Source organism: Lytechinus variegatus, chromosome 1 (assembly GCF_018143015.1).
Source record: "Lytechinus variegatus isolate NC3 chromosome 1, Lvar_3.0, whole genome shotgun sequence".
NCBI classification, from domain to species: domain Eukaryota; kingdom Metazoa; phylum Echinodermata; class Echinoidea; order Temnopleuroida; family Toxopneustidae; genus Lytechinus; species Lytechinus variegatus.
In genome coordinates, this window is record NC_054740.1 from 75,638,818 (window position 1) to 75,693,692 (window position 54,875).

Here is a 54,875-nt window from a genome sequence, read left to right on the forward strand (position 1 = left end):
CCCGTAGTTACGCCACTGTATACACATTTAATTATACGGATGTGGATCAAGCTTTTGCCAATAAGGGGGGAGGGGTTCAATCACATTTTCTCCAAACGGCTGCTCAAAGCTGATTTTCTATTTCTTTTTCTTTGAAGAGGTAGTCCGAACAGTGACTTAGCTTTATTCTTATAAACAAGATAATTGTATCTCATAATCCCTGATTGAATATTGCGATTACGAAAAGCGAGCTAAATTTTATAGAAATTTAGGAATTTTGTTATTAAAAAATTGAACATTCTGAGCAATGATTGTGATTATGAACAAGACGCGTATGAAACTAACTAATAATTCGAGCGCGAAGTGCGAGCTGAAATTTTGGATTTGGATTAACTGTCATAAAGAGGGATTTTAAGTAGTTTGATAGAATTCATAATAGAAGTAGGCCTATACATACTAATGAAAATGCGAGCACGCACCGCCATGCAGCTGATAAGTTTTTACGATCAGACCTGAAAAGGAATATTTTGAGAACTTAATGGAATGCATGAATAGAATAAGTATTTCAAACGAACCTTCTTTTTCGGATTAACGAACCTTACTTCGTTTTCGGACTAACGAACCTTCGGAATTACGAACCTCATTTCGTTTGCGGACTAACGAACCTTCGGAATTACGAACCTCATTTCGTTTTAGGACTAACGAACCTCCGGAATTACGAATCTTATTTCATTTTCGGACTAACGAACCTTCAGAATTACGAACCTTATTTTGTTTTCGGACTAACGAACCTTCGGAATTACGAACCTCATTTCGTTTTCGGTCTAACGAACCTTCGAAATTACGAACCTTATTTCGTTTTCGGACTAACGAACCTTCGGAATACGAACCTTCGGAATTACGAACCTTTGGAATAACGAACCTTTGGAATATTCGAACCTTCGGAATAACGAAGCGTCGGATTAACGAATGCGGGCATCATCCCCCACCACTTTTTCAAGATAGAAAAAAGAATAAATCATCAAAAAATTAATATTTAATATTACTGTTGATGTGAAGATTTATCCTTAGATTGAGGATTAATCCTTGGATTCTTTCAAATTCTTGCCTAATTTTGCATTCTAAAATTTCTCGCACGATCGCTCTGCTCCCGCGTTCAATCGATTCTTATACAAGAGTGACAAATCTCTACGTAATTTATCCACTGCATCATGGGAGTTTAGTTATAATAAGTCCATTATATGTGATTCCAATGACCTTTACATAATGTAACTTATATCATTTAAATACAATCTCGTGAATATTGGGCGGGGTGGGGTCATCTCGCATCTTTCTAGAAGCGGGGAATTTTGTTTAAAAAATATTTGGCCTCCCATATTCTTCAAATTATAGTGTACGATGAGTCACTGATAACATTGATCAAATCAATGCCGTTTGTAATCTTTGCTCAAAATATCGAATGTTGCATCATCTCCCAATATAATCTTAAAGATTATTCAAAATCTTTCCTTTTCACATACAATTTCATTGTGATATTACCATTTGGGGGGGGGGGCCTTGGATAATTTCATATATTCCCGATAATCATGATCCTGTTTTTTGTTTTCATTCTCATCTCACTTTAACCAGTGAGCAATTAAGTTTTCGTTGAACAAAACTCCACTATTTAATCTCTATTTGCTCTTTTTATATATTTCTTGTTCACATTCTTCTACGTTGACAGATAATACCCTTATCATCATCATTTTAAATGATTGAAGCAACTTTTTTTTAAAGGCTCGCTAACTACGTTCACCGCCGCAATATCTCCCATACACTCCTTGAAAGACAATTTGGTTATCATTCTGTCTTCCAACTATGGAAACTTTGCTCGCTCGCTTCGCTGGCTTGCATTTGGATACTAACTTTAGTCCAGTAGTTTCCGTCACAACAAATTCATAACACCTCATTAAAGACGATTTTGGTCATTATGCCTTTCACCATTGAAAATGCTCGCTTGCATCTGGATATAAGTGTATTTTTAATTACACAACTAATTAATTACAAGCCTTTTGGGGAAAAATGATGAGAGATTTTTAACTAAAATATTAAAGGATTATGTACACGGTTTACATAGCCCGCATACATAACCCTATATAGGTGTGGGGTGTCCCCCAAATTTTTAATTTTCAGGTCAGTATATATCCCCCCCCCCCGAATGCTCGGAGCAGATTTACGCCATTGCTATGCAAACCGTAGGCTTCTACGTGTCTTCTAAAGTATATTTTGCATTTTTTGCTCAGAATGATAAATTGGGCTTAGTGCAAAGAACTCTCGTGGTACTTGACTGATGAATCGTCGAAGTCCCCGAAATAAAATGAAAAAGCGCTTACGTGTAATAAAAAGTTTTGGATTCAAACATTAGAGAAATGGGGGTATTTGTCTGTGTACGTAGCAAGTGTATTCATTTATGGTCGGTTGGAGCATTTAGTTTTATTAAAATCCTCAAAATCCCCAAGAAATTAATTAAACTGATATGAATAGCAAGGCCGTGTTAGTAACAGCATTAATTTCTCCTGAAAAAAAGTTGGATAAACTCTAACAACTCCCTATGCCAAGTTATCCCTCCCGAAACTGACCAATGAATGAGGTCCGTGAGCGAAGAATACGACGTTTTCGTGAGAACTAGGTCAGTAGGTCATTTTGTTATTTGTGTCTGGCCTAAGCTCCGCAATATGTTGTGTGTGCTCCGTGAGTTTTTCACACACAATTCTCAAGCTAACGGAGCTCGTACATACTCGATTCGAGCTGGGCCTACTCGTAGCCTGAGCTCCTCCTCCTGCTCGCTCGCGCTCGACCGTGTGCTGCAGCGATTAAAGAGTTCTTGATTCTCTACTCATTCATTCATTCGCGAAGCCTACCTCCTGAGTCAGAATTGTGTTTCCTATTGCATGTCGGCAATTAATTAATTCGGAGAAGAAGAGTGTTTCCTTAGAAAGTGCCTGTATCATCATAATTCAACAGGTAAGAAATTGTAAGTGATTCTTTGCTGATTTTTTTTAGTTCACAACTGTATCTGTTTTTGTCAACAAAGCACCAGACGAAGCCTTTGTTACAGCGTAGCAGGGTCGAGCTACGGGCAGCGGTGGGCAGGCGGACCACGAACAATGACCTATTTCTACCAAGCCCTTTGTTCTCACCGGTGACTTCTTTTCTGTATTTGGTACTTTGTCGCACGTCAAACAAGGGATAACGAAGTGCTTTCACCTCTTACCAGAGTTCACGTTTGTTTTGCATTCGTCTGTTATTCTGTATGGGTTTAAGTAGCTGAGTCAAAGTTACTGTGAATGTAGCTAGCCGGTGGCGGTAGTATATATATTAATATAAACATATACATGTATACTACATTCTATAATGTTTCGCCCCAAAACCCAGGAGAGCAATTGTTATGAAATGTAAACAGTGCATGAGCTAGAGTAATAGAAGAGAAACAATTAAAACAAACAAATAAAAAAGTCTTTATAATTTTGAATGGGATTTTCTATCATTTTGTCTAACTTGACAGGCCTATCAGATTTGCCTGATTGTTCAAAATTTCCAGAAAAGAGTATTTATTAACATAGCAGATAAGATAGTGTGTAATCAGTTAGAACTACTAACTGTCATGTTTTCATAATTTTAGTAATTCTATAACAAGTACATGTAGATTCCTACTAAATTTATTGTATAATAATTATGATATTTTAGTGATGATGATGATGATCTTATTCCTGGCACAGTCAAACTCCACAAACAGGATATGATTGCTGCAGGCATGTGTGGCTAGTTTTTTAATTAATAATTTGCTCCCTGCATGAAAGTAGACATTTGAATTTTGCTTTGATGCTTTGATGAAGATTACGAAGAGGATGATGATGATGAATATGATGGTAAATGGTGATGATAATGATGGTAGTGATTTTGATGAAGAAGATGGTGATGATGATGAAGATAATGATAAATAAGGTCATCATGATGATGTAAAAACAGCACATAATTTTCATGGTACAGTTTGCTCCACATTTTAAAAAATGTCTGCTACACAAAATTTCTTTTGTTTTTCAATTTTCACTGAGGACAACATATACATGTAAACGCTTTTTCCTTACAACCAGAAATGCTAATCAACTCTGAAGTAAAACTCCCCGAAAGGTAATAGGCTAATTATAATATAACTGGTAATAGTAATACAAGTCACATTAATTAGATGAACACCAACCGCGTAGCCAGGATTTCATTTTGGAGGGGGCGGTAAATGCACGCGAAGCGTGCCAACACTTACAGAGCGCGCGAAGCGCGCTCCCTAGGGGGTGGGTGCAGGGAGGGGGAGTTTCCCCCTCCCGCGCGAAGCGCGAAGCTTTTAGTGTTTCATAAATTAAAATGAAAAGGAGCCGTTTCTCTTGTCTCTAGTACCTCCAATTCGGTTGACTATATTGCGATTTTGAACCTTGTTTTCAAAAGTGATTGTGAACGCACAAAAGAGGTATACAATGGAGGAAATTAAAATGATAATAACTCCGCGCGAAGCGCGGAAGCTAAAGTGTTTTTTCAATTTTTCTTGCCATAAAAAGGGTCCCGAGAAAAGGGTATTCTCAAAGATATATTGAAACTTTCTTTGGAAAGATCAGATTTGATTACAAACAATTTAGCATCAGTGCATATTTTTAACTCGCAAAACAGAGGAGAAGATTGGTAGAGGAAGATATTCCTCCCCGCGCAGAGCAATGAAACTCTGAAATTTCAAAGGGCGGACGTTTCATCAAATGTAGATATCTCTAATACCCAATCGTCTCTAATTCAATTGATTTTCTAAGATTATTGAACTTCATTACAAGGAAAATAGTGCGCATAAAGTTGAAACTTCTGTGATTTATTGAAATTATCTATCTATATAATAAAGGATGATTTTTTTTTACTTATCCTGAAGCGCTTCATTTTGAATATAAAGAAACTTAAGTGTCATTCAAAATTTCAAACTGAGGGCGCAAAACAGGACAGGAGATGAATGTATACAGGGAAATGACATGAAGTTTAATACAATTTGATAAAAAAAAATATTGTACTTTTTTATTTAATACGACACGAATTCCATACCTTCCTCTTATTAAATTAGGAACCTGTTTGCCCCCAAATTATGGTTGTTTATATAATGAGCTGAAAAGTGGGAGAAGCTGACTTTATGGAGGTGACGGCAGAAACTCAGTGATATAAAGATTTTACCCGCTCGGAGCCGACCAGACCAGAAGTTGCGCGATCAATTGAAAAAAAAAATAACTTCATATATTTACTTCGGCCTAACTTTACTCAAATTCATGCCCTAATGTATACAATTTTAACTTTAACTGGCAAGAAGCACATAGCTGAGGTGGAAAAACAGGGTTAGAGAAAAGGTGGGGGAACAATGGAGAACTTCAATATTGTCATTTAACCGCGCGCAGCGCGGAAGCAAAATTCATATATGAATTTAGAGCAAGAAGAGTGAAGGAGTTTCTCTTTTGAGAAAAAAATAAAGAATAAAAAGAAAAAAACACAAAGCTACCTTCCCTTTCCTCCCTTCCCTTTTCCTTTTCTCCTCTATTTTTTCCCTTCTTTTTTTTTCTTTTTGGGGACGTTTTGGGGGGGGCGACCGCCCCCACCGCCCCCCCCTGGCTACGCGCCTGATGAACACTGGCATTCTAATTATTATTTACAATATTACATGAAATACAAATGAAACTATAAATGAAATGGATGTGTAGGGGAAATTCGAAGACTTGAAGAATAGACAAAAAAGAAGAGGGGTATAAAGGAATCAGAAGAGATAAATTCCAAAATAGATCTATTCCTATATACATGTATATCTGAAGTCAAAGAAACCTTGTTCAAAATGAACAAGTGACAATGTAAAATAAGCTATGTTTGCATTACCACTACAGGGTATAGAGTTCTCTTCAAGATAAAAGAAATGAAATAAATATTTATTGCATGTATTCCGTTCACCTGTTGATTAACCATGTGAATTTCAACTTCCAGAATTATAGCATATAAATATGATGGTACACTCTTCTAAGATTGAGCTTCACATATCATTTTGTCAGCTGGGTCTATTGCCATACCAGTACTTAAGTCTAGAATTACCCCCACCCCCGTAAAGTTCTCTTCCATTCTGTAACATTATTTAGTTATTAGCCTTATATTCCATAGCCAATGTTAGTAAGGTTTTTTGTTGTGTTTTTAATTCAATGCTCAATTTTATAGTATAACTATGATATATTTATTTATTTATTTATTGAATGGTTTATTTATTTCAATATTCACTGAAAATAGCAGCCAAAGGCTGAATTACATTCAGTTTACAAATGGTTTATACAGACATTTTAAAAACATACAAATTGGAATAAAATAGGCAAATATCAAAAATATTCTACAAAATAATTATACATATTATGAAATAAATTGAAATACTCAGCATATGAGAAGAAAGCCTCAGAGATAAAGTACATGTAGTGAAAGCATGTTGGAACGAAAGATAGAATGAAAAAGAGGAAGAGAGGGAGACAGGAACAAAGTTACAAAGGTTGGATATTTAAACAAACATGGAAAAAACATCGGTAAAAGTGATTATAATGCAACAAATGGAAAACTGAAGAAGAAACAAATGATATTGGGATACATGTTTTTAAGCTAGTGCAACTAAAGTAATTCAGAACAGTTCAATGATGTCAGATGTACATGTACTATGTCACATCAATGAAACTGTTGCCTTACAGTAGGTAAAACTACAGAAGCAGTAGAAAATGACATTTTAAATTTTTTGGCGGTTCTTGATTACATTTTCATAATAAACTTGCTCTGCCTTCATATATCTTACACCACTGGTGAATCATATACATGTAATTGCACCTTTGGTAACACTTCTCACAAAAGGTAAATGTAAGCTGGGAATACTCTCACTATCCCTATTCATTAAGCACTTATGCCCTTTTAGCCATGAGGAAAGAAATCTGTGTGGCTGTGAGTAAGATAGGTCATTGTGCAATAAAGATCCATGCATGTGCGGGCGGCAGAGAAAGAAGAGTTGCTAGTGATAAGTACTTTAGGAAGTTTGGTGTTTATATCAGAGTATGACTTGAAGGAGGTCAGAAGAATCAGGTGCACTCATTAAGTACTTCCCAGTTGGCATAGTCAAGGCAATTGTTTTATCATGATTAATCCCAATTGATGATGGTATTAGTTAATGCATTGAATACTGAGCTTGATGTTTTGTTTATTGAATCTCATAGAAGATAGAAAATTCAGGATTTATAGAGTTAATGCTGGTGTACCAGATGGATTGAAATCCTTATAGATTTAATTCGTTGTTCTGTTTGAACTTTTGAGAATACACTACCACTTCCAAACTTCATATTACAGTTTACTGTATACATAAAGACAGTATATTTCATTCAATGATTGCTTGTCATATTAATATGTAATGTTTACAGTGTGACTTTTATGATATTATTTTATTGTCAGGAAAATGTTAAAAGTGAGACTGAAAAAAAGTAATTCCCTAATCATCACTTTTAAAGAAAAAGGTGTGTTACAATATGGTGTGGTGTTCTTAAATGCAAACTGTAAATTATATTTATCCACCATAATAAAGGCCTATTTATTCTCTATTTTTTTATTACTACATGTATGTGAAATTTTTAAAAATATTTTTAATATTGCACTTTGCCTTTGCCTTTGCTTATACTGTACACTGGATTTTCAGTCTTTGGACTGTTTTGCCAGTTTTCTAGATTGGATAAAAATACCATACTACTACTACTACTACTACTAGAAAAAAATCAAATGAATAAATGAGCGTAGCTAAACAATTATTGATGGGTATTACATTTTTATTTTTCTGAGAACTGCTCTTCTCCATAATGAACAATTCATGTACTAGTGAATCTGTACATGAAATGACTTACATACATTGATGAACCTGAATGTTGGGGATAGCTTTGAACTTGTATGCACTTTAGCTAGACACCTCTGTTAAGAGCTGATAGTAGATCCTAGTTAACACCCTGCTGTGTATTTTCCTAGTATTGAAGGGATACTCTTGGATAAACTTCCATTGTGAAAGGAGTTTTCCCACTGAGGAAAGTAGAAAAACCAACAATAAGAGGTGAATGTTTTCAGGTTAATACTTCAAAATATTTGACCTTTCTCGTCAGCTTTTCATTGTTCATCCTTTTCCATTCTGTAAAAATTATGAGATGCCATACAATATCCAGTGATTATACTCATTATACAGTCTTGTACACTTTTTACAAAATATTTTGACTTAACCTGATGATTTAATTTATATGAAAGTAAAGGAAAGTTTTGAGCATGATTTTAAAAAATGTCCAACTCTCAATAAAATGTTGATGGATAACACTATTGTATAATTCCTTTAAAAAAATAATGAAACCAACATAAACGTGCATGCTGTGCGTAGATAGATTACAAACAGCAATATACTGAATATTAATGAGAGAATAAAGCTGTTTGAAGGATCAATTGTTGGTGATTGTTGCCCTTAGATATAATTTGTTTTTAATCATTGGATGAGATACTTCCCATGGATATACGATTTGAGACACCCACATTGGTCATTTGAAACTGACCCACTATCACCCACATTCTTAACAAAATCAGAAAACAAAGAAGCAAAGAAAAGTGAAACAACTCTTACAACTTTGGCAGTAACATTGAGTGATATAAATGTTCATGTATTGGCTAAAATATTTTACTGTTTTAACACATATTTCCTGTAAATATTACAGTATCAAACTTTCACGTGTCTGTAATGTTTAAAACTACACTTGATACGTTGATACTATTTCAGATTTTAGAATGAACATTGTATACTCAAATCTAAACATATAAACCTAGATGGCTATTAGATTGAAACACACATATCAAAGTCAAATATGGTAAATCTGTCTTGAAAATTGTAATTTTTTGCAGTACCATAAAGAAGTAATTATGTAATGTTTACAAATAATATCTCCCCTGATAGTCCAAGAATGAATGCAGACAAGTTAAATCAGTGTAGTTCACTGAAAATATTTTCTCAAATTAACAAAAGTCTGTTTAACATAGATTTAAAGACAAATTTTTAAAAGACTTCATTCTATTTGTAAGGTAAATAGTAAATACTCTATCCATTTTATAAGCGAGCATTGTAATTGTAATCAGTTTTAAAGCGTTGTTCAGTGTCCCTTTCTTGACAATTAAAGTTCATATTAATTTTAGCTCATCTTGATAGGATTCATTCTTATGGAAGGGTACATGTAAGGATTCCTACATTTACTTCAAATTTCTTGCTGTCCATATTAAATATTATTCCAAATCTCCTTCAGCTTTATATTTTCACTTCACAATCTTAATGGAGCTTCATTTTTTACCTGTTATACTAATGGAGCAAGCAGTGAAAAGCACAATGTCAACTGATTAAAAAAATTGTTTATACTACTGTAATGAAGTTTTGACTGATTTTGAATCATATAATTAGAGAGTATCATTTTTTTGTCAATTTTTTTTCATTTTCTGTCACATTCTTGCAATGATTTCCTTACAGATCTATGTAGTTGTCAGTCAAGTATTAAGGCTTCCAAGGCATTGCTAGAAGATTGAGATACCAGACAAACTGCAGACATCTATCACCATGGCAACGATGGAAGGCCTTCTGCCTGGACCATCATCATCATCTTCATCTTCATCATCTCTAGGAGCTAAACGCAAGCTGCCAGTTGAGTGGGAGCTGCGAGATAGAACAGAGCCAGGAGCATTAGGTAAGTAGGAAATATGATTTTTTTATTGGAAGCCATTCTGTAATTTCCATGTTGGTTCCGGGACCAGCCTTTTCTAGAAGATACAACAGATTAACAGAAAATTTCAATTAGGCATGATAATCAAGAAAAAAGCAACTTATCTATTTATCAAACATGAAGACAAGATAGGTTTTATTTTTTTCCCTCCTGCTTCGAATGGTTCAAAAATAAAATATCTGTTAACTGAAATAAGTTGATATTGACTACATACCAATACCGGTCTTAGAATTATATAATGTGTATACATTTACATATAGGATAATCCAATTTGTATACAGCATCAAATGATTCATTGGAATAAGCCATGTATTGATGAAATTATTTAATAACAACTATTAAAAACAAAACTTAGATATCAAAAGCATTCTAAAAAAAGTATATTGTTTGGTGGTTACTAAATATTTTGACCTGAAATGGCTTGAACTAGATTACCAAAGAGACTATAGATCTCCATGGACATTTCTGGGGTAATTTTTGTGATAGATTTATTTTGATCTAACAGGGTATAATGACTCCTATGAGAATCTTGTGAGTATTAAATGCTATCAGAGGATATCCATACTCATTTTTTATCATCACTTGAGAGGAGAAATCAATACAGTAGATATCATCCGCTATTACATGTACATATCTTGCTGAAGCTATGTTTAATTTGTGAAAGGCAACATTTCGTCTTCAGAACATGTAGAGTTGAAAATTTGCAGTTTTTAGTTAATTTTTGGTTGGTCACAAAATTAGGGGTAAGTATTACCATTCAATTCAATGTCTTTATTTCCAAATCATTAGAAAAATTACATATCTACAACACATAAAGTCAAATGCATTTCAAATCATTAAAAATATAGATATATAAATAAAGTAGATGGTAAAGGCATTCCATAATTCATTCATGTACAATAAAAGTAGATGAGGAAAAGGGGGGAACTATCATTTGAAAAACATTTTTTAATATGGGTCTGGTGCGCAATATTCTTTTCCGATGTTAAAATACCCTCAATTATGAAAACCTGCAGTAACTGATGATGAAAATAGCTATAGAACCTATCATCAATTGCTATCTTGTTGGATATAAAAACCCACTTTAGGGATGCTTTTGAGCACAGAGAGTGATGAATAGTGTCTCTCATCCTTTGCTAGTTTTGGTTTTTGAAAAATCCATGACCGCGCCTCATCAGAAGTATGTCACGCTTTCAAGAGTTGTTGGAAACCTTGAGGCTTTCTCCTCCAAACTATATCATGGCAAGCAGACAAAGGGGCACCAGATCCTCTCTTTTATTTTTTCTACATGATGGAGGATGAAATAGAATATTGGATGATCTGTGACGCGTCCGGGCATTTCTTTGCGTCACCACCGTGGCACGTTTTTGCTTGGATGTAACCCCCTTGGGTGTCTCATGTCAAGCGATGAACATTCTTTAGAATGCGTAATGAACCTGATCGCAATGTGACCCAAATAGGTAAAGGTACTTCACCTTCACAGGTATACCTACATGATATCACATAATCTTGACACAAGTACAGCCCTTCTTGACGTCTTGTATCCCTCATCAAGGCATCTCACATGAAAGAATACCCTAGAGAGAGAAGGTAGAATTATATATGTAATTACTGGCTGGATTCGACAAAAGAAAGCAAATCAATTGTAAATCTATTCAACATCAGTATAAGCATATTAAAATAGTGTATAATGTTAGCTCATTATGTGTGCTTAAAAGCCAAGAATACCCCAGCACCAAATTGATTTGATATATTCAATCAAACAAGTGCAATATGAAATTCACCTATCTTGGATAGGAAAACTGCCACATGTTAAACTTTTGCATAATTCTCATGAAATTTTGGATTTTATTGATACCAAAGTTTTTTAATCATACAATTTTGATGAAATTTCATTTTTACACTCATTTTGTTTCTTCCCCTTTTTCTTTGATTTTAAAATGGATTAGGCTTTTGAAGGAAACTCATTGAACCAGAATCTGTGCACATTTAAAAAAAATCAAGGGGTTTAAAGCCAAACTTGAGTAGTCACAGGGAACAATATAATCTTGAGATAAAATCTTTGAAATCAAGACTAATTGTTTCATCACAGATCTAGCCAGGACTGACATTTTAAGATGTAATTGAACACCATGAAATAAAGAAATCCAGGCTGAAAATTACTAACATGCTGAAAATCAGCAAAATGGCTTATGTTGGTAATAAAAAGGATCTGTCTACACACGTAAAGCCTTTCCTTATTCCCTAAAGTACTATAGAAATTACATACATATTTTTTTACCAAAATTATAGGGCAAATAATGTTTATTATGCTAATGTTTTGTGGTCATTTAGTGGCCGTGATCACGACTGGAATTTATCTCTAAAAGACATGGTTTTACATCAGATTTATGATTGAAAAAAATAACTTACCCGTCACATTACTTCATTGTTTTACGTCACACTGAACTTACATGTAGTATAATACTGAATTATTTACAAAAAAACTAATGTCGTGGAGCACATCAATATCACCCTTGTGACAGACATTATATTTTGATAGTCTAATCTGATGTTCTTGGATGAAAAGAGACAAGACATTGATGAATATGAGCTGGGATGGATGAAGCAGATTGATACATGTATGTTATTCTGTCAGCACTCATTACGAGTTCCTGCTCAATCATTATAGCGGAGTTATGCATGTTTTCACCAACTTCCCCTTTCAAAAATAACATTCCACATTTTCTTTCATAATTCTATTCAAACATGCATTCTACATGTACACATACAGTGTACTGGTACTACATTTATTTATATTACCTTAGAACTCTTAAACATTGCCTTGACTACCCCTTTTTTCATGGTTTCTATTGTCCACCTATAATATGCAGAATAGTATCAGATATTTTTTCTTTTAATTCAAAAAGTGTCATAAAAAGTTTCATGCAATTCAGATTCAGTGTGAAAACAGTAAAGTTCAACTAAACTACTATTTTAAGACATGTATATTGTTACAATATTGTGGGCCGATATGATTCAGAGTGGGAGAAATTTGACGATATTGAACATGTACAATATCACTATTAATGAACCAAAATATACATTTCTGAGCTTACAACTTGCAATTTCAACTCGTTTTGCATAATATGAACATGTATCCTAGATACATAGTGGCCTTTGTTGAAAAGAATGACCTTATTTTATTCCAGAGTAATCAGACATTAGCCTAGTTTTATGGCTTGATATATTTGTTGCAGTTTTCAAGTCGATATGAATACTAGCAATCTTTTTATCCGTTCCATAAATGCTCTTGATATCATATCCTATATAATATGGAAAAATGGAGTGCACATCTCGAGGCTCGAGATGAAATGGGTTTACCTCATGCTTATCTCTGTATTAGTTTCATACATCAACAGTTTGTAAAGAAATAGTCACTTGACACAATTAGTTTCTTGCCTATCAGAACACATCACTTAACATCCTAGATGTTACAAGGTGATGATGAAAATTGGAATAATTGACTGCCAACTATTCATTTCCTTGTAATTTTCCCCAGTCTTATTGATGGCACAGTATTTATTTGACTTACAAATGGTGCACTCTTTTTCTCTTGCCCCCTGGCTGTGGAGATAGCATCTTGCATCGACTGCCGACTGCCCTGAATGAAATACATCGCTTTGGTGACTCAACAAGATAGGGAGATGGTGGAGGGGGAAGATTGGGAAGGAGGAGAGAAAGAGAGAAGGAGATGTATATAGAGCAAGCGATTGTGCATCCGCAAGGCAGGAATATCTCATTGTTTGTAGGTCAATGATATTGTTTTGAATTAGGTCATAATTCTTGATGTTTCTCTTGCGTCTTGTAGCCCCAAGCTCTTTAGGAATGATGTCAAATCCGTACAGAGTAAAGGATGTATATTTAGAAGCGATCAGAGTTTAAGTTTCCAAACTAAGCTGCGTAGCGATGCTCCGGGATCGATAGAGATAACCTTAATTAATCTCAAGATGTTATCAGTAGATTGGAATCTTGTTGCTGAATAATGGAAGGGGTGCTTCTTCTGAGTACAGGATGGATCAATATTGTTACATTTATGTTATTCTGATTACAATAATATTCTTGAAATGAATCTAAGGTGAAGGTCGCATAGGCCTACCTTGTACATTTACTAAAAAAAAAAAAAATTCTGAAAAAAAATTAAATCGGACTGAGTTGGCTCTGTTAGGCTGCCATCTTTGCTTGTCTTATAACATGAAGCTTACATGTATGTAGGATAGTGATAATGCATTATTATTGAAGCCATAACCCTTTCATGATAATTTTTATTTTCATCAAACAGACCCCAAAAATACAAAGGGGCTAATACCAAATCACTCCACAAAAACACACACTATAAACCGCTAAAGAGCCTTATTAAAAGTAGCCCCCATTTGGATACAAACATATTTTTTGAAAAATCTAGAAGTCATCGATGTCAGAAAGAAATCGAGATTACATCTCTGTGCAAGTTCAAACATAACCACTTACCAGATATTTGGATTTTCTTGCAAAAAATGTATGTTTTGCCATGATATACTTTGCATTTTAAATTAAATAATTGATGATTGCAATCATTTTTCTCCTGCATGACAGGTATTCCTTTGCTTCAGTGAGACAGGTGTGCTAAGACAACAAAACCTTTGGAATGTTTGAGTGAAGAATATAACGGTCCCTTTTACCTGTGTTTAGCAAGATTCATGTTTTGTTTGCTCCAAACTAAAGCCATGAATAAAATGCCTTGTCAACAGAATTATATGATTGATTAACAGTTCTTGAAAACTGCTAGTGAAAATATGTTTTTCATCCAATTTCATAGGATGGATTCAGAAGTCTTTACACCTTTGTACCTATGAGGACAGACAGGTGTGAAATGACAAGCTAAAGAAAAGAATATTGAAATAGGAATGAAATACATTAAAAAGTGTTAATTCCCCCTCCCCCTCCACCATTTATTGCCTCTGAAATGGGGCATTCTTATTATAAAACCATAATTCAAATATTAGCCCAAACACTGAACATTTGTTCCAGATAACTACTTTTTTCTAGACATTTTCAGTTAATAAATGGATAATAAAAATGCTTTTAACACTTTCATACAAATTTATGACACATTTAATGATACAGATGATAACCGTTTCAGTTCTGACTTTTTGCACTTTTCCATATACTCTGAAATAAAAGCAGGATTTAAAAAAAATCATTTTCATTCTGTTACTTATATTTCTTTATCCTTTTATGTTTTGTTTGAAATTTGTTTTGTTTCATGTATACATGTAAGTTTGTTTAATTTCATCACAACTCTGCTACACAGCAAAAACTGTGGTGTTAACCGGTGTACATAGAGGGCCAAACCAGTTATTTTACACCGGTGTTAAATTGGTGGTGTTAGTTTTACACCTATAGGTGTTATTACAACACCTTTGGTTGTTACATTTACACTCTTTGGTGTTATGTTCAATCTTTAGGGTGTAATTTTAACACCTTGGGGTGTGCATGGTCCTCTATTAACACCATTTGGTGTCAGTTTTAACACCACAGTTTTTAAAGTTTGAAGTGGGCATTATTGGTAAATCAGCAATCCAGCTTACAGTTTTGCCTAGGAGTTACCAGCACTGGTTTGGCAGTCTGTTGTCTGTCCATTGCAGATTGTATGGATCAAAAAATTCATGAGAATTGGTACAAACACATTTCGCATCGAATGAAGACAGTGCAATATATATTTTTTGTTACTAAATTAAGTTTTAAAGAGTATATAGGTGAATGACTGTGCTATCTGATCCAAACTGTACTGTGAACATTTTCATTTATCTATTTGCATCGTCAATCAATCGTTATAGGTCAATAACACTAAGTTAGATTTTGATCAGTCAATACAGACAATAATTCAAACAATCCTCAAACAAACAGGTTTTATAAACACAGCCAACTGAATATGTGTCCTCAACTCATTATTTTGAAAAGGTTACTTATGCTGAGTGTGCCAAAGTAAAATAGAATAGATTTTCTGGTTACAACAGTCTAGACATTTTTTTTATTGTAACTTTTCTATTGATTGAGCTGTTTGTAAAAATTATTGCTCTTTTTTTTTTTTTACTTTTGCCACATTCGATATTGTGTGTGCATGGGGGGGGGGAGTAATTGCTCTGATTTGGGGAAAATAGAACCCCCTTCTCATGATTATTCAATTCCTGGATCTGATTCTATATGTGCTAAAATTGTCATTGTTTATGTCATATTTTTTTTTTGCTTTTCCTGCTCTTAACAATTTTTGAGGAACATTTTTGTCCAGTTTGACCCTTTTGACATGAATGGATTATTTTTGGTCAGTTTTCATTTTGTTTGTCACCCAGTGAATGTTTTTTTCTAAAGGAGTTTTTTTTTTCAAGCATACATATACATGTACATTGTACATGTAGAACATTCTCTGCATCATAAGCAGTGCCTCATGTTGTATGTTGCTATGAAAGTTTGTAATGTTATGATTGCCATGACAACCATCAGGAAAACATCAGTATCAATCCCCAGTCCCCATGAACAAGTCAGATTGTCTGTTTTCTCAGAAAGTAAGCAAGTTAAGGAAAGTTCCTGGCAACAAACTTCTGGTTTTATCGATACAAACGACACAAACGTATGATGAAATGACTGAAGTAATTCATGTACCCTTTACATGCATGGTACAGGAGAATTACTTTGGTAAAAGAATTTATTTCATGTGGTCTGTGCATTTCTTGCTGAATCTTAAAGAGATATTTCACAATCAATAAACAAACAAAAAACCCATAACAAGCCTGCTTTTAATAATGAAAACTTGAATATTTCTCTTTGAAAAGTGTAATGTAATGTGTGTGTCAGCAGGGTGAGCTGCTTCAAGAAAATGTAGGAGATTTTAATTCAAATGCCTTAAACCTGTAGGTTATCATTACAGCTACAGTACATTGCATGTAGATCTACTTGTACTTTTTAAAATCAATATTTTAACCTAAACACTCTTCATGTATATAATCTTTGCAAAAGTAAATTAACAATATCTTCTTTTGAAGAAAGATGTACTCTAGTAATCAGTTTAAGAGAGCACTGTTCTTTTTAAGAGGGTTACTGACCAACAATATTCTTTTTGTCCAAAAATAATTCAATTTCGCAAACAAGAGTTGGGCAAAGAGTTCATCAGCAAGTATCCAAGTTAATGTACTTTGCTTTTACTCAGAGTTCATTTTCAGACAAGCAAGGTAAATGAAAATAGAGAGATGAAACTTGATTGTGCATGGGAATATCGGAAGTACATTGTATTTGTTATGAACTTTATAAACTACTTCTAGTCCTCGGTTTAACGACATCCTCTTTCTTTCTTTGCTATAGACATGAAGCCTAACTTCTTTTTTTTTTGTTGATGAAATAGATACATGTACTAACAAGGGTATTGTGTCTTCCTTCTTCGCATCTACTAGCATTGTTATAGTTTTCTTTTTCACCTTAGAAGCCCCAACAAGTTTGGATGTTTCATTATACAAAAACCCCATCCTGTGTGTACAGGGAGAGCTGTCAAATGAATCTAGAATTGTTGTCTTTTGATTAATTCCTTTCATTAAAGTAGCAAATATTTGGGTGTTGTTGAAAGTTGATTTGAAATTATCATTCGTTCTGTGGTGTATTATACAATGATTACCCTACTTCTACGTTGAAATAGGACAAGTTGATTTATGGCTTTTTATTGGAGCGTAAAGTGTGGTTAGCCGTAATCATAACCGCAGATCCGTAGGATGATTATTTGCAATATGTTTTGTTTATTTTTTATATGCAGTAGCAAGTGTCATCTATGAGACGTATTTCACAAGATAATTCTTTTTCACGATAGGTCATTTTAACACAAACAAAGTAATAAAACATGCAATGTCAAAATGATTCATTAGAAATTTTCCACATTTTGTTATTCTCTGATATAAGTTTTTGTATTATTTTCAATATATAGCTTAATATTAATCATATTTTGATCATCATAAAAAAACATTTAACAGTTCTTCCCTTGGATCAGAATCTTATTGTACAGACCCACATAAAAAAACAAAGATTTCAATTTTGAAATTTTGTTTATAAAACAGAAAAAGAGAAAATATTCAGCAATGGCATGTGAAGATCTGTCCAGAAAATGGTGTTTGTATTTGAATGTTGCACCTTACATGTGTATTTCACGTTCTCAATAGTTCAGGATTAGTGTTTACTTTTTCAGGATTAGTGTTTACTTTTATAAACCAAAGTTGGAAGTTGAAACATAATTGTCTTGTTGTACACAGCAATATTTGGGGTATTACATGTCTCATTAGTTTTTTTAATGACACTTTATTGATCAACTTATTCTGTTATATCAGTATTTTTGTTTCACTTTGTTTATTCACTTGCATGTACTTTTCACTAATTTGTTTATTTTTGTAATTCATTTTCATTCATTTGTTTATTTATGTGTTATTTGATATAGTTTTATAACTATTGTTTTATTTCTTCTTATTTTGTGTGTAGGTAATATATATTTCTTGCTTTATGATTTAGGAATGTTGTGATCAGTCCAATGCATTTTATATCAAAACAAGATGCTTCTATTTTGTATAACCTGATTGTGAAACTTCATACATGTTAAAGTTTCTGTTGAACGCTCCTTGAAAAGTTCCATATTACATTCAATATTCACAGAAGACTATAGGGTACAATGTCCACCAAATATCTCTTGATATCTCCTTATTTGAGTATGTTAAGTAAACCGATTGCTTTGATCATACATTAAAAGTAATTTTGTTAGTTTCAAATATTCTGATTGTTGTGATGTCAGCATTAAGCTTCTACGAATCAGGAATTCTCTTAATGTAATTACAGAATGATCAAAGCTTCTTGAGGTTACGAGCATGCGCACTATGGTCTGATAAGCAGGCAAGGCGCAAGTTTTAAAATTGCTAGCTCAGCAGTCACCCACGGCACCCGCACCTAACTACACTGGGCTAAGAAAGTTCCCATAATTTGCTTTCACACTGCCAAAATACTTGCAAACCTTGGACCCCCCCCCCGGCAAAGTTATCGTAACTTTGACAAGTACCTAATATTTAGCAGGTATTTTCATTAGGGAATATTACTCTTAATTTGCTTTCACACTACCAAAATTATCCGGAAATTTCTGAACGGGGTAGATCAGGGCAAATTTCCTGATCAGAAAAAACATAGAATTGACGAACTTAATTCGAGGCAGTCTGAAACCACCTTTTGTTGATAGAAACCTGTAGGTTATCCACCTCTATTTCAATCCAATGTCACGTTCTTTACTATCAATAATACAAACAGAATGAGATCTTCTGCCATCCTCATATACCCTTTGATGTTACAGACCTTCCGACAAAATATTATTAACCCTGCTCTTGCAGGGATTCTAGTGATCACCTCTATTTTAACCCAAATGTTTCCACCCACCTCATCTAATACCCCTTTCATAAACCCAATTATGCGGCTAATAGCAGCATAATTTGGTCGTAAAATTGGAGGAGGACAAGAGTTATCCGCATTACTCTGATGCTGCTATTATCCGCATAATAGCAGCATCGGGACAAGATTTTGAGTTTATGAACGCATTTCCAAATAATGCGGATGATTGCCATGGTGCGGTCACAAGGTCACCCTTTTCCAACACAACCGCATCGGAGGGGGCGTGTCCAGTTGTCATGACGATTATCCGCCTTTTTCAGGATGGGCGCTCGTAAAAATATTGCGGCTTATTTTCGGAGTTTGTGAACGCAATTTTTATTGAATTATCCGCATTACTCTTAGGCGGCTAATTGGAGGATAGGTTTATGAAAAGGGTATAAATGTTTTATTTTTATTTTTAAGGATTTTAAAGGGGATGTCAGTTCAGGCCGTGTGTCATGCTATATTAAAGATTCATTGAAGACTGAAAAACAAAAGAGTGTGTGTAGTGGTCATTATTAAAATTGCATTATTGTCACATTGTAGATACATGTCCAATTTTGTCTGTTTGATTATCTGTTTAAAGTACTTAAAGGTAGGGGTCCTTAACTTGTATCAACATTTATAGATTTTTCTTAGAAAAACAAAGAAATATTAGGACTACTGTATATTAACTGAGTTAATTGTTATTCTTGATGTGGTGGACGGCACTCCGACATCTTCAGCAGAAATCAAAATAGCTCCAAATAGACATGAAATGATTTTCAGTCTGTAGGCCTACTTGTTGATGGCCAGAAGACATGAACATGGTATGCATTTCTTCATTTAAGATCAATTAATTCTTATCAGCAGATTGAAAAAATAAAGACATACAGAGAGTAATATTTTTCCAGGAATTCTACTTGAAATTGTATCATATTTCAATTGATGGTTTGAAAAATGCAAGATGAATACGTGTTTGACTTCCTGTAATAATTGATTTCTCTTGGAAATGAAACATAAAAACCTGAAACTGAATGTACAGTGGTAATTACCCTGACAACATTAAAGCTGATTGTACCATAAACGTAGACAATCAGATATATGTCTTCCTTTAAACAATTTCTTGGTCCTGTAACACAAAGGTTAGCAATTCATTGTTCATTTGTAAGAGCAATTCTGATTGGTTGCTAGTCAGTCAACTGAGCAAATTGCGATATTCTTGATCTATAGGTCATTTCATTTAGGGATTAATCGCAAACCTTTGTGTTCCGGGGCCCAGGTAAAAAAAAAAAACTATGAATTTAGTGTGGTTGAGTTCTTAAAGTTGCAACAATAACAAAAAAGAGTACCTGTATGTCTTATGCTTCATGTACTATAATGCCTCTTCCTTCTCAACATTTTTTTCAAATCAAAGTTTGAATTTCCATGTGCTTCAAAGCAACACTTTCTCTATTGTGCCAATGGGTTTTAAACATCCAGAATGACATTGCTTGGATATTTTGATTTCATCAGATTCAGATTTATTTCCAACAGAAATGACATAAATATTGATACAAATCATTTTCATACATTTATAACAAATATTTATGATACAAATCATTGTCATAATTATATTTAAAAAAAAACATCAATGATAATTAACATATAAGGATATACATGTAAACAAAATATGGTGCATTTTGTAGACAAATTATAATATATAATTTAAATAGAAAAAAGATATCTGTGGAAATGGGAGATTCACTCAATATATCCATGACTGTAAAATCATAGAAAAATTGAACGAATATTTAAAACCATCCTAAGAAGAATTTCAGTAGATGAAGGAACACATTTTGAAATCAACACATTTTATGACAATTATGTGATTGAATTCAGTTTTTCATACCATTAGTAGAACAATATCTATCAAATCAAGGTAATTAGTGAAATTATATATGTGACGGTCTATATTCTCTGGTTCAGATATCTGCAAAATGTTTGTTGATAAATTTATCAAAAAATCAATTTTTGTCTATTATGACACTTAGAATTATGATAATTGAGTATCAAACTAGCTTAATCTTTTATTTGTTAACTCTCTTCTTTATTATGTGTGGAAGAATGCTATTTTCAAGTTAACTGAAACCAAAAAGAACAGGGAAATTTCTGGTATTAAAATATTTAATGAGTGACATAAGTTGATATACAACAGATAGGTTCTATGGTCAAAATTTTTTCAACTTTCACTAGAAGTTTAAGAAGTGTTGAACCCCTTGTACATGTGTATGCTACAGTACAAGTCAATCATGGATTTAATGGGTACATTATCAAATATTATACACAAAGTGATGAGTCGTTAAGTGGAAATTAGCGTCATCGTGACTTTGCTCTTCGAATAGCGACAACCTGATCCTCTTATATTGGGCATTTAATTGTTCTTGCTGGGTTAACGACATGTTTTTATTATGTCAAAATATAGGTCATAATGACGGTGAAAATAGGTCAGCATAATACCTGCTTTGTCTTCCTGGTGATGTGACCCAATTAGTATTCTCATCGTAATCTCTTGTTTCCTATCGCGCTCTGCGTGCTAGTTCAGCCCAATAAACTCATTCACAGTGAACTTTCTCTCAGATACAAGTACCAAATATAAAAAGGTGATTGTAACGGGAAGTTTTTAGACACTGAAGTTGGGAGGATATTACTTTCTTCTTTACTCATTGTTTCTTGACAAAAAGTAATTATCATCTCTGAAAATTGCCAACCAAAAGTATGCATTTATCTATCTTGTGTAAGCGATGGTGTCTTCCAGAATTACTGGGTGTTAGGAGGGGAAGCTTTAAATCATATTACATGTATGTATTACTTGCATTTTGAACTCTTTGTTGCTATTGTATTCAATCAGTTATTACAATATGAATTACAGGAACTCTGTTCATAATTGGAATCCATTGCCCCATATAGTAATCAGACCAACTCTATCCTGAGTGACAGATATAGGATTGTAAGATCAATCACCTTTATTATATATCATTAATCACTTGTATTAGGCATTAACAAATGATCAAAAGATGACTTTATTTTGGTTGAATTAGATATGGTTATATCTTTTTCTTGTTATTTTGATAAATAGCATGCTCTGCGAGTCAGACCCTTGTGTCTTTATAAAAAAATATTTATGCACATCTTTTTGAGCTTTTCCACTTGAATGGAGGTAAAAATGATGTGCAATATAGCAGAAGCAGCAAACTATATGCTCTGACCATTTCTTAAACCATTCCCTACTTTGACCACTTACAGGTGGAAAGTTGTACTGCAGGACAGTTTGAAATACCAATTGCAATTAAAACTATCTTGGGGTTTTATCATTGTAAGCTTTCTACTTCTCAAAGCTGTGTAATTCCTGAATTAGATTGTACAATTCTTTTTATTAGTAGGATCGAGTCATGTCGGATTCTTTCAGGATTCCGATGGTATCTTTCCAGTCAGAATCCGGTGTTCCAGTAGATGTGTGTTGGGAACTTGAACAAATAAAAAAAGTCAAAGGTCATGGATTTTTATGTTGCCAACTACTAATTCTATATTAACAAGTATTGAATGACATTTACATTCAAATTGTAATGAATATTAAAGGGCAATTTCATGCTGACATTTTGATTTCAATGAATAAAGAAAAGTGAGAGAAACAAATTGAATGATTTTTGACGAAATTCCATCTAAAGCAGAGTTATGAATGATTAAATATTTCATTTTGTTTTACAAGAAACAAACAGCTGCTGCTTTCATCATGTAATATGTATTCTATTAATGCCCATTTTTTAATGGTTTATCATAACTGAAATTATTTTCTCATAGAACCCTTTATAAACAGATGTGGCTGTTGATATAATGATTGCATCAGTAAATACATTCCCTATTCCTGATGAAATTTAAATTTACATCACATTCTCAATACATATTATGTATGCATGGGGGAGCTGCTCGCATATCACATAACAAATTTAGAAAATCCATATCTCTGTTATTCAATGGCATATTTTCATAAAAATTTTTGCCTGAATTCACAAAGGTGGTTTTTGTCTCACCTGCATAGCAGAGTGAGACTATAGGCGCCGCTTTTCTGACGGCGACGGCGGCGTCAACATCAATCTTAACCTGAGGTTAAGTTTTTGAAATGACATCATAACTTAGAAAGTATATGGACCTAGTTCATGAAACTTGGCCATAAGGTTAATCAAGTATTACTGAACATCCTATTAGAGTTTCATGTCACATGACCAAGGTCAAAGGTCATTTAGGGTCAATGAACTTAGACCATGTTGGGGGAATCAACATCAAAATCTTAACCTGAGGTTAAGTTTTTGAAATGTCATCATAACTTCATTAAACTTGGACATAAGAGTTTCACGTCACATGACCAAGGTCAAAGGTCATTTAGGGTCAATGAACTTTGGCCGAATTGGGGGGTATTTGTTGAATTACCATCATAACTTTAAAAGTATGTTGGTCTAGTTCATAAAACTTGGACATAAGAGTAATCAAGTACCACTGGACATCCTGTGCGCATTTTAGGTCACATAACCAAGGTCAAAGGTCAATAATTACCCCCATTGGCCATAATGGGGGTATCTGTTGAATTACCATCATATTTTTTGGATCGGATTCATGAAACTTGGACATAAGAGTAATCAAGTATCACTGAATATCCTGTGCAAATTTCAGGTCACATGATCAAGGTCAAAGGTCATGTGAGGTCAATGAACTTTGGCCACATTGGGGATATTTGTTGAATTACCATCCTATCTCTGTAAAGTGTATTGGTCTAGTTCATAAAACGTGGAAATAAGAGTAACCAAGTATCAAGGTCAAAGGTCAATGAACTTTGACCATAATGGGGGTATCTGTTGAATTACCATCATATTTTTTGGATCTGATTCATGAAACTTGGACATGATAGTAATCAAGTATCACTGAACATCCTGTGCAAGTTTCAGGTCACATGATCAAGGTCAAAGGTCATTTAGGGTCAATGAACTTTGGCCGAATTGGGGGGTATTTGTTGAATTACCATCATAACTTTAAAAGTATGTTGGTCTAGTTCATAAAACTTGGACATAAGAGTAATCAAGTATCACTGAACATCCTGTGCGCATTTTAGGTCACAAGACCAAGGTCAAAGGTCAATGAACTTTGGCCATATTGGGGGTATCTGTTGAATTACCATCATAACTTCACAAGTTTATTGATCTGACTTTTTGAAACTTGGACATAAGAATAATCAAGTATCACTGAATATCCTGTGCAAATTTCAGGTCACATGATCAAGGTCAAAGGTCATGTGAGGTCAATGAACTTTGGCCACATTGGGGATATTTGTTGAATTACCATCCTATCTCTGTAAAGTGTATTGGTCTAGTTCATAAAAAGTGGAAATAAGAGTAACCAAGTATCACTGAACATCTTGTGCGAGTTATAGTAGTTTTCAAAGTCAGCACTTCTGCTATGTTGAATCGCGTGATGCAGGTGAGACGGCCAGAGGCATTCCACTTGTTAAGACCATCGGTTGATGCAGATTTTCTGTATAAATTACGCTTATTTATGCGTATATTAAAAAATGTCCAATGTTGATGCATGCTTTTGTCATGGTGCGCCAAATTGACGCCTGTTGCCATGGTTAAGTATGCTATTTTATTCATGAGTCCACTGGTTGAAGAGTGGACTCCTTGATTTAAAACAGTGGACTCGTGAATAAAATAGAGTGGATAACCACGGCAACAGGCATGGCGCACCATGACAAAAGTAGGCATCAGCATTGGACATTTTTTATTATACGTGTAAATAAGCGTAATTTATACAGAAAATCTGCATAAACCGTGAGTTCAACCGATGGTTTTAAAAACCATCTTTGTGAATTCGGGCCTTTGTGCTTCTCTTCTTTCTTTTGTGTTATTATTAATTACTGCACACTTGGCGTGAGGGGATATTTGAATGGCAAAGTGCTGTGTGCATTTTGAAATATACATTATAAATGAATATTTGAAAAATATATAGAAATAAATTAGTACCGCAGAATGAATAAATAAATTTAATATGTATTATGTGTAAAGTTTTGATAGCAATGAACTAGTTATTTCCATACTGTAATTATTAAAGAGACTTTCGTGTTGAAAAATTCCATAAAATGAAACTATGAAAATGGAATACATGTGTTTTTATTTGCCTTGGGCAGTTCTTAACACATGTGTAAAATCCTAGTATATTCTGAGCATTATTTTGTGATTGAATATCAATATCTCTGTTTGCATGAATTTATTATGCATTTAAAACGGTTATGATATACTTCAAGGTCTAACATCTGTTAGTTGATTGACAGACCCCTTTTTTACCCAATTACATGATATAGCATTCAATTGGTATTTGTCTGTAACCTATTTATAACAAAGGCTAGGTAATGTCACATTACGTACAGCTTTTTGAGCAACTAGAGCAGACAAAATAGATTGAACTAGGGCAAGCACAACATATCATCTCCAGAATGGGATACAAATGGGCAATTGACACATTTAACAGTTCCCCTTTCTATCCTTTCAGAACCATTTCAGTATCTTTTTCGTCAACATTCTGGTAAAGAGGGCAAGAGAATCAATGAGAGAAGACAAGGAGGAGTGGTGTGCTCCTTGTTTGGAGGGTTCTATATGGGATGAGGAGGGAGACTCTGATTGATTTCAACACAACATGGATGAAAAAAAAGAAGGTCTTCCAAAACAAGAGCCTTTTATGAATGTTCCAGATTCTAGAATAAGATTTGCAAACAAAGAGAAACGCACATCTTTGAGGAAGGAATGATGTTGTGCCCACTGCGCAAGTCAGTCAAGAATGCGATTGCCGTTGAAAAACATACAAGACCCAGTTCAATTTGGCAACGGTAATGAAAATAAGAGCGAAAGCCTGAAATTGGCGGCGGGGCCCTGGCTGGAAAGAGGTTAACAAGCGGCTCTCGCACCGTCTCAAGCCTGATTTCACTAGGATGAATCGAAAGTGGGTCATGGAAAAATGCGACCCAGTTAATAATACAGACAGCCAAGCGCCCCGACCCAAATACGCCACTCCGCGACCCACATATCTCTGAGACAAGAACAGAACACGAAAGCATGTCTCCTTTGCCTACAAGGAGGAGGAGAGAGAGTAAACAAAAGAGGGTTGGTTCTACATTGTAAGGTGGTCTCAATCTCACTGGTATCCATGTCACATGTGTCTGCTCAATGCAATCAACATCTTTGTGATAAATGCTGGTGTGGATGCAACCTATTTGAAGGGATCGCTTTCTCAATGCGTGCGCCATCGATGATGGAACCACTTAGCATGCATCAAAAACAAAAACTTGATTGAAATCAGATCCATGATGCAAATTGCCTTTTTCATTTACCTCCCAACCTAAATTAATTTCCCATGTAATATTATACTAAGAAAGCAAACATGGTGTACACGACTCACATTTGATGTGCATCATTCTTCCTCTTTGTCAGTGAAAATATTCCCATTTTATTAATTTCTTCAAAATCAAGATGATATACCTGTATATACAATGGGAGTCATTGCTGGATGCGTTATAATCATTTTATCCAGGATTATATATTATTTTATTTAAGTAATCTAATAATTCATTCTAGTTCTTATTTGATTCCAGAATTAACATTATTTGGGTTCAATGACATAGTACAATGAGAAAAACTGTGGTCTTTTTGATTATGTGAATATGTAATTATAGGTTTTCAAATATCATTAATTTTTTCTTTGATGACTCTTGCAACAAGACTCATATAATATACATCTAAGGAATGCCATCATGAAACTGATCACTTTGCTGTATTTGGAGTCTTGATGTTGAAAGACAAATCAGAAATGAATGATGAAACGAGAATCATCGCTTGAAATCCTGACAATTGTGACAGTTGAAGAGGTTCACATTGCATGCTCTATATAAAGAGGAGTGATGTGAGAGTTGTATTACTTGAAGAGGAGAACCCTTAGTTTTGTAATGATAGTCTATCAACGATCCTCGCTTGCTCTGTTTACTCTCGTTCTTACTGAAGACTGTTATCATATTTTTCTATACCTCTTATCAGTAGTGGTGATTTTATAGGCGTACATGTAAACGTTGTGGCTTGAAATATAGTTGATAAATCAACAGACTCTAGTGTAGAAAATTCAAATCCAATCCCATTTTACAAGACATTTCTCTACATTTGCCACTCTCCACCCAGGTTGGACCTAGGGTATAATTTGTCCTCACACAAGTTCTAAGCTAGCTGGTAGCTGGCTGCTATCTACATGTATAGGGACTAGCAAGTTGATAGCTTAATAAGTGGGTAATTGTCATGTAAGCGATTTTTTTTTTAGCGTAGCTTGCAGCACACTTGAATACCTGTAGGGATGGAATGTAATGTCTCGGTCTCATAGATGTTATGACTGCTGTTATTGAAATAAAACGATAGGTGGTTTCAAACCGCCTCGTTCATAAGAATCCCTGTTAAATTACGAGAACTTTTTTAGGTTAAAAAAATACCCATTATTTCTGCATTCACACCGCCCAGAAGCATATCCTTCGGGATAAATTCCTGAAGTTAGGAGCATGCGCAGTATGGTCTGATAGGCAGGCAAGGCGCAAGATTCAAAAGCACTAGCCCATCAGCCACCCACGGCGCCCGCGCCCAACGACACGCTGGGCTTAAAGTTCCCATAAATTGCTTTCACATTGCCAAAATACCTGCGACCTTTGAAAAATCCCCGCGAAAGTTATCGTAATTTTTCCAAGTACCTACTATTTAGTGGGTATTTTCTTTTGGGGATATTACACGTAATTTGCTTTCACATTGCCAATATTACCTGGTATTTTCTGATCGGTTAAATTTCCCGATCAGAAAATACCTGGAACTGTCGAACTTCGAGGCAGTCTGAAACCACCTTATGTTATTATAAATTGAAGGGGATCCAGATTAATCTTTGAGGCCGTTCTCATTATGCTTTCTAAAACTAGTTTACTGGAAGCCGATTCAGGAAACTAGTTTGGAAGATCGCTTTGCTAGCGTTCCCACTTGATCACACGAAAGTGGTTTTCAAAATCACTTCACGTAAAGTGCACTTGTTGCTATGGAAACGCTCTCGGTGGGGTGACACATTTCGCGCAAAATTCGAAACCGCAGCATGGTCATTCTACACCTGTTGTGTGGAGAAGCACTCTTAAAATGTGCGAAGATCGCTTCCTGAAGAACAGTTGTGTCCTCACTTACGCTAAAACCAGTTTAACGAGGCAAAGCGATCATAAAAACTACATAGCGAGGTGGTCTTCGACCATTCTCACTACACATTAAACTAGTTTCCACTAAACTAGTTTAGGAGCATAGTGAGAACAGCCTCTTTCTGTATGATTATCCTGGGCTCCGTAACACAAAGGTTTGCGATGAATTGCAAATATGAAAGAACACTTCTGATTGGTCCCTAGTCAGTATTTTGCGACAAATGGGCGTGGAACATTGACCTTGATTGGTCAGTTCATTTAGCGATTGATCGCTAATCTTTGTGTTACGGAGCCCTGGTCATGCTTATCTGCATACATGCATTATACCATTCCTCATTTCACAAACTGACAGAAATTTTGGAAGATATATATATATATATGTGTTATTTTGATTTGAATTTTTTTAATAATAGCATAATATCATGCCATAAAAATGAATTATATTTTTCACAAAGTTATAGATTTCTGCAGTTAAATGTGTGCAGAAGATCTGTGTGGGTTGGCAACACAGACGGCAAATTTGTGAGATTTTTGGTCCATAGACTTCTGTAAAAAAAAATTAAAATCAAGGGGGTGGTGGTTGCCCCCCCCCCCATCGCCACCAGTGGCGGACAATATATGTCATTTTGTGAAAAATTAAATGTTTCAGAATGTGCGACATTGAAATTCTCATGTAATTGTAAAACATTCAGTAGCCAGAGCTTCCAAGCTCAAATGGTTAAGGATATTTTTGGGGGTTTCCATGACATGACTGGCAGACACTGCTCTTTAGTATAATGGATGCCTTGTCCACTTATTAATAATCATATGATTATCTGAAAGACTTGTACAATGAAGGCAAAAGTCAAAGAAGAGGACAGACAGACAGACAAACAAACAAACAAAGAAACTTTAGAATTATGGACTGAGGTATAGTACCAAGTATAAATAGGGTGATCGGAGTTGACATTTACAACATAACAATATTTTGAAGACATCTGAGCATAGATGACACTCGAATATAGATATGTATACAACCCATCTCGTTATATAGGTTAGGTAGATAGAAGGGGAATAGGATGTATGTGTGTGGTCGTCTGTGTGGTTTAAGCTGACCTATTTTCTTGAAATGAATATCTTGGCTTCTTGGTTTCCGTCATCTTGAATACTGCTCCTTGAAAAGGAGAGGATCTTGTCTATATTTAGATATCTTCTTGGGAATCATACCTTTTAGAACCTTCAATGCAATTAGCAATATTTGTGTCTGTCATCTTTCTTCAATACCTTAGTATAGATCTGTAAATTCATTCCCCCTCTTTCTGAAATATAACTACACTGTTGGATCCAGGAGGGGCAAAGCCAGCCCATGCCCCCCCCCCCTTTTGAGATGCACAATTGAAAATTTTAATGTAAAAATGCTGTTAAAATAGAAGTGTGCCCCCCTCCCCTTTTGAAAGTGAAGACTCTTTACTATTATTTGCTTGTCAAACTTTTTCATGGACAAAATGTCCTTGATTTTTGGTTAAAAACCTTTTTTTTTCCTTGTCAAATTATTCCTCAGAAAATGTGCCTTCCTTTTGAAAATCCTGGATTCGCCCCTGTATAGCTATTATATCTTAGGTTCTGTCAGTGAACTTTTGACAGGCATAGATCTGGGAGAGGGGGTGGCGGGAGGTGGGGGCGCACCCTTGAAATTGGAATATATGCTGCTGCATTCTATAGATTGCCTTTATTGTGCTACCCCAAAATGAGCAAGTACCCTCTTTCTTTTTTGGGGGGGGGCTTGTCATTTTTTCGGACATATTCGGATCAACGCCTGTCTGAACATCTGGGGTTTTTTAAGAGGGGAGCCATATTTTTTTCGATCATCTTCTCTCCCTTTCTCTCCATCATTCCATTTTTTCATTTCTTAATGTGAGTATCTCCCTTTGTCTCTTTCCTACCCATCCTCCCCCAGTTTCTCTGTACATTATAGTTCTTTTCTTGTTAATATGTTTATCTTTTCTTTCGCAGTTAATTATATTTTGTGTACAGTCTGAAAAACAAGAGAAACTATCACTGGAAGAAATTGAAGTATCATTTTAAAACTACTGAATTTCATTTTTTTTCCCGGCATCTTGTTTCCTGTTTCTGTTCTTTAAACACAGATTGCTCTAATTACAATTCTAATGAAACAGAAATTAGAGCACCATTTGATTTTATGAACATGTTATCCAATGCATTCAATTAGCCAATGTTTGTCTCGCTCTATTTCTTCCATTCTTTCTGTTTTTGATGAGATAGTTACATAGTATAATTTCAACTTTGTTACAATTCATAAATTGTCCATGCCTCAGGTGCACAATGACTTTCCTCTCCCAGCCAATGAAAACAAAAGGAGAAACGCTACTGAAATTAAATTAGGAAAATTACGTGCAGACCACAAAATGGGTAAAAGTAGGCCAGACCTAAATAAGGTAGATTTGCTCCACGAAAGGGCAGAATGGCAATCTGGGAAGGGGGAAAATACGTGAAATTAGAACATTCCATTTAACATGATTGAGTGATTTCTGATTGCTCATATGGTTGGCTGGTGAATGAAGATAAGGAGTGATTTAATAAGCACTACTCAAAAAATGGAGACATGATTTTGAGAAGGCTGGCCAATTTTAGAGGTTCTCATGATGTCATTGTCTTTTTTCTATGAAAGAGCTGTCTAGCTACAAATCTGTCCGAAAATGGCCAGTTGTGAATATATTGTAGCAATATTTCCTTAAATAAACCATGTTTGACAACAACAAATGTCTTCATATGCAAATATCTTTATCTTGGGCTGTCACTGTCGGTTTGTATTTTGCTAAACCATATGAAAATTCCAGTCTGCACACTTTCTTTTAAATATAAAGTTAGCCCAATAACAAGTGAATTATGGAATAAATAATGTCCTTATTTATGAATGATAATACATGCCTTGATTATTTCTGGTTAGAAAAACAAAATAAACAATTAATATTAAACAGTGCCTAATGTTCATGAGCAATAGGAAACATTGAAAAAACAATGAATAATTAGATTCATAAAGAGTTTTTTTAGTGACCAATAAAATGAAACTTTGATGATGCATTCTGTTTAATTATCTATCTATTTATTTATTTTTCCTTACTAGATTTTGATAAAGACATGAACATCTTGTGTCAAGTATGTGGAGATAAAGCATCAGGGTTCCACTATGGAGTTCATTCATGCGAAGGATGTAAGGTAAGATCATTAAGTAATTCTAAAAATTGCCATTTTAATGATTTCAAGAAAAAAGTTAACCCCAAATTGCTTTTTGAATAGGAAGGTGATGAGAGTGTCGTGGGCAATTAAGATATAATTCTGCAAACAAACCCCCCAAAGGGGAGGGTCAGCTTTGTAAGAAACTAAATTTTCTTTGTTCCAATGTACATGTAAATGATAGTCTATGAAAAGGTGATAATCATGCTCATACCTGCTTGGATATGGTTCTCTTTCCCTGGTGGTCTAGTTATATTTTTCTGGTGTTTCTATTAAGATTTATCTCAATATCTTAGTTTGTATCCCACTTATATAGACCTTGCCCTTTTACTTAAGTATGAGGTGACCATTCTTGTGCTATTACAAAGAAACAAGTTTTATTGTAGCAACTTTTTGAGTTAACAAAAAAAAAGAACTTTTGAGTTAACAAGTCAGATGCAAAAATTGGATATGACATCATATTTTGTGCTGATTTTTTTATGGAATGAAAATTGGGGCATGAAAACAAAATTATTACCGATTAACCAGGTTTCTTAGTTTTCATTGTTTACCCAGGAAATCAAAACTGGGTCAACGGCCCACTTTTTTATCGCAAGAATATTTCCTCTCCACGCTAGCTCTTGGCCCTTCACCCCACCCCCTTGATATAATCTGCCCCGCCCCCCTTGGCGTTGGTGGCGTCCATCCAAGAAGACTATCATTCCATCTGATTGTACTATATTAATACTTCATGCACATCCTGATCGTTAATATATCATATAAACAGTACAATAGATGATAAGCAACTTCTTATATGAACACATAAGATATGTTTGTTATTACAGACCATCTATACCTTTGGTGATGATAAGGTGAACTATAACATTTAGCTATTAATCATTCTGTGATCATTCGCAACCTTTCAAAAAGTGACAATTTATCAGTTTTCATTGTGGATTTTGTGAAAAGATGAATTTCAAATTAGATTTAGTAACCTCTCTCTGTACTATTTGTCACTTTTTAAAGTAAACTCCCTCAGAATACATATACACACACACATATTTATTATATATTTATTTATTCACGTTTTCTTTAAAAGGCATGGTTGTCACATTCAAGCCAAGTGGCCTGCTTTACATAAAATATAAGTTAGAAATGAAAACTATATCTTGAATTTTTTGCGTCAGCTTATGAATATACTTCAGAAGTGGTTATTAACGTATTTTATTCTGATTTTTTCCTGGATGGTGTTCATTTTCCTATTCAGAGGGTATTAAATTCTGAAATTTCCTAAAATGGAAGACCGTGATTAGACTAAGAGATTGATGAAATTGTTAATAACTAATACCCCTTTCATAAACCCAATTATGCGGCTAATAGCAGCATAATTTGGTCGTAAAATCGGAGGAGGACCAGAGTTATCTGCATTATTTTGATGCTGCTATTATCCGCATAATAGCAGCATCGGGATAAGATTTTGAGTTTATGAACGCATTTCCAAATAATGCGGATAATTGCCATGGTGCGGTCACAAGGTCACCCCTTTTCCAACACCACCGCATCGGAGTGGGCGTGTCTAGTTGTCATGACGATTATCCACCTTTTTCAGGACTGGCACTCGTAAAAATAGTGCGGATTATTTTCGGAGTTTGTGAACGCAATTTTTATTGAATTATCCGCATTACTCTTAGGCAGCTAATTGGAGGATGGGTTTATGAAAAGGGTATAAAATTCTACTTTACTTAGGGTACAAATTTTGTGGATTGTGCTGCTTTGTAAATTCATGGACTGTCATTGCTTTAGGAGATCTGAACCCTGGATATTGCAGCTCAAAGGCTTGGGGCATTTTCCAATTCTTCATATTATTTTCTTGTAGCTTTGTTACGCACTTGTTGTAAATATTAATTGCATCACATTTGATGTATTACTCTAATCCCCCTTCTCTATCTCTAATTTATTCAGTGAGCATATAGTTAAAACCCCAAGAAAAATGTGATAGAAATGATCTCTTGAAAAACTTTTTTTGCATTGCTAGCACATCTCACCCAACACATGTTACCTGTTTGACTCAATGGCTGTGGGGGGGGGGGGGAGGCTATCCCTGCTCCTATGATTTTTCAAGTAGTGAAAAAATGAGAAGAGGGGGATATAAAAGAGGGATAAAAAGGATGAAAAAAGAGTACATACATGTACAAAAACAAGATGTATGGGTGTTTAACTCTGTAAACCCTATATGAGTAAGTGGAGAACAAATGTAACATTACCGTTTCATCTTGCTCCCCCCCCCAGCCCCACCCACCCAATCAAGAAGAATCCTTGTATGATTTCCATGTAACCAATGGCTTGACCAGAAGGGAACCGTGAGTTTAGTACATCCATGGCTTGACGTAGAAACTGTTCTCATTACTATCCTAAAACTAGTTCACTGGAAACTGGTTCAGGAAACCAGTTTGGAAGATTGCTTTGCTAGCGTTCCCATCTGATCACCCAAAAGTGGTTTTCAAAAGAACTTCTTGTAAATCGGTCTTGTTGCTATGGGAATGCTCTCAGTAGAGGGACATGTTTCATGAGAAATTTGAATCAGCAGCATATACATTCTATACACCCAGTGTGTGGAGCATGCTCTTAATGTGCGAAGGTTGCTTCCTGATGAATGGTTGTGTCCTTAGCTGAAACCAGTTTAACGAGGCAAAGCGATCTTGAAATTTGCATAGCTAGGTCGTTTTCCGATCGCTTCCAAGACGGTTTCGAGCGTTCTTATTACACGTTAAACTAGTTTCTACTAAACTATAATTTCCAGAAAAATAGTTTTAGGACGGTAATAAAAATAGGGTCATCTGTAATTTTATTGGACTGGGCAATAATGAAATTTATAAATATTTGTACTTTTCTTGATTGTCGTTACTTCGATACATATTTTTCTCTATCTTAATGCGTGAAATTTTTGTTCCTGCTCAGAAGTATTACCAACTTAAATTATCCAGTAACACCATTTTCTTCTTTTTACCCTACGATCACTTTACTTAAGGACAAGTGTACTTCTATTACCTTTTATATCACTTGGGCTGTTTCATAAAGCTGCCTGTTATTATAGATACAGATGATTTTATGATGATGGGAATATGAAGTTCCAATTTTTATCAAATTCTCAATCATTTCATTTGGCATTAGCTAAAGTTGAAATATGATCGTTGTAGATTAAAATATTGTTGCTAATGGTTATATCATGCATTGCATTATCTGTTTAAATTTAGAATTAGGGTTATAGAAAATTCAGTTGCACTATTTCATTTGAAACAACTCGCCATGGAAACACTAAAAAATTATATTTTGATGGGGGTGTGCCTCACAGATCCTTGTAATGGGGGGGTTCTAAGGAATCGACCATTAGTTGTAAAATATGGGATCTTGGGAACTACACTGTATGATCTATCGGGTAGAGTGAAAATATCTTAGTAAATTTATATTTGTTAACTGCACTAACTCACTTTTGTATTGGTACATATGTGGCTGGTGCGCAGCTAGCGTAGGCCAGCACTGTGGATGCCACCGAGTAGCCAGCTTGCCTGCTTTACAGTTGCTCCACCACTTTCAAATGGATATCTTTCACAACAGGGTCTTCTGAGCAGGGTTTAGCAGCCTCTGCTGACGAAATCTTAGTATCTATAGATAACAGAAATGGAAATATAAAATAGGAGGTCATCAAAGTTCCAGGTCCACGTACCACAACATGTGTGAAACCTATACACCAACATCTTAAAATAACCAGTACACAAATGAAAGGATGTGGTACAACTTGCCTACAAAATAGGCCGCAAAGAGCGGGCAAAGAGCCTCGGTTAATTGCTATTAGCTGAATACAATATTTATTGTAGAAGAAATATTCACCTCTCCTTTTTTCCACTCCTGCCACAACATACATGTGTTGCCACCCTGCTGTTTTGATAATGGTAATCACTACTACCTTTTTATTGAACAACTAACAAGTATTTTTACCATGGACCTATCAATAGGTGGTTTCAAACCGCCTCGATCACAAGAATCCCTGTTAAATTACGAGAACTTTTTAAGGCTAAAAAATACCCGTTAATTATTCCTGCATTCACACCGCCCCGAAACACATCCTTTGGGATAAGTTCCCGAAGTTACAAGCATGTGCAGTATGGTCTGATAAGCAGGCAAGGCGCGAGATTCAAAATCACTAGCCCAGCAGCCACCCACGCCGCCGCGCCCAACGACACGCTGGGCTAAAAGGTCCCGTAATTTGCTTTCACATTGCCAAAATACCTGCGACCTTTGAAAAATCCCCGCGAAAGTTCTCGTAATTTCGCCAAGTACCTACTATTTAGCGGGTATTTTTTTTCGGGGAAATTACGCGTAGTTTGCTTTCACATTGCCAAAGTATCTGGTATTTTCTGATCGGGGTAAATTTCCCGATCAGAGAATACCTGGAACTGGCGAACTTCGAGGCGGTCTGAAACCACCTAATAGGTCCAAGATTTTTACTCTGTGTTTCTACCATTCATCACCATCTATACCACAATTAGTTAACACCTATCAATCTTCACCATATATAATAATAATTATAGTCCATTTATATAGCACAGCTACTATAATTGCATATACTCTAATATTGCGCTTGATACTTGGTATCGTATTATTACCCTGGCTGTAACTGAGCCGCCATGTAGGTGCTGTTCACCTCACCTGGGTCGAGTGCAGCACAATGTGGGTAAATTTCTTGCTGAAGGAAAATCCTACCCCATGGCTGGGATTCGAACCTACGTCCCTCTGATTGATAGTCGAGTGTTGTAACCACTAGACCATACATGCATGTCACCTGTGTGTCACTGCAGCTGTTTCTTTTTCCCCAAATTCATCCTCTTTTCCGTTCTCACTAGAATTGTGTTTTGCTCCCCTTGCCAATACCAACTTCACCAATACCAACTACCACGCTTGCTACATTATGCTACCCATCTTGTTTCTGTCTGTACCACCACTATTCACTTGCTACCACAAACCTTCCCCTAGTTTTGAGCCCAGCTGGCAAGCTGAGCACCACGCCAAGATTAAAGAGCCACGATCAACATACTTGCGTGACATACTTGACCCAGGAGAATTAAACCCCTCACATGAGAGAATCAACTACGCAACATGAACGATTGAAAGAGAATAAGAAGTAGAAAGAAAGGGGAAAAAAAATGTCCATGTGCTGGTTGCATCCATCGCTCGCCACAGATCTCCTCTTTAAAAAAAGTAAGGGAGTAGAAGGAAATAATATCTAGGTTACTATTATCGGAAATGATTTGAATGTCAGATCTTTTTGAGAAAATAAAACTGGGATATCTAGGTCATGAACTAGTTCAGCGACAACATGCCATGTTATCTTTTTTATTCTCTCTCATACATTCTCCCCCCCCCTCTTCTCTTGACTCCTCTTGCAAACTGGGGTTGGTAGTCATTGTATGCTTGAGTGCCATTCTTGAATGGACTAAATTGAAAGTGCTTAATAGCCACAATTTTTGCTCTATTTTTTTCTGTGATACGGAATTGAATAATCACGTAATGTTTTGTCCCTGCTCTATTTTTTCAAATTGGTTGTATTATCCACTTAGTCATACTTTGCTATTAACCCTCTTTTTCTATCTGATAGATGAAAATGAGTTTGGTCATGCACTTCACTATATAACATTGCTTTCTTTAAAGAATCATTCCTGGCTTTCTCTTTTGTTTCTCTTGCTACAGAGTATCCTGTCATTGATGGTGTATTTGGGGGTTTTGATAGCTTTATTTGCTGTATATTCTCTTTACTTTGAAAAGACATTTAACCTATTTCTTTGGCACATTAGCTTTCAATTTTATGCCTAGTAATATTAAGTCATAAAGGGTATTTGTAACTGGAATGACAGAGTCGTATGTTGTTATCATTTTTCTTTAATCAGAAATTGATTTGTCAATGGAAAAAATATGAAGAATTAAGTCACATTTAAAAGGAAAAGGTTAATAGAATTTATTTTCTTCTACAAGCAGCTTCCTTGTAGTATTTTCCAATTAATATGAAACAATTCTTTTGCTAAATAATGATAAAGGACATAAAATAATAATTATTAATCCAGAATTTTAAATACCATAGTATTGATTTTTTGGGGGTGGAAATTAGATTAAGTAACATAGATTTCTGATTCTGGTACATGTACTTTAAGTATTTTCAGATTGCAAATCTGTAGACTTTGGTGTCGATGGATCCATCTTTAGGTTTTGGTGTCAGTCATTTTCAGAGTGATGCTCTTGGGTTCAGAGTCTGGTGTATATCTTTTATTTTGCGATGGTGTCAATATCATCTGGGTGTAGCTAATCATGTTTCTAGAATGCAAATGAGTGTAGATTTGAGCAAGCTGGGACGTCATCATGCTTCCCTGGTCATTTAGGTTAATGGTCCTATGAATGTTTGAAATGAGCTCACGTGAACTAGTTCATCTGTAGCGGTGGTCGACTCGACAGTGTTACAATAAACCGCAGTAGTGGCTTGATAGATGGATGGGCTGTGGATAAAGGCAATGTGTAAAAGGAGTGCATCCATTGTCTCACATAAATTTGGAACAGACAGAGAGACCAACAGAGAAAGATCCGATGTTTAATCTGTTGAAAGTTCAAATAGAATGATTGATATGTATACAGTCAATTCAATGAAAGTGTTCGACATTCGAAACAGATAATGTTCTTTTCTAAGAATGGCAAAGTTTTGCAGACATTTTTTGTAATGCTTTTTATTCTGAGGTACCTTCCATCAATTAGCAAAGATATGGAAGCCCACAAGAAATGGAAGATAAGACATAGTAATTTGAATTTGAAAAACAAAACGAACAGGTGTGATAGCATACTCTTGAGCATTAGGGATACGAAATACCATACAAAAGTTTTTAATATATAACCATAACAATAATAATTAATAATGATAATAATGATAATAGTGATGATGATGATGATGATGATGATAATGATAATAATAGGCATTTATATAGCGCCATCTATCTAGAAATGTTCTATTCCGAGGCACGTTGTTATTATTAATTTACCCATACAGATAGGCCTACTACTTACAATCGAGATTTTGTGCAGTTAAGTTTTGCTTTTTTTTGTATTTGGTTTTATTAACCCAGGGTAACCCCATCAGTGGATTAAGCACTTCTTGGGGATTCAGAAGATTTAGATCTAGGCCTAAATGAGATGGAGATGCTATTTCATCTTTTTTTTTGCTAAGTACAAAAACTCTAGATTTTAATGGTAGAAAAATGATAGTCCATAGTCCATATATTAATTATGTACAGTATGAAGAAATTGTGACAACAAAATTTAAACCCAGTATACCTGTCTCATGATTGGGAGGTTGTTGGTCTTGACACCCCCAGCCAAATCAGACCAAAAAAAAAAAACATTAAAGAAATTATACTTTCAGGGGAGTGTTTCATCAACATTTTCGTCCGACAAGTTGTCAGGTCTGACAACTTTCCTTCATAATGATTGGATGAGAGGCACTGTTACCATAGTAACTGTCAGATTAAACAGTACTTGTCGGATAAAACATCTGACAAGTTCTTTCATGAAACGCTCCCCAGCCTTGCTTGAAATATTAGAAAGGGGGAGGGATATTTGTATAAGATCAGCTAACAGCTGAAGTGACTACCCTGGGCAAATTAGAGTTATTATTGATATTAAATTGTTATTATTATTTGTTACTACTCAATGGACCAGATTTAATTGGATGGATTCTTGTTCTTTTTTGATGAAATTTTGGAAAAAAGTACTTAACAACAAGAAGCAATTAGCAAGTTTGTATGTTTTGTTCAAGGAAATAATAAGTCATTAATAACAAAAACTGACACTAGCTACTGAAACTGAAAGGTAATTTAAGCATGAATAGAAACATTTTTTTTGTTATAAAGTAATATTATTGCCCAAAAAATTGAAAGAAGTAAAGTACATGTAACTGTCTTCATGTGACATTTGAACCCTATTCATTGTTTTCATCAAAGACACACAAGATAGATGTAAACATCTGTTTATGAAAAAAAAAACACTTGAATAGTCATGTTTACTTCTGTACTTAGAAATTTTAGGTTTTGAAGCCTGCGGTCAGAAAAAAATGAAATAGTGATTATTATTAACAATTTTAATTGTGTGAAACATGCTCTCTCAAATAAGATTGGGAGATTGTTGGTTTTGACACCCCAAGCCAAGTCGGACCAAAAAAACGTTAAAGAAATGATACCTTCAGCCTTTGCTTGACATATTAGAAAGGGGGAGGGATATTTGTATAAGATCAGCTAACAGCTGAAGTGACTACCCTGGGCAAATTAGAGTTATTATTGATATTATTATTATTGTTATTCTTATTTGTTGCTACTCAATGGACCAGATTTAATTGGATGGATTCTTGTTCTCTTTTGATGAAATTTTGGAACTAAGTACTTAACAACAAGAAGCAATAAGCAATTTAGTTTTGTTCAAAGAAATAGAAAGACATTACTAACAAAAACTGACACTAGCTACTGAAACTGAAAGGTAATTTAAGCATGAATAGAAACATTTTTTTGTTATAAAGTAGTATTATTGCCCCAAAAATGGAAAAAAGTAAAGTAACTGACTTCATTTGACATTTGAACCCTCTTCATTGTTTTCATCAAAGACACAAGATCTTAAAGATAGATATAAAGATCTGTTTTGTTTATGAGAAAAAACAACAAAGCACTTGAAACGTCATAATTACTTTCATACTTGAAAATTTCAGGTTTTGAAGCCTGTTGTCAGAAAAAATGTTCTATAGTGCATCATTAGCAGTGGTGTACGCCCATATACACAATTAGGGAAGGGATCACATGCCCTAGTGCCAATTTTATTGCCCAGGAAAAAATACCAAAAAAGGCAAAAATAAGAAAAAAAAATGAAGTTGAAAAAATGGAAACCTATGGTTTCATCAAGGGGGGGGGGGTGGTTAATGTCAGCTCTTGCCCCGATCTCATTGACCATTTTTGTTTAATTACTGTTACTTTGGAGAGAAAAAAACCCCGTCCAATCTGATGATAGAAAGTTTGACATGGATTGAGCCCGGGATTGAGATGCCCAGAAACAAAGTCGACTATTGCAATTTTCCTTTTGATAACTATTGGCTATTTAATTGGCTATTTTTACTGACGGGTAAGATTTTTTCACCACCTGAACCCCAGACCACAGACCTGTAGGCTGTTTTTTAGATTATGATATGATATTTATGATATTTCTGTTTGACCTTTTATTGATGACCAGTATACTCATTTAGATTTCGTACCGGGATTGTCATTGCCTTTTGAAACGCACCCTTTTCATTGTTTCGTAAGTTTTGAATGACTTTTTAATTTTTGTGACAGATAAAAAATTGATGAGATTAAATGTCTTTGAAAACCATGTTTCCAGGGCTGGAAGGGTTTTGATTGAAGTTTGAACCACAGACCTAAGTGGTACGTGTAGGTTATGATCGAAGCTTAATAAACACCCATAACGCCAGTAGTCATTCGCATAAACAAAGCAGCCCTAGTTCATCCTGATGAACAGTGTGTTGTAAAAATAGCAGACAAAATAATAATAAAAAACATTGGTGAAGATCTGAGGAAAATGTACATGTAAGATTGAAAGTTATTAGAATTTAATTTTTTTTTTATATAGGCCTTCATAAACGAGCAGCCGCCCCACATACAATATGATATAAAATGCATCATGAATTCAATTTCTAATGGTTTATGATGATTTTTTCAAAGTTTCTTTTAAGGAGCAGTTGTATAATTATGTGTATAATGATTTGTATATTGATATACTGAATGTAGTCTAAAACGTTTTGATTTTCTGAGAAAATTATATTTCAATGATTTTTTAAGCAAACAATATGTTAGAAAGCGGCTTGCATGATTATGATGTCACAACTCAAGTAATAAAATTTCTAATAACTTTTTTTATTCTTTGATGGATTGTCAAACCTTTGACAATGTTTCTTTTATTTTATTTTTTTTTTTGCAATTTGTATGATAAACTTTTTGTCAGGGTGAACTCCCCCTTTAAATGAGAAGGTTAGCCAGTGGTCAAATCTTGCAAGCCAGTCTGCCAGACCAGGTAGATTGACCAAGACATTACCTTGACCCAATGATTGGGCTAAGAATAGCAGCTAACCTAGTAGAAGACAGACATGTCCACTAGACATCCAGACAATAGTCTATACAATCAGACACTTAAAAAACCATTTCAAGACTGTGTGGACAGACACAAGGGATTTGTTTTCATTGTCATTGCGGGTCTATAATGATAAATCCATTGTGATATGTCAAGAAGTTGTATTTGGTTAATAATGAAAATTTCATTAGAATTGGATGTAAAATATTAAGTAATGACTTTAAAAAATCACTTATATTTCTCTACAATAATTAGGACAAATGCACAACCTGGCCTGTATTCAACTGTGTGAACCATTGATGTCACACTCATTATTTTCCTTTGTATTTCAATTTTTATAGCTTTGGGGATAAGAAATTCTTCACCAATCAACTAACAAGTGATAGCTTAACAACAATGGCCCAAAATCACAAAGGTCGTTTTGAAAAACATATGTTGAAGTATCCAATGCTGATGCGCGCTTTTGTCACAGTGCGCCAAATTGATGCCTGTTGCCATGGTTAAGAACACTATTTTACTCATGAGTCCACTGTTTTGAATGAATGAGTCCACTCCACTCTTTCAAACAGTGGAATCATGAATAAAATAGCGTTCTTAACCATGGCAACAGGCATCAATTTGGCGCACTGTGACAAAAGTGTGCATCGGCATTAGACACTTCAAATATACGCAGTAATTAATCGTAATAGGAAATTTGCATAAACCATGGGTTCAACCGATGGTTTTCAAAACCACCTTTGTGGAAATTGGGTCAATAAGTTTCACAATAACAAAGGAAAAATTAGGAAATATTTTATATTTTAGATGTGTAACATTATTGCTTCTCTCATAATCATATGCAAACAATATATTTACATCTCCCCGTGATGTGTAAAATATCACTGTTTTGTGAAAATAATAAAAAAATTAAAATGTCATCACAATCAAAACATCCAGTTCTGATGAAAATTTTAGTGTAAAGCCTGTTTGAATTTCCTGTCAAATTTATATTCAATTCAACATTTTTGGAAGGATGGACTGGATGTTTAACATGCATTACAATTTAAAAGGTCTGAATTTGTTCACTTTTCATTGTACTGCACATATTTTGGCTAAACAATTTCCATTTTCCAGTTTGCAGTGCAAGTAATTTATTTTTCCTCTCTGTTATTTGTTGTTTGTAGACCTTGGTTTCTAACTCACAACAGCTATAACAAACCGCAATGTATTACCATTGTTTATTGCATAATTTTAGTCAACAACGCCAGTTGGTATTTCAAGTCAACTTTGCAAGAGAAAAGGTCATTTGTGAAGACAGATGTGTTTAAACTTTTGTGATTTGTTATTTTTCTGGGAGCTTCAAACAACATTGGAGATGCATTTTTTTTTCTTTTACTCTGCTATTTCGAAAAGGGTCAGCACTTCACCAACCTTTTAGCCCAGTAGTCCAGTAGCCAATGCTTATTTAGAAAAAAAAACATCAACAGAATTCACCAGAATATGGCCTTTGTTTCATGTCAGAGAGACTCTCCCCAAGAAAGGAATTATTGATATTTTTTTCTTCAAAATTTTGAAGAGAAATTTTGATGATTGTCTTTATGGGGATTCTTTGAGGAATTTAGAATTTATATGACAATTCAGAGGGCCGTATCCAGCTGCTTGCCACAAATTCACACAATGACATGGAATGAAACTTTTAAATTATTTTGCATAAAAGTTCTGAATTATATTTTCCCACAGGAGGTAATTTAGCTTACAATCACTCACAATTGAAATATAGAAATGAAAGCATAATGCTTAGCGTTCATCAGCCTTGACCCAACACACAGCTGGTCAGTTTGGATGGACTAAGTACATGCATATTTTGAATAAAGAAAGTGTTAGAAATTAGAGTGCTGTCCAATATGAAGAATTTCATGAACCTTGACCCATGATTTTTTTTTCTTCATCACTGAGATACATAATTTTGATTCATCTTTTAATTCATTCATATTTATGTAGGGCCTATATGGCATCTATGAAGTCCTTTATAAGCATATATCATATGATTACAAAATTATGTTGGCCTATCGTATGTGTTTATTGAAGAGGGTTGCTTGTGGCTAATTCTAACATGGTAAGCTAAATTTGTCCCATGAAAGTGAATGAAAGGCTTACTATCCCATTTCAATTTCCTGATTAGACTATCCTTGACCCAAAGACTTGTTGTGGTCAGTAGGTCATAGGGGGGCAAGCTGACCAGGGAGTGACCAAAACAATATCCCTCTCATTCATGTCCTCTCATGCAGGCTGTTTTGTAATTATCTCTACCATTACTCTGTTATTTCAACCACTTTTCATTATTTCTTTTACATCAAAAAGGTCAATTTTCTCACAAAAACATCTCTGAGAAATTGAGAAAATAGGGGTCATTTTTTTTCTTTTAAAAAGAGCTTCCTACTTTTGAAATGCAACCATCCAGCTAATAATATTTTACATGGAATATTGGATTAGGATTGCTTTGTTCTGTTTTGGCTGTGGTTTGGACAAGAATTTCTTTAAAATAACTTTGTCCTAAATGTACAAGGCTGAAGCAATAATTTCTACCCCCTTTTGAAATTTACCTTGGGTATCAGCCTGGGTAAAGATAATATCTTTTATTGATTAAGGGTCCATTTGGGGATTATTCCTTTTGCAGCAAAATTGTTTGACCCTTCTCAGTGAAAATGTACAAGAATATTAGAAAAATATTTAGAAAACATTTAAAATATTTTTTGGTGATAAGGTATTTTAGAGCAGCATGAGACTTGCCGTTTTTCAGTCTAAGTATGGAGTATTTCATGGTGTTTTTTCAGAAAACGAATGTTAACCTAATTTTAGTGATATGATTTTGATAATTAATCATAATTTACTGTCGTAATGGGCCAGTTCCATTTTGGCTGAATTAGCTGCATAATGTCAGGGTGCAGCTGTGCTCAACATGTAGCTCTTTTGAAAACTTATGGTTAATAAAATAACATAATTTCAGAGCATGTCTGTTAAATAAGACCCAAATTCTGATCAAAATGTCACAAAAACTGTAATGTACATATAAGTTTCAAAGGAAATAGAATTTTACGAGAGAAGTTAACAGCTCTTATATTGTGCAATGTTTTTTGGCTCTCCCCCAGCAGATTAGCATTTGCTTGAGCTAATAAAAGTTTGATATAAACATAGCCCATGTGACTGCATCTGTGACACCGTTCTCATCACGCTTTCTAAAACTGGTTTATTGGAAACCAGTTCAGGAAACCAGTTAGGAAGATTGCTTTGATCCAACTTGATCACATGAAAGTGGTTTACAAAATCACTTCACATAAAGCGATCTTGTTGCTATGGAAACGCTCTCAGTGGGATGACACATTTCGTGCGAAATTTGTAACCGCAGCATAGGCATTCTACACTTGTCGTGTTGAGAAGCGCGCTCAACATGAGCGAAGATTACTCCACGAAGAACGGTTGTGTCCTCACTTCTGCTTTGACCATTCTCACTACGCGTTACACTAGTTTCCACTAAACTAGTTTTAGGAACGTAGTGAGAACGGTGTCTCTGTTTACTCTGTATGTTCCAAAACTCTTTCTACCTTCAAACAAGAAATGTAGGCCTACCGTATAACCTTCATGTTCTAATGGACAGAAATATGTGGACCTACAAATAAAAATGGAATACTTTGAAAATTCATCACCAATATAGGATAAATTTTCTGTTTCTTCAACTCATTTTAATTCATTTTAATTTTGTTTAACCATTATATATTCAATGAAAGTTTGGCTTGCTTAATGTATAATTGTATATAAAGTATCCTTTGCAATCTCATCCATGAACCCTGCCCTTATGCATAAATGGCAATTTCTGTTATTTTACATAATTACTTTCCATAGAACTGTGTTTACGTCCAGACCCTGTCATCATGGAGGAAAGTGTGTGGAACAGAAGTGTATAAAATTGTAATGATAACAATATCTTACCAAAATGATATATATAATAATGATTATGTAAGGATCATTGTGCTGACAACACTGTAAAAACTGGTGTTAAAACTGACACCAATTGGTGTTAATAGAGGACCACACCCTGAGGTGTTAAAATTACATCCTAGAGATTAAACATAACACCAAAGAGTGTAAATGTAACAACAAAAGGTGTTGTAATAGGTGTAAAACTAACACCACCAATTTAACACCGGTGTAGAATAACTGGTGTGGTCCTCTATGTACACCAGTTAACACCACAGTTTTTGCTGTGAAATGTTATGGTCAATAACCTCTTCCTCAATAATCCTCTTCTCCTTTGCTTGTTTTTATCTTCATTGGGTTTCTTCCACAGAACTGTATTGTTCAACTTAACAGACCTTGCTCCTATGGAGGAAAGAATGTGATGCAAAGAACTAATATAATGGTGGTAATTTACCATCTAAACCAAATGATAACCAACATTGCTGTAATGGTCAGTAATCTACCTTTTACATCTCCATTACTTTTTTTTCTGCATAGGGTTTCTTCCGCAGAACTGTACAACACAATCTTACCTACAGACCTTGCCCAAATGGAGGAAAGTGTGTGATTCAACGTAAGAATAGAAACCAATGTCAGTCTTGTAGACTAAGGAAGTGCATTCTCATGGGCATGTCCAAAAATGGTATGTAAAGTACATGTATGTAACTGTGGTATGCACTTGATATTCTTAATTTTAGATATGAATTCATTGATAGTAGTTTTGAAATAGATCTTTTTCACTTCATGAACATGTATCTAAATGAGCTGTGTTTCACTTTACTTCTGATCCAAGCCTGTTATTCAATATTGTCTTGAAACACACATGTTTTACTTTTTTCACAAGTTCACTGAATCCTATTTAGTAGTCTTTGTATTAATGCACTGATAATGGGAATAATATGAGCTACAATTGCTGTTTGTATTATCTCAAATGTATTTTTTAATCAACTTGATTTTGTAGATGAACTCCCTCTTTAGACACCCAGTAACAATAATTATGAATAAAATATGTGCACTTTATTTCATTTTGCAAATTGCACTCATACAGTATAAAAATCTTGTTTTCTTTCCAGCTGTACGTTTTGGAAGGATGTCTAAACGAGAAAAGATGAAACTGACTCAGGTGATGAAGGAGATTGCAAACAAGAGTGATGATATCCCTATCAGGGATGAAAAACCTCTTGACCTGAGTCGACCTCCAAGTCAAGAAGCTATAGTTGCTAGTGAGGATGGGCCCCTAGCAAACAATGATTCTCAACAGTGTGCAATATCAGACATTAAAGGCAGCTTGGAGGATATGAAAGATGTGGGGAGGGAATCCAGTAATAGTAATGACAGAGTACAGTGTAAACCTGACTGGTCATCTTCAAAGACTGATGGAGCCGAACTGAAACACAATGGTAGATGGGGTGAGTGCAATGGGAGGAATGGCTCTAGTGTTGGGAAGGGTATTCAAGACATTCATATTGATGAGAAGAAGACAAGCATTCAGGACTTGCTTCTTACCCAGTATTGTAGTAGTCAAATGAACGGTTATATTCCAAACAATGGACTAAATGGCTTGCAGAGTGGTGTCCAACGAAGCATCAAGGTTGAGAGAGACATTCAGAATGATTGCCATGGTTACTCAGGACACCACCCTCATCTTAATGAAAGACTATCATCAGTTATCAAGAAGGAAGATCAAACTCCTACTTATCATGACTTTGATAAAGGCATCCATCATCACATGGCATCAGACAAGAAACAATATCTCCTACCCCGACGCAAACAGATTGCACGCTTACATCATGATGAAGAAGTCAGAAGGAACCATCAGAATTTCAGCAACAGTTATGGCAATCCATATTCGAATCATCACTTTCATCAAGTACCTGAGAAGTTACAGAATATGAGTCTTGGAAGTATCAAATCCCCACCCATGAATGGACTGTATGAGAATGGTGTTCAACACAGCTTTGAAACCAGGTTAAACAGCACCAAGTCACACTTAGAACTGAAGAATGGTTACAACCATTCAAAGTTACAACACTCACTAGTCAATCCACACCAGAATGGAAGGATACCCAACGGCTGCACCCCAGATAACACAAGACTGTCCTACCACCCTGAGACCAATCACAGAAATAGATTAAGAGCTCCTAGAGTACTTGGTGGAGGTCATAATCCTCATATGCTTCATGTCCTTCAAGGAATGGGTCTGGTGGATTCCTTGAGCAAGGCATATTGTACAGAGATTGATGCTCAGTTCTCAAGTCTAGAGGAAATACTTACAGTGGCAATCAAGAAGCACCTACGAAGTGAACAACACACTGCAGCTGGTAACAAAGAGGTAAGATGATTAAAACAAATCATGTATGTATCAGTCCTGGGTGACTCTTGCTTTTCCAATCAAAGATTAAGAAGTTCAGGGGAGGGTTTAATCACAAGACCTGTCAGTTGTTTTATTGGACATATCCTGTTTTATCCGACAGTTACCATAGAAACATTGTTCTCAACCAGTCAAAATCCAGAAAGATAGTCAGATCTGACTTGTCAGACAAAAATATTGATGAAACCTCCCCAGTTATGCAAGCGCATTTAAACAATCCATGTTTTTAATTTGCTCTGCCCTAGTGAGGTGAATAGTAACTTGCTGTGGTTATATGAGCTACACATAAAGCCAAGATGATATTATCTTAATCCTTTGGAGAACACAGAGATACAAGTTAGGTATATCATGTGATTGTAAGCCAAAAAGAAGCTCAATGTTCATGCATATGTTTCTCTGGTGTTGAATAAGCTTGCACCTACCATTTTAAAGCAAAAAATATATTTTGCATACTGTTTAGGATGCACTGAGAGATTCTTGTTTCTGCTTGGCAGTTTTCATAATCAATGATCACTTTTTTACTCTTTTAACTCATACATTGAAAATTATCCTTCTAGATAGGATCTATTTTCATGTGTTATTATCAAGCATTTTGTACCACAGTGTTTCAAAGATATACTTTTAAACATGTAGTGACATTATGAAATAAATAGTCATTTGTCATTCAATTTCAACCTGGTTGCTTTTTAGATGTTTGATTATCCCTTTATTCACAACATATGTTCCATTTTTAAAACAATACAGGTATTGGCAGGTATTTATGCAGGTATGTATCTAATTTTCAGGGTGATTGAACCTGTAAATATAAAACATTCAATGCATACAATTCATATCTAATAACGAGTTGTTGTAACTACATAGAGTGTACAGTATAAACTGGTGATTAATTGTTTCTTTCTGATTTTACAATGCCAAATTTTAAACCATTTATTAATTTCTATTGTTACTCCACCAGACTATTGGTTCCAACGGTGTATGCGGTATACCCATGGAGGTAACGGTTGGAGATAAAGAAGAGGCTTTCTGTGATCGATTTGCTCCTATCATCAGTCGTATTGTCAGCTTTGCCAAAGCTATAGAAGGCTTTGAAGAGATCCCACATGAAGACCAGGTATATGCTTTATGGAAATTGCAATTGATGAGTTTCATGTCATTGTAAAGGGCTAAATTCAGGGGATTTTTAGAATAATCCATGGACCAGTAGAGATTACTAGAAGTTTTAAGCTGGGAGGAAGATTCGTACAATGATTCCCCGACTGTCAGGAATTAACGTCCTTAATATGTTCACTAAAATTTGTATACCTGTATACGTGTGCTGCTCGCTCCCCCCCCCTCCCCTAACCCCCAAAATATGAAATTTTATGCAATCTAAAACATTCATCCTATGTTTCTCTAATCTTCAAAATTTTGTGTATAAATGTATGAATCCCCTTTCTGCCATTACTTTATATTGATTTCATGCTTTATTCATTATTTAGCTAACATTATTAAAAGCCGGCTGTTTTGAAGTTCTTCTCCTACAACTCAGTCAAATCCTCGACCCAGACAGTGAGGCCATCGTGTTCTCTAACGGAGAGAAGTTTCACAGAGGTCTCCTCCAAAAATCAGGTGGGTATATCTTATGTATTAAAATGAGTTTAAAGACAATCCCCATACTCAGTATACAACAGTGTTAAACTGTTATCTATAATCTAAAATGAACTTATATGTTATCCTAGGAATCCTTTTAGAAATCATTGTTGCCGCCATTATCAAAAGGTAAACTCCAGTTGTATTATAAATACAACTGGTTGGGGCTTGATTGTTAACTTAAAAATGTGTTAACAATCAAGCCCCAACCTATTTATCTGACCTACTCTTTGCACACACATCCAAATACAACACACGCTCGGCCACTTCTCTACCATTGCCCCTAAAACATGGAACTCCTTGTCGCCTTCACTAAAAACTTTCCCAACACTTTCCTCATTTAAGAAATCTCTTAAAGCCTACCTATTCTAATTTTTTCTGTACGGTTTCCATATAATGTTCATAATTTTGTAGTTATTATTCTTATGTTTCATACTCCCTATTTGTGTTCTGTTATTCTTTTGATCTTTAATGCGCTTTGTATCTGATGAAAAGGCACTATATAAATGAAGTGTATTATTATTATTATTATTAACAATAAACAATATTTCAAGAAAAAGTTTTTTAAAAGCTAAGTAAGTTTTTACCATAATGGATCAATATCTATTATTATGTAGTTTACATCAACCAAACACAGTCAGATAATGACATTGGTGCTTGAAATTGCACATTGCACAATGGGCACATGTAGGCCTGTGTATTATTTCTTGGAAAGAGACCCATCTACTGGCAGAATCCCGATTATTTTGCAAAGTACTGAGCAATTACCCTTTTCTATCCAAATCATTTGACTCATTCTTGATACAGTGACTATCTCAGAGGGCATAAGTTTAGAGTTTGGATTGTAATAGAGTTTGTTGTTCAGAGTAATGTTAAGATAAGGATAAGGGTTTATTCAGTTTTTGAAGTTCGGTTTTATATATTACAAAAAGTACAGATTTTTCATTGGCACAATTTGTTACCATACTAAATGTCATAGAACCCTTTATACACTTAGGTGATGATTTTACTATGTTTTAAAAAAAATTGTGAATGTTAACTCAGCTGGAATATGTATTCAAGTATTTTTCCCCATCTTCTCCTTTTTCCTTTGCAGATGTTGGTGATCTAGTTGTTGCATTGTCCAAGATTGCTTCACAATTAAACCAACTAAACTTATCTTTACCAGAGAGGGCGCTATTGCAAGCATCTGTATTGGTTGCATCAGGTGATTTGTTTATGATGATATGGATCTTCACTTCAGTAAAAGATATTGTTTAATTCATGATTGGATGCTTCTAATGAATTCCAAGAAAATGTGTTACGATGGTGTGGTTAAAGATGTTAGGATTCCTGTTTGCCTTACAAACTATGTGCAAGGTTGATATGACTTGTATTCTATGTCTACTGTTGCAATTTGATAGCTCTTTTTCTTACTAGCTCAAACCAAAAACATGAATTACAAGGCAAATTTTATGTCCCCACCCCCTACAAGATGTTTATTAACTAATACGTATTAAATTCTTTCTCTTCATAGTTACATGAATTGCTTGTTAATATTTTTTAAAAAGGCATTTTTACTACTGACTACAGATGAATAAATATCTCTTTTCAAATAATGCAAAATTACAGACATTCCAAAGATTCTGGATCATATATAACTCCTTGTTTTTTTTTATTATTTATTTTCCTGTAGATCGGAAGGGTATCCAGAATGTTGATGAGGTACGTAGCCTCCAGACACATCTTCTAGGTGTCCTAGAGAAGTTCCTCTATGCTACACATGCTCCTGATGCACTTGTGTTTCACAAGTGTCTTCAAGTAGTCCTGGACCTAAGGGTTCTCAACCACAAGTACTCAGAAAAGCTCCTGGCCCACCAAAAGGATTAGCCTAGTCCACTTCCTAGCCTACCAGGCAGACTAAATTATCTTGTTCCAAAGCTACCAAATAGATTGAAGTAGTTCTGTGTTTGGTCCTCCAGATACAACATACTGGGATCCTGGTCCTTGATCTATAAGATGAACCTGGTCTTGTTCCCGATCATGTTGTAGATTAGACTGACATTGCTATCTGCAGATTTGTATTGATGATGATATGTACTTTAATCAAGAACCTTGTGAACTTATTTTCATCACAGTGGAACCTTTATTCACCTTGTTTTATGATATTACTAATCTCTTGGGCCAATATTCAGGAAACCTCAAGAAGCTTAGATGCCACCTAAATGTATTGGGGCTGATTTATAATGGTTTCATGAATAAAGACCAGGAAAGGCATTGAATTTTATTCAATATCCATCAAAATGATGGATTTGTAATGAACTGTGTCCCCATCAGTAAACCATGTCAGGCAAGGTTTTCAGATTATTTGCAGATGCTTTTTATTGGAACACATCCAGAGAACCCTATTCACGTATCAAAATTACCTAAATATTCTGACCAGGAATAGTAAAATAATAATGATAATAATAATAAACTGTTCCTGTATAGCGCATATCGATCACAATTATAAACAATGTCTCTAGGCTCTTCCAAAGGACTTGGATATTATTACCCCCAGCTGTAGCTTGGCAGCCATAATTACTAAGATTACAGGGCACACGCATTTCAAGGAATGAATTCCTGCCAGGTACCCATTCACCTCACCTGGGTTGAGTGCAGCACAATGTGGATGAATTTCTTGCCGAAGGAAATTACGCCATGGCTGGGATTCGAACCCACGACCCTCTGTTTCAAAGTCCGGAGACTAATCCACTGGGCCACAACGCTCCAAAATGTTGTACTTAAGCTATGTAAACCTATTCCTCCAAACTTGCCATATGTTACAGGTGATAATTTTATCCAAAACGTATGACATAACATCAGGCTAACAATTATGGCCATATCTAGGTGGTGTTGATATGAATTTATCATATTATCTTGCCCCACTTAATTTATTACCAGTTTGTTAGAACTCCGAATTCTCAAACTCATGTCTCATATACAATTCTATTATTGAATTTACATTAAATGACTTTTTGCCAGCTGAGTAGGCTTATACGTTCAAAGTCTTTCATGCCATCATTTTATTAGATGAATACAGACTATATGAGGCAACTTGATGTATATGTGAATCCATGTTATAGAAAGTTTGTTTTTAAAGATCCGTAAAATAATATATTTTATTTTAATGTTTAAAAATCCCTTTTTCTAAAATTTGCCATTTTATTTTTTACTTCTGCCAAATTGCAGTATTTGCTACCGAAGTGTGAAATGCCTTAAGATAGTTGCCATACCAAAGATAATATTTGCCTTTTGTGCTTAATAGTTGAAATGAGTATTCACTCATTTTTATCCCACATCCAGTGATGTTATAGATCATGATAACCATAGGTGAATCTGTTTAGTATCAGTCTGTAAATGCATTGTAACCAAAATGCAGTAAAAGTGCATTATGTCTTGTACGTTTTGTTGTTGAACGCCATAAGGAATTTTTTAGTGCTTTTTTTTGCAAGATGCTTTCCTAACTTAAGCTGCTTTAAACATTTATGCTGCGTGGTGTTTAAATGTGCTGCTCAAATATATGACTGCTGTCAGTCGGCATTGTTACATCTGTCAACTATGGTAACTTCCCTATCAGCTGTCTTTGTGTTGATAAATCTTGGTATGCTGCCCATTTAGTATAGCTCCCTCTAGAATTGGAAAATAAATAGTTGGAAATGATGAGTGCAAACACTAACTCTGTATCCCATAGAGTTCAGTGGATGAAATGCTAGGGATACTTGGGTAATTTGTAAAAAAAAATCTAGTCACATGTGATTAGATTACAGTCATTTCTGACGAGAGTATGTATGTATGAATCGACATAGACCCAGCCAGCTGACCCCAAGTTTAGTCTTTTTTACTATTTCATTTTAAAGAGTGTTCTGTTCATGTTTATGATTAAAATTACCATATAGCTGGATAAGCGAAGAGAGCTATGTTAATCTTTCTAAGCTTATGGTTTTATTTAATTCCATTTTATGGTAATATGCTTTGCTTGTTTTCTCTTCATTTTTTTCTCTGTCTCGCTATCCCTTTCTTATTCTCATCTACATTTCCTCCCTTCCCTCTTCCCTTTCCCTCATATATGAGTAGCTTATTTGCAATAAGATTGAAAAACAGGGTATCTAAATGTTACATGAATTTAATAGCTTTATTTAGGTATTACCTTTTTTGATAAAGGTTTCATCATCTCCATTCAAGAGTCGAAACCAAATATTTTTTTCTTCTTTCTAAGCCATGAAGATCTTTACTGAGGACAGACTTTCAGAAAGTCATTTAAGTAAGCACATCGTGAATGGTACTAAAAAAGGCAAACAAAATCCTGCTTTTAAAAATCAAAAGTTATTTATTAACTAGTGTAATGAGGCTAAATATTGACTATTACCCATTTGTATGAACTGGTTGTATTTGTACAAGATGTTTTCCTGTGGAATTAATGAGGAAAGCTGTCCACAGTGGTGTTTTTGGTAATCTCCTGTTTTGTAAATTATGTTTATAATGATTGTTTTTTTAATAATTGCGGAAGGAAATGTTTTCTTCCACTAGTATATGTAATTTGTAAAATGATGTGTAATTAGTTTACTTTCTGTATTTCTGTTATCTGTTTTTGTACATGCTACAATGGAAAGTAAAGATGTCGATATGTGCACATGGCTTTTGAAAGTTTGTTTGCATTAATGTTCACTATTATGTAGAGAAATACATACAATTGTGAGAAATGATCAGGATAAAATTTGAAGTATCTTACTACCATTTAATGGAAGAGAATTTTCATTTGTTTCCTATCATAAGTTCAGTTCAATTTATATTCTGGTAAAAATGTTTTGAGTATATAAGCTTCCCACTAGATTTCAAATATGTATCTCTTCTGCCTGTTACTCATGAGGTGGATTAATATTAATGATACCTACATTATTTAGGGAAG

The 54,875-nt window shown here is 34.8% G+C and overlaps 1 protein-coding gene across 2 annotated transcripts; it reads left to right on the forward strand.

The window, feature by feature from the left end:
* Positions 1 to 2,653: 2,653 nt before the first annotated feature.
* On the forward strand, positions 2,654 to 52,343 carry LOC121423207. 2 transcript variants are annotated; one of them, XM_041618536.1, is made up of 9 exons: positions 2,654 to 2,992; positions 9,575 to 9,788; positions 31,670 to 31,761; positions 46,447 to 46,591; positions 47,022 to 48,280; positions 49,275 to 49,430; positions 49,798 to 49,927; positions 51,045 to 51,155; positions 51,624 to 52,343. In XM_041618536.1, the coding sequence occupies exons 2-9, from the start codon at positions 9,662 to 9,664 to the stop codon at positions 51,815 to 51,817; spliced, it is 2,214 nt and encodes a 737-aa protein (XP_041474470.1). In that variant the 5' UTR covers positions 2,654 to 2,992; positions 9,575 to 9,661; the 3' UTR covers positions 51,818 to 52,343. The 2 variants fall into 2 exon arrangements, with proteins under 2 accessions (XP_041474470.1, XP_041474464.1); XM_041618530.1 differs by having other exon boundaries at positions 2,654 to 2,982.
* The last annotated feature ends 2,532 nt before the right edge of the window (positions 52,344 to 54,875 follow it).

Coding starts and splice junctions, on each gene's coding strand:
- LOC121423207 (XM_041618536.1), top strand. CDS start 9,662: ATGGCAACGATGGAAGGCCTTCTGCCTGGACCATCATCATCATCTTCA. Junction 31,762..46,446: donor ATTCATGCGAAGGATGTAAG/GTAAGATCATTA, acceptor TTTTCTGCATAG/GGTTTCTTCCGCAGAACTGT. Junction 48,281..49,274: donor CTGCAGCTGGTAACAAAGAG/GTAAGATGATTA, acceptor TTACTCCACCAG/ACTATTGGTTCCAACGGTGT.